Source organism: Drosophila grimshawi, unplaced genomic scaffold, assembly GCF_018153295.1.
Source record: "Drosophila grimshawi isolate 15287-2541.00 unplaced genomic scaffold, ASM1815329v1 contig_1006, whole genome shotgun sequence".
Lineage (NCBI taxonomy): Eukaryota > Metazoa > Arthropoda > Insecta > Diptera > Drosophilidae > Drosophila > Drosophila grimshawi.
The window spans coordinates 1083141-1155229 of NW_025062489.1; the positions used below are offsets into that span (position 1 = coordinate 1083141).

The following is a 72089-nucleotide window of genomic DNA, read 5'->3' on the forward strand; positions in this document are numbered from 1 at the left end:
ATGCACTCAATTTACGCGCACACCCACACACAAGCACACATATACACAGGGAACGGCATGCTGCAGGACGCTGAACTGTTGCAGTTGGAGCTGCATTGTTGGGCGTCCTGGCGCATTTATAAATTTCATTGGTTAATCCTTATTTTCGCATTAAGGGAGCGCACACACCGAGCACATTGCCGCAGAGCTATGCAAATGTATGCATTGTCCTGTTGCGCCAGAATACCAAGCCCCATCCGTACCTATCGTAGCCTATCCCCACCTCACTTCGTCCCTGCCCGCCACGCACCTAGCCGCTGGCAATTAAACTAATCGCACGCTAGGCTTAAAATGCGATTTGCGGCGTCGATTGCCAATTTCGCCATTGAAACATTTCAAATGTTTGCTGGAATATGTCGTGGAGCGAGGCAGGAGGGTGTCGGTCTCGGCGGTTTACCCTTTGCGATTTGCCGCGAAAATTTATTTTAGCCAACACGTTGAAATTTTCCGTTTTCCACATTTGCTCCCAACTTGGCAAACACCACAAATGACATTTAAACTGTTTGCATTTAGCGCCGCTAAATGTTTAGCGGTTTTTGTGTTTTGTGGCTGCCCAAACCCCATCACACCCTTCCCCCTAGCTTAATACAAATGTTTAGTAACGATTAGACCTAAAATGTGCCCGAAGGACAACAGCAGGATTCATGCGTCTGCCTCCTACATTTGGCGAAACTTACCCCTCAAGTGCTGCAAATAGTCCGACAAAATTAATGTTGATCGGTGATACGCTGGCTATATTTGATCACTTGGAAATTCTTTGCAATTCGTACTTTTTTCAATTCGTCCGTATTTGGTAAATTTTGAAATTACAATGGAAATCAACTGACTGTATCGACAATTTTCAATTCAATTCAAATACTGCTTTCTATTAAATCGCAGCCTACTTTGATATTATGTGCATACATTGGAGTAAGCAAACGCCTACTTCTATACTCAATATTAATGTCAAAATCGGGACACTATATCATATAGCTCCCATAGGAACAATCGCTCAGAACTTGAGTTTTTGCATTAAAAATCTGTTTGCTTTTTTTCATTAATATTGAACAACTTTATCCATGGAAACAATAGGTCAATAGGATCAATTAAATTTATAATTGAGTTAAAATGTCGGCAGATTGACTTATCTGCAAGGAAATGTCTTGTATATTTGACCCCATAAAGATATATTCTTGATCAGTATCATCAGCCAAGTCGATCAAGCCATGTCAATAAAGCCATGTCCGTACGAACACTTTATTAATTTATTATTTTCAAGTAATTTCTACGTAATTTCGCACCTTAACATTAAACAAAAAAAAATTGATAAAACATCTTATATTAATTTTACAAATTTAATTCCTTTTTTATTTGACGTGTATTTAAAATTACCAGCTTTTGTGGAACAAGAAATTAATTTAAAAATTGTACTTTCAATTTTATAAAAAAAAAATCAAGTACTTTTAATCGAATTTTGCAGAGTGTATTTACCATTTGCGTACAGGGAATATCGCAGTCTAGTTCTCTCGACTACAACATTCTTACTGATATAATTCTGAAAATACATGAGTACAAAATCAGTGATTCTGCCTCCCACAAGTTAAGAAACGTGCATAATTTTTCATCATTGTTCGGGATATATGGAAATGTATGTCTACACAAAAGTGTCCTATTTAGAGCATTTTGTACTTAACTTGTGTATATTATAACCGGACAGAAAGATCTCTGATTAATTGCGTAACGTAATCTCTTTCGCAATGTATAAAAAAAGCTAATAAGTTTTGACTTTCTTTCTTATGACATTGTTAACAAAAAGGTAAAGAAACTTGGGTGAACCACAAATGGTAACAATATTAAATGCTTCTTTGAAGAGTTGTCACAGAGGCAGCGGAAGAATACATTTTCATGTGATTAATGATGTCAACGTTGGCCCCGCAAGTGGCTGGCCATTCTAATCGCCAATTCCCTGGTTGCTCTTTAGCAGAAATCAAGCATGGAGACGCAACTGGGTGCCTTAAAGCGAATCCGTCAAGAATGCGTCAATTTAATTGCGCACGTGACGCGCGCTCGAGTCATGAATGACAAAGAGAACAAGACAAAGGAAGGAGGAATGTAGAATAGAGTGGAAGTGGAAGTGGACTTGAGATGGGGAGCTGTGACGACTCGAAGCCACGTGACGTTGACATGCACATTGACAGGAGGATGTCAGGATGTGGGCAGTGGATTTGCAGTGGCTTCAAGGAACCTTCGAAGCACTGCAGCGGCTAATAACGGACCCAACATTTTCAACATGCTGCGCTCTATATTTGATTTTTCGCAAATTTCATTAAGCTAGATAAATGGTTGGCTATTAACAACAACAACAAAAGCAACAACAACAAGCCTAATGTAGCAACCACAGTGGTTGCAGGCATTGTATTTCTGTTTTGTATTTATGCAAAAATTCGTTATGGATGCCAAAAGCGGAAGCGGAAATCGCACTCAGTTCTTTTGTTCCTCATACACTATCAACTCGGGGCCATAACAACTGTATCCGGAAGTGTGTAAGGTTTCATGAATTCGGAATTTATTTTTGTTTAACAAATTTAATATGAATATCAGTTTCAGCAACGTTATTGTACAAAAACTTTAAACAATTTTGCATTACAAAGCCTTCAAGTCGTAAATTAAGTCCTAAGACCTTTTCTTATAACGAAAATTGCTTAAATACAAATAAATAAATTATCTATATTCCTGATCATTGGCAAAAATAGTGTAGATTTATAAACAGGTCAACTCTTTTCTCATTCTTCAACTTTACACTTTTATAATTTTTGAAGCGCATACAGAATTCGATGCTTTGTCAATTGGTTAGGGCTTGTGGCAGGATGTGGCTCTGGTGACATGATAAATTGCATGAAATTATTTTCAAACTGCCAACCCCCGGTACACGGAATGGGGGCGGAGAGGTAAGTAGGTAGTGCTCTGGTCGTCTGCCCGTTTGCCCGTGCGTATGTCTTGACGATATCTGCGGTATCTGTAAAATGCTATACTTAAAAGTTAATTGTAGCTGAGAGCAAACTTTTTGGCGGAGCCTCACGAATTTGAAATTTATTCAAATTTCGTATACAAAATGCGACATGTTGTAATTCTCCAAGCGATTTTTGTTATTGTTGCCACTTTGCCTGTTGTTTGTTGTTGTTTGTCTTGTTGGGCTTATCAGGCCCGCATTTTGTTTGCTTGCCAATTTTCGTAACTTTAAGATTTATCGCACAGAAGTCTGAGTCTGATGAATGCGACATTGTTACCAAATCCGAAACGCGAATTGCGACAGCTGCTGGGATTGACTGGGCTGACTGGGCTGACTGGGCACGAGTGAAATGCCAGAATGTGGACAGGCTTTCGACTGGGCCTGGCAAATTGGTCATTAACTGAAGCACAGCCCAGCACACAAACAAACACACCCACGCACACGAGACAGATAGATGGAACACAACGATAGATTGCAGGACATGGCGTCAGGACATTTTAATTTGTTCTGTCAACGGCACACATTGACCGCAGAGCTGCAGTTGCATCCAAAACTGATTTGTTTGGCACACAACACCTGAAGCACACCCCAGCTCCATCCAAGCTTCCACTGACCCACCCACAAGCAGTCAATCGTAACGTGAAAGGACACGTTGTTGATTTCTAATTTCACGCTGCGTTGTGTGAAAATCAACACCGTTCAACGGTCTCAGTTTCCCAGTTTCCGGCGTTGATGAAAATCGAAAACGCAGCCCGCAGAAAAACGCAGCAAATGAAGCCTAATCGCTTAGCATAGCCAATTTTCCCAAACTCCCAATACTCTTTTCCCTCTATTTGAGTGAAAATGCAAATAGATTTGCAATTTACCTAATTATCTGAAGAGCAAGGTCAACCACATATTGTAAGTACACAGCAAATTTAAGTGTTTATATACTTTGGGGGAGCTATTTCTGCAGTTACGCAATTGCCGTATTTTCGGATTTTAAAAAGATTAAAAAGTTTACAGAATATTATCTGAAACTAAACGAAACCAGTTTGATATTAAGCTCTGCGGAATTAACTCGCTGTTAAGACAGAACTCTCTCAAAAACAAGATTCTGCTCTCTAATCTTAAATATGTATAGTTAAAAATGCACTTATTATCTACACGGGACAAATTGCATATTAAAATATCATGAAAAAATGCAGAAAAAATTTACAATATAAACATAAATATACGTAAAGAGAAAGCAATTCCAGAAATTTAATTTGTAAACTTTTTCAGCAATAACTTAACTAATAATATTTTTCTTCGGCACTTAGTCGTATTTTATAAAATAACGTAGCATGAACTTTATTGCATTTCTATAATATTAGTGATTGACATATAATCTTAAGCATTTAAAATATGATCCCAGGATATGATCCCTATACTCCAGGGTGCGTTGGATGATTTGTATTTGAGGAAGTGTACTGAAAGTACGATACAAACTTTAACGTTTTACTGAGGTGGTCTTGGTAGCATTTCTGAATGCTCACCTTCGCAAGAGTTCTTGGTGTAATTGTGCGTTGCGGCACGCGAAATTAAACAAGGACTAAATGCTGAGTGGGCAGCTGGATGCCCATAAACAATGGAGCCTTGGAGTTGGGAGAAGTAGAAAATGATGCGGTTGCTGCTGGCGATGTATTGGCTCAAGGGGTCGCTAAATAACAATAGAATGATAAACGCCCAGCAGCAACGTCTGCCACAACCACACCACAATGCCCCACACCACAATGCCCCACGTCACAAAGCTGCCTTCAAGCCTCCTAGACAGTCGACAGTTGCGCTAGGGCCTCACGGAACACAGCGAGGTGTCGAAAAGTTTTTGCCATCTGAAGAGGGCATGTCGTCTATTGTCCCCCAAAGTGTTTTTTATATCCTTGCCGAATGTCTCATAATATTGTCATCAAGCGTAACACATTCAATGGTTCAAATATTACAAAGTATTTACAATGTGAGTATATTCATTCTGGATCAGCATCAATAGCCAAGTCGTAATATCTAGATGTATGAGGGAACTTATAAGTATACTGAAGTTAAGCTTATCATAACAATACTATATCAAAGGGCTCCCATCGGAAAAACAGTCAGATTTTTTTAATTCGTAATGAAATCTAGATATTAACAGGTGCATTCCGGTCTATAACAAGAGTATATTATATTCGGATAGGTAACCTTTCTTATATTAGCTTTACCAAGTTTTGGGCTGGAGAAGTTTTTCGAAATTTCGTTTGTTTGATTATCTTTTATTATTATTTTATTTGCCTTTGTCTTAGTTGTTGAGCGCACTGTTGTTCTGCTGCTTCTTATGTGCTTCCTCTTGCTGCTCGACGCTAAATTGGCCGTTAAGATGTAAAAGATGCGGATTTCGGTGATTTAGCAAGTTGGTTGCCATCATTTCCATTGTTGCCTTTGTCACAATTTTGTTGTTAACGGAGTTTCGCTAGCTGCGGCCTGCCGGCCAAAACTTGCGGCGGAAATCGCGCTAATTTTGCCACCTGGCGCCAATAAGAAGAAGAACATTACGGACGACCAACGGAAAACAATAGCTGCTATGCTCTATTCAATGCCAACAAGTCGGTGGCTTGGATTGGCAATAATAATAAGCCTAACAGTTGAGGTTGATATGGCAAAGGGTTTATTTGTGATAAGCTCAATCATTTTGAATTAATAATAGCTCCATTTTTCAAAGATATTGCTAAATTATTATAATTGTAGGGAGTCATCCATAAATTAAGACCATGAGAGCTTATGTGAAGAGTTATTGTATTTGCTTATATGAATGTAAACGTAAACAAATCCACTTCCGCTTCTGCGTACCTAATGCCAAAACTTTATAAAAATAAGCCTGTGTTACATTTATTGCCCAATAAAATTGGCTTTGGGGTGTTTACAATGCCATACCTAGTATTTCTAGTATTTACTGAAACTTGGTTAAGGCCTGTTATTTCAGATTATTTTGCTACCACGCTTGGGTGGTCGGTGTCTCATTGCTGTTAATTCTAACCTTGCGTCAGATTGTTTCATACCTCCATCCTCTCTAAACATTGAATTTACAATTATTAAAATTTTGCTTAATACTTTTTCATTATTTATCACATGGTCCTACACTCCACCTTAATCAGATGTCTCTAAATCATCTATCTGCCATTCAATATATTTCCTTCCCCATGCTTTCTGATAGAGACTATTAAATTGTATTTGGTGATTGAAATCTTCCAGAAATTTTATGGTCTGTTCCACCAAATGTATTTGTGCCACTCTGCCCAAAAGAGTATATTGATGGGCTACATGAGTTGTCACTGTCTTAAGGATATTGCGATTTACATTGTTTATACGACTATAAACTCACATTTGGATGCAAGTGTTCCCCATATGAGTCCTGTGAAGGCTAATAGGCCTCCCTGGTTTTCAAGGCAATTAGCCAGGTAGAATATTGTGAAGTCCAGGTATTATAAGAAGTTTAAGAGTTCAAGTATTCCCTCCGATTACTCTCTTATTCAAAGACCTAATTGCATTTTTGGCCCTGTGATCACTGAAAAGTCACTTCTTGGCAGCCTACACTCAATCAAGTCTGGGCATTCATCATGTCCAGATGGAGTTCCGGGATGTGTACTTAAGCACGGTTCTGAGTCGCTTTGCAAACCTTTACTTAAAATATTTACGTTCTCTATTCATAAGAAACTACAGGGGTATTTCCAAATTGTCCGCAAAAACTAGGGCATTTAAGAAAATAGGAACAACTCAACTCCAATACTTATGTAGGCCTAATATATCACCTTTCCAGCATGGTTTTGTATAATGTAGGTCTACTACCACTAACATCCTTGAATTTACTTCACTTGTGATCAAAGGATTTCAGAATAAAATGCAAACTGATGTCGTTTATATAGACTGCGATTCAGTGTCTCCTGGTTCATAAACTAACCTACTCATTTGGTTGCGTATTATTTCTAGAAGTATTTTAACGTTCGTTCAGTTTGGTCTTGGCTATAATGTGTTGATGTCCCTGCTCAGCTAGCAGAGACATATACCTTTAAGCAGGAAAAGCACATTTGCCGAAAGAAGCTTAGCGAAGACACAAGCCAAATTTCATAATCCTAAAGGCAGATATCAAACGCCAAACGTCCCTGAACCCATTAAGAATGGGTAAAAAGGGTGTAAGGGTTTTGTGAAATGTATGTAACAGGCAGATGGCAGCATCTCCAACCTCATAAAGTATATACATATATTCTTGATCAGTATCAACACACGAGTCGATATAGCCCTGCCCGTCTGTGCATCCGACTTTACGAACACACAGACTATAAGATCTAGAGACTTAAAATTTGGAATAGAGGTACTCGTGGGTCCGGCGCAGATAAAGTTAGCTTCATTTTTCGATATCCGATGGCAATAAATATGCATAAATATGCTCACATTTGGGTGCACAACTTTTTAAAGAGAAATTTGCAAATAAAATTATAATATATTTAACATCTGGGTTTAGGCATCAACGTATACAACACCAATGTTCTTGTCGAAATTCCACAACTTCTGCTTGGATATAAGGATCAACTTGGTTTTATCACTTAAATACATTAGTATTAGACCAAAAGCCCTTTGGCGTGCACACTTGGGTCAAATACAAACACAAATACAAATACAGGAGGTTGAAGCGCCACCACAACAGCGACCTCTGGACTGTTGGGCATTAAATCAATGTGCTACAAAAGTAATATTTAATGTTATTTATTATCTGCTAAAACCAGTTCTATGTTTATGTTATAGATTTAAAACTTTTCTATAGGTTAATTAATGTTTAAATATAATTGCTACATAACAAAAAAAAAACATTTCAAAATAAGTATTTCAATCAAGAAAACGCAATAATTTATTTGATAATGATTATTGAAGCTACCGAAGTGATGCAGATAATGATTTTGTCTTTAAATTCCCTCAGATTCACACATGCATTAATATATTTCATACATATAAAATTGTCAATACAATAAGTTTATCTATGAATAGAATAGAAACCAACATAAAATATTCTATTTTGTTTGTCCGATATCCGTTTTTTTGTCAACATGGGAAATTTGCATATTTTTCAATTGATTGAATGCCTCCCAGCTGTCGTTTAATACATATCCAGAGGCATATATCTAATGATAAGGGTTGACCACAGGAAACTCTCGTTGATCATTTCCTAAAACAGCATCCGTTCCGGTATGTTTCTCACATCTGTCGAGTTTCCGTTGATGCATTCAATTGGCTTTGGGAACAAATATATAAATATTTAAAGACTTTGTTGTTGTCGTTGTCGATGTGGTCGCTGTTGCTATTGTAACGTTATGGTCGAAAAAAACCATCTAAAAAAAATTGTCCGCACATTTCGCAATTCTCGTATTTCCGTCGCATCGCTCGTTTCTCGGCCAGCGGAAACGCAACGTCCAAAATCGTAGCCAAATCGATAATCAAAGTGTATCAAAACTGCGGGCCACCAATTTTGGGTCCCTGTTGACTCTGGTTAATTGGCAGCCCCAAAAGGCGGACGCCAGGCGCATTCCAATTGCCAATGTCGTCTTCTATGGGTAGTACGATCGGCAACGTTTTCGCTTTGTGAATGAAACTCAAAACTAGCACTACAGTTCCACCTCCATACTCCTCAGCGCTTCTCTGCACCATACATACCTAAAAGAGAGCCACACCCGTTGACGAGGGACGCCCACGCCCATTGCCAAAAACGTTGCTGCCATCAGCTATTCCATTCAATAGACGTATTCGTGGCGCTATTTTTAATACATTAATCAATTGGCAATCACGTCCCACAAACACACAGCAACAACAACAATAACAACAGCAAGAAGCATAAGTATATTCGACACGAATTGGATTAACGGCAACGCCCCTCTGCGCCCGGCAGCCGCATCTCAATGCTTCAAGTGCTTCTAACATTTCAATCGCCTTGGCTCATGTTCACTTCCTTCCGTTTCCGCTTTCGTTTATTTTATTTTTTTCTTTCTTTTTTTATGATCCACACTCGACGCTTTATCTGTTTCAAGTGCAGCCAACTTCTAGTTGTTGGCGTTGCAGCCTCTCATCTTGTGGCAGCTGTGACAATGCTGCCGCTCCGTGTCGCATTTTAAAAATATTCTCAATGTATTTGGCATGTGTCACAATATCCAAGAACAGAAGAGTCTAAGTCGTTTCCAGTTGCGAGCTTCACTTTTTACTCAAATTTTAAACGAGCACGTTCATTTTCTTCGTATCTTTCTCAACGGTTTGAGATCTTTTAGGGAACGATATATTTAACATTTTTGCATCATTTCGTAATATGCAATACATATATTCAATATTCTATTTTAAAAAATTGTATATAATTATATACTGTGACCACTAAAACTTACATTCAAATCTTGAACTGAAATTTGCATTATAAAGTCGACAGATTATAAAAAAATTTAAAAATTACAAATTAATTGAAACAAAATAAATACAAAATAAAAAAAAGTGAAGTTCAAGATGACGATTCTTCATAAAATTCGCACAAGGCACATAGATATTCAACGAAAAAACAAAACTTTTTCATTGTCCTGTTGTCGAATTTACAGGATGTTTGTACTCCAACGCAAAACATTTTACTTATTTCACGAACAAACTTAGCTGGTAAGGCAAACTGAATTTATCCACCTATTGGGCTATTCTGAGAAAAGAATTAAAATCATTATTGTAGTGCCTTCAATTAGTGCATAGTAGCATTAACCGATCACCAGTCTTATGGCCAATAGTCTATAGCATTGGCGACCGGCTACGTTCCGTGGCCAGTCGCCAGCTGCCAATGCGACGACAACGCTTCGTATTTGGTTTGAATATTTTTTTATCTTGCTTCTTTTTTTTTGTTGCTAATTTATGCCACGTCGCAGCTAATTAATTTCTGTTAGCCAGTCCAAGACATGGGGGCAGCATTGGCAAATCTACAACAGCAGCAAAAGCAACAGCAATAGCAACAGCAACAAACAAGAAAGTCTCACGGCTCGTGCATGGAATAAGCAATGGGTGTCGATTGTTGTTATTGTTGTTATCTTCGGATTTTCATTAGAAATGTTTGCGCGTTTTTCAGTCGGTGCGTCGCCATTTTTGCCTTGGCTAAACCAAACTCGCGCTTTGATGTGCCAACAGCAACAACCAACCAACAACATCAGCAATAATTTTGTTGCCTTAACAAGCGTCTAATTGTGTAACTGCAAAAGCAACATTAATAAATTCAAAGGCGTTCGTCGTTTGCCATTTCCATTTTCAATGTTAATCGTCGAATGCAAAATGCCAAATGTTAATTTAAAATGCAATATGCTTAATGCACCCACGAGAGCAACTATTGATACCAGAAACACGGATAGCGGCTTGTAGGGGTGATAGGGGACCTAAATATGCCTCTGCCTCTGCCTCTGCCTCTGTCTCTGTCTCTGTCTCTGTCTCTACCCATTTCCATTTTCATTTTCGTTTTCATTTCCATTGAAAGACGTTTCCTGCCTTACGCGCTCCCATTTCCCCATGCCTCCTTCCTTCTCTCTCTCTCTCTCTCTCTCTCTCTCACTCTCTTTGTTTCTCTCTCTCTCTATCAGCATATATGTATTTTCAGCAGCAACATTGGAGACATTTGCATTTACCAACATACTCTTATACCATTTACAGAGGGAGAGCATTGAGCTTTTGCCACATATTGTGTAAGGCCATGTAGGAGACATCTGCAAGGGTATCTTTGATTCGGTGTGCCTCCGATAGTTTTGTTCTTACTAGATTTTTAAAGTAGTTGCCTTTGCCGGTGCCCGTTTAACTATGAACTGAGTAGACTTGAAAAAGATGCAAGATAGGGACCCTTAAATCACCATAATAAAAATACTTTAGATATTATACACATTATATATGCACACAAATTTTATAGAAGAAAATGTCTTGTAAGAATGGGTAGGGTATGTAATCTGTATCGTGTTTAAGAAAAAAGACACCCACTCATATAAGCAGTTGCGATGGATCAATCGTTTGTTTGAATGTTCATATATTTCAAACAAAATACATTAGTTTCAATGGAATACGATTAAACACGTTCCATTCGAATTGGGCATTGTAACGCTGCACACCATAAATATCGAGTGAAAGATTCAATTTTCAATCTTCAGGGTCGCACTCCCTCCCTCACTCTCTCTCTCTCCCTCTCGCCTGTTTCCCGCTGAGTGCCTTGGCAGACGGGCGGCAAGAAATCAATGGGAAGCCTTCAATTCACACAATGAAAATACCGAACAATTAAAATTAGGTTGAAACAAGTGAATAAATTTATAAAACTTTTTATTGTTGCACACTTATAGCACTTAAGTTATAAACATTTTTCATTTTTCCATTTTTCTCTTTTTTTATTTATTGTTCTTCTTGTTTGAATTTTACAATATTTGTGTTTCGATTTGTCGGTTGTTGTTATTAGTTGAATTTTTATTTTAATGTGCCAGAGCCAATTTCGAATGCGATTTAATAATTATAAAATATTAAATATTTATAATCCTAACTGAATATTTTCGCATTTCGATAAGAACAAATACAAAAGAAAGTTCTTTATAGTTAATATACGTTTAATATGTTCGCATATACTCCTATATATTTATAAATATATGTATAATCGTATATATGTATGAGTATGCGTGGCTGTGGGCGTGGGTTATGGATGAACGATAATATGTATGATATACATTATGCACGACTATATATTAACCATATAGTAGCTGATATGCTGCCGATATTGCTTGGTTCTGTTCCACTCGTCACGTTCGCTCGCCTTAATATTTACATTAAGTAGAAATTTGTTAATCATATTATAATGCATTCATAGTTTGTAACTCTGTTCGATCTCTTTCACTCTCGCTCGCTCTCTCTTTCACACTCTTGCTCTAAAAAACAAACAAAAAAAAAACAAAGAACGACTTTTATTTATTTACAAAACGATTTGCCAATTTCGCATTTAGAATTCAATAAACGTTCATTGCGGCAAACAGTTTGGCTACAAATTTAAATTTAGGCACTGACGAAATTTCCAGATGAAATGGTATTTATAAATTCATGAATTGGTATTCGAATACAAATAAATTGATAAGGCTTTTATTGAATTTGAGTAGTTTGACGAAAGTCAAAGTTCTGTGATTTTGGCTAAACTATTTGCCAGCTTTGAACGTAAGAAGCGCAATTTAAATAATTATTTATTAATTATAGTAATTAATTGCTGTGCCTTTCCATTACAAACAAGTCAACATAACATTTAAATTAAATATTAGGCAATAATATATACTCGTACGCGTATTTAATATATTTCTTCAGTTTTGCAAGTTTGCGAGCTCCTTTCAGTTTTCTTTTTGTGTAAAGATGCTGATGCTGTTGTTATTGTTGTTTTTGTTGTTGCTGTTGCTGTTGCTGTTGCTGCTGTTGTTGTTGTTGTTGTTGTTGTTGTTGTTGTTGTTGCAGCTGCTGCTGCTGCTCTTATGCCTTGTATAAGTGGTACCAGACGTAAATGTACACTTAGGTTGTTAACAAAAAATGCATTAGCTGCTGGCCAGAACTTGAGTTTCAGCCCTTCGAGCCGGCCAGAAGTCCAACTCCGCCTCCGGTACCGATTCCGTTGTTCTCCTCGATGTACACGTTGCCCGGTTGCAGCGTTTTTAGAATGCGTCGCTCCTGATGCTTGGCATGCTTCTCCACTAGAGACAGCGAGCAAAAGAGGCAGACAAAGAGAGAGAGAGAGAGAGAGAGAGAGAGAAATATAAGTAAAATTTTGAGCTGTAGGCCACAAGCATGGCTGTCAAAACTGAGTGACAACCGTAGTCCCCCATTGAGTCGGTATTAATATTCTGTGCTGGCGCGTTCTCATTTGCATTTGCCATGGAATCAATTGCGATCGCATTGGATGGGCCCATTAAACGGCTATTGTCGCCGCCATGAGGCCGCCGCCCACGGGCTCAATGGCCAATTTAAATGCCAATTCGCAAACGCCTTGGGCAAAAAGGAGCAAGCATACAACAAAAATAACACACACACATATATACAATTGAAAAATGAAATGAAATTCTTTCGATTGTGGAATGTAACCCCGCGGCGTGTATGCAACGCCCAGCTCAGTCACAGTCGCAGTTCGAGTCACAGTTCCCGCTACAGTTGCCGGTCTAGCCCAGTCCCCTGCCAGGCGTATCACATTGGACTGGTGGACGATCTCAAGTGGTTTGACCTTTGACACACTTACCAGGCAGCAGCACATGTTGCGGCTGAAAGATGCCCGACTGCGCAGACGCCGACGCCGCCGCCGCCGTCATGGCCGAGGCAGGCAGACCACGCAACGCATCCGCATTGCCTATGAAGAAGGTGCCACCATCCAGACTCTGCACCTCGGCCAGCTTGGCCATCAGTTTCGTGGACAACTCTTCTACATCTGCAAAAATAAAAGAGAAAGAACATATGAAATTAAGAAAATGTTTACATTTGTCAAAACCATTAACAACATCTGGAATTTTGGTTAGAAATACTTAGTTGGCATTAGCAGTTGATCGTAAGTTGTTCATAAGGAACCGCTACTAAAGACAGCTGATAGTTGCCCGTTCCATTATATTTTAATACGCGTATATAGATATATACATGTATATAAAGTGCACATTTTCATTTTATATAGTCCAAGATTAATGCGTTAAAATCAAATCGAAGATCGTTGGTTGGTTGCCTTTAATATTAAAGGGAAATTTCAAACTTTCTCAAAACTTTGGCAGGTAATCAAGTTAGTCAAGCTGCATGGCATTGTGTGTTCTTCCAAATAAAAGGACCGAAACTTTTAACTTTTAATTTAACAGCAATCGATAGCAGAGAAAACCTTCCAAAATCTTTCCAATTGTTTGCTGAAGGTCAAAATGGTCTCGGTTGCCGTCCATTTAAGTACGTACATATTGTATACGTATGTACGCAGTATAAGCAAGTAATTTTCGCAAGCTCTATGAAATACTGTAAAGGCCTTACTAAACACAGCCATAAGCCTGTTAAAATATTTATTGTATTTTTGTGTTCGCGCTGTCAGATCAACAATTATTACTAGCAGACATTGTTGATTGTCAGTGCCAGGAAATCGAAAGGGGGTCGTTCAGGGGCCTTTGGTGCGCATTTCCGACTTGTAAACAAGCGTTGTGGGCGTAAATGTTGGGCGTGGCCAAAATAGACAGCCAGCAGATAATTTATAATTTATTTTTAAACTGAAGTCAACAAAGAAAAAAACCAAAAACAAAATCGACACACGTCGAGAAAACTGAACAAAAAAAAAACAAAAATGTGCTGAGGAATAAGAAAAGAAGAAGATCAAAATGAAAATTAAGTTCCATTGCCCAACGGACACGATGTGGCTGGCTTTCGATTCTTTGCTCTTTATTATAAACAATCCCAGCAAAATTTCACACAAGAACAACAACAATGTTCATCAACAATTTTGTGAAGAAAAGCAGAATGAAAATACCCCATTGGAAAAAAAAGCAAAAAACAATTTTCAAATTTGCGCAGTTCAATTATTTTCGAAATGTTCAATGCGCCAAAGAGAATCTAAGTACATATGTATATACATGCGGATGGAGGTGCGAGTATGAGTATGAGTCCGGATAAGAGTACGGCTATGATCACGGGTCTGAGTACATGCCAGAGTACGAGTACATACGTATGTATCGTCAATTGTATACGTATACAGTATACAGTATGTCAGTTTATTTGGAATATTGGGAAAAGCGGCACAATCCAATTTTCCATGGAAACGGTATGCCAAGAATATTCTAGCAAACTGATTAGTGCAAACATCAAGTCTGGGAAAGAAACAAGGAAGTACCACACGAGGGCGCGGGGAGCTGAATTTCAACAGATCATGTGATTGAAGTGATCTCAAAATGATATTGTGTATTTCGATTTTGTACATGCATTCCAAAATTCTCCGAATGTTTAGCTTTTAGATTTTATGGATATTCAATATTTTATTTTCAAAAATAGATGCGTTTCTATGCAATCTAGTAGACGACGCCTGCTTCAATGTGTCACATACGTCATAACACAAATTAATACCCTCTACATGGGTATAGAAATCGTCTTACAATATCAAAGAATAAGTCAATACAAATTGGAATAAAAAAAACCCTTATGTTTTCCCCCTTGTTAAAATGTTATGCTATTTTTCTTTGGTTCAAAGTGGACATTCATTTAAGGATCTTGTCGGAGTACAATCGGAAGTAAGAAAAACCCATGTTAAGATATATAGAAAAACACAGATATGTATATTCTTATGTTTAACTCTCGAAACGTTATATAAAAACTCTGTGAATCTCTTGCTCTACTTCATTTATTAGCCTCTTTCTCTTTAGTCGCTTTCTCTGCACATATATCTCGCTACTCTTACTCCATTGAATACTTCATATTATATATTCATAAATTGTAATTTTGTTTGCGGTGCCACGCGACTTGCCCTTGCTGGACTATACAGGCTCTGTCTTCGGTTCCAGCTCCTTCTGCATCTTCTCCATGTCCATGGATAGAGGAAGGCAGGAACGGCATTGTTATTTTTGGAAATGCCGTAAAAATACAGGGAACGGAACAGCCAGATCGACGAGTGTGCCTGCAACATTTGTGCGAGTTGTGTGAATTTTCATCTTTTTTTTTTTTGGTTCTGCATTTGCTCAGCTGGCGCACTGAGCAAATTTATTGCCTGCGATGCTGCAACTTGAAGGAAGCCATGAGCGCGTGCCAAGCAAAAATGGCAAATGTAAATGGAAAGGGTAGTGAACACGGTGAGAGGAAGGGGAAGCTGATAAAAGGGGCGGAGGACCTGCATTGAAGAGGGGCAATTGTCAAGAGTGCGCTTGAATGCGCTCAGTCACACCTTTCCTTGCAACAACAACTTCCTGTACTCGACTCGACAGCTGGTCCAATATTTAATCATCATCATCATCATCGTCATCATCATCATCATCAACATCATCAGCAACAGGAGACGAAGACCCACAACTTAATCGAATTCGGTGACTATTTTTAGACAGCAAACGGGAAGCGGAGCACTGCGCCAACAAGAAGTGTTTTTTTAAAGCATTTATCCAAGTGCAACGTTTGGCATTCGATTGCTGCTCGATTTCCCATACGGTTGTCACTCTCTGCAGGCTGCCTGATGCCACACAAAAAGGCGTTGCATGAAGAAGGCGTCGCAGTCGCTGCTTGGCATTTCCTGCCCTTCGTTTGTTTTATAGCACTTGGCTGCCGCTGTGACATGATTTCGGAATTTTATTACATGCCCGCGGAAGTGATTCGTCTCTGCGGTCTACAAACATCCGCTTGTCCTTGAGCTAGACACGCCACGCACACGCAACATTTGTGGCGTGTTGCGTTTACTCTTCCGATGCACGTGTCGTTTACCTGGACATGCATTTGTTGTTGTGTGTTTCCGGTTTTGGTCTGCCAATTGATTATATAGCCGGGTATCTCCCTGGTATATTTACAGATGTACTCACTCGGTTTTGTGGGATCGTTAGCAAGTGCTGAAGTTTTGTGTTTGTTCATTTTTTATTTTTTATTTATGATTTTTGGTTTATTTTTTATATTCGTCTGTCCCGGTTTGTGTATTTTCATTTCGCTGGCGGCTTCATAAATTTTCCACGCTGGACATGAATGCACTTTCTGCTGGGCGCTGCGTGGGCCGACGCCAACGCCAACGTCAACGTTAACGTCGACGTCGACGTCGACACGCGATGAATTATGATTACAAGAAGCAAAGGAAAACACAACATGGAACCTATCAAAGAAAGGCATACATTATTTTCGTTGCCCCCAAACACGCACCCGTGGGTGGGTAGGCGCGAAAAGCGTGGAAAATTCACGATGTTTACCAATGTTGTTGTTATTCTTTGGCCTTTAGTTATTGCTTGTTGCGCATCAAATACCATGTGGCATCGAAGATGCTAAATGAGAATATTTCTTACAAACAGACCAATACACGTTCAAGTATCTAGCTATCGAAGTACTTACTGCATTTAAGTTTTAACCTTTGAATTGAGACCCTTTTAAGTATTAACTTTAACAACAGGCGCTGAGTATTAGAATATCTGGATTCTGCGAGAAAATCAAAAACAAACTTCTGTAAACTTTGGAGAGGAATAATACTTGTATTATTGCTAAATTGTGTCTATCCATATGAGAGCTAAGATCAGAAATTCACAGATATATTATTGAATGTGAGTCGTATATATAATTTAGTATCGACCTTTCTATAATTATGTTTGACATCATTTTATCTAAAGCAATGTATTAACAATGACCAAAAGGCTCATGCTTAGTTTGATTATCAATCGGAAATGTAATTTAAGTTTATATACCACTTGATAAAGCAGCTGGCCTTGAAAGCAGTAAGTCATATCAAGCAAATATAAACATATGTATAAATAGATAGATATACATATTTACTTTGATTTATTTCTTCCTTCTCGGCATATTCAAGCAGCCTTTGTGACTGACAGCACTAAGCAGACAACATATAATCGTAGAAATGCGTGGTGTGTGCAACATTTGTTGTACGTGCAATGCTGCAACATATCTATATATGATATATAAATGACGATAATTTATGCCGTCTTTGGAATGGATGCAAATAGGTTTGTCAAGGCCATCGAAAGCAGCATCTCTTCAAATTCGCAAAAAAAAAACTTACAAATTTCCGAACAGAACCCTAATTAGAAACGAGATCACCGATATACCTTGGTTTTTATAAGTATGTCATGAAGCTTGTAATCCAATCTCCAATCTTTCTGCTGCAGGCAGTACATAAGACAGAGCCAACCGGATCGGTTCAGACTACATCAAATAACTGCCATAGGAACGATCGATAGAAAGATGAATATTTGTAAGAAACACTTGTTATGCAATATGCGTACTATTATGCTTCTTACATATAAAAATCTCCGAAATCAGATAAATATATCACATAGCTAGTATAGAAACGATCGCTCGAAAGATGAGTACTTGTTTGAGGAACTTATTGTGTTTCTCAAGTTGTCCTAACCCACTAAAAATGTGTGTCTTATAATACTCAGAACAAAAAATATGAACATCGACTTTTATCTATTGTAGTTTTTTAACTAAATAGTAAATTTATAGTAAATTTGAGATGACGGCAATTTAAGTACGGTCTGGAAAAGTATGTTATTTTTGACGTGTTTAATTTGAAAGAAATCAGATTTCAGCCTCATTAACTTTCCTCAAGCATAATGCTTGGAGCAAATTTGTTTGTTTGTTTGTAAATACGATATCCTCCATGCCTCCTGGCTATATGCGGTTCTTAAGCGCTGTACTTCACTGGCAACGGCCACCTGCTCGTATATCTATCAATCTATCTGAAATTTGTTACCCTTCATGTTCGGTTGCGGTCTGTGTTCATGTGGAACGCATGTTTGCGGTCAGCTTAAACACGAACATGCCAAAAACGAAATAAATTAAAAATGTTAATGCAATAACAACAAAACTTTCAAGCTGGCTACAAATATTAATAAGCATAACAAAAGTGTGTTTGTTGTTGCTGTTGTTGTTGTTGTTGTTGAAAATGTATGCAAAACGTGTCGCTGCCGATGTTGTCAACAAGGCAATATCACGGATGGACGCACATGCGCCAAATATTTGGACGTTTCGTTCTACTTTGAGGCTGGCGCGCAAACGCTGTTCTTTTGGTGGGCGGCAGAGCTGCTCATTAATATGCGGCTCAGCTGCCGCTTGCTGCAACTTCGGCTCCCAAATCTTGCAGCTCGCAGCTCGCAGCTCGTGCTGCAATTCGCTGGAAATCTGCGCAAAGGGACGCGCGTCTTTTGCATTGCATTTGTGGCTACAATGTGAACGAGATGCCGCGATGGCGATTGTCGGGCAACTCCCATACATCAAAGTGTCGTGTTTGGTGCCCTGACGCCTTATAAATATGTAAGGGTTTAGTGCAGCGGCTGGTTGTTGTTGTTGTTGTTATTGTTGTTGTTCGCCATCAGCTTTCTACTAGAAATCAAATAAAACGCAACCAACACACACGACGGGCATGCTAAGCAGCTCCGGGTGGAGGTGCATGCCACTGCGTGCCACGATCACAGTGCCGCTGGGTTTCGGCTGGGAATGGAATCGTGAAACACGGCCACTCATTTATCCACTGGACTCGCTGCAACCTTTGAGTGCCTCTCGAGGAGGCTCCCAAGTCCAAGGCGTGTGAAAGTCACAGCAAAGGCCGCCACAAACAAATTACCCTAACTGAGGCATCTACGAACTGTCGAAAACTTGCTTCGAAGTTCACTTCAAAATGTTGTCCAAAATTTAAATAAGATTTTCTTTTTAATTATTGGAGAAAGTTAGAAAGTCGCCTTAAAAATAGATATAATAAATTCTTTAAACGAATTCAGTGGAACATTTGGACGAAGCAGGCGCGTTGGGCAAGGGCGTAGCTCATTCCACGCTGTCCACGCTGGGTTTTCAAACAGAAAACAGTTTGAGCAGCAACTGGAGCTGGTTCACAAAATATTATGCCTTAACGATCTTACGGCATACTTTATGAGTGGTACTCAAACTCACCTTGATCCAAACGGCGCTCCATGCGGCGCCACTGGCGCATATGATGGATGAGTATGCAGGCGGCCACCGTGAAGAAGAGCAGGCAGGCGAGCATTGCGATGAAGAGGGCGCATGTCTGCCAGTCGAGGGACAGGGCAGCGGCTGCCTCCTCATGCAGCTGCTGCAGCTGCTCGTGGCTCAAGTGCTGCAGCGGCGTTGCCTGATCGAAATGCTCATATTCCGATGACTTTCGGCGCTGCAAAACAAAGTACATACAATATCGACATGGATTATTGAGAAGCGGAGGCAAGGCAGCCTGCATACTCCCTACCTCTTTCCAGTTTGGCTCCGTTTTGGCCAGCACCACCCAATCGATTTTCAGGTCGTAGATGGAGCCGCAAACGGTATCGATGTGCAGCTGGCAGGGGCGCAGCGGAATCATCTCGCCCTGGCAGCTGGTGCATGGCGTACACTTGTCCTGCACCTGATCCCACCAATGCTGCGGCGCACACGGTGAACTGGGCAACACAAAGGCGCTGACGCTACCGCTAGTCAAGGCAGAGGCAGAGGCAGCGGCAGCGGTTGCAGTTGATGCTGGGGTTGCAGTATTTGACGTGGTTGCGGTGGCCACAGCGCACAAGGAACATGTTGTGGTTAGGAGCAGCAGCGTCAAATAGGCGCCAGTTTTATTTAAATATGGATAGCTATTTCTTCTAGTTACTGTTGTTGTTCTTGCTGCTGCTCCTGCTGTTGTTGTTGTTGTTGTGCTGCCGCTGGTGCTCTGCTGGCTGCGCCGCCTTCGTCGGCGTTTATGAAATTTCGAGCTTATGTTTCTTTCTAATCTTGTTGTTGCCTTTGTTGTTCGTGTTGTTGTTGCTGTTGTTGTGCGCATTATAGTTAGTGTTAAGTTGTTTTTGTTGTTACAATTAGTGCTACTCGTTGTTAATTTTGTTGCTATTGTTGTTGTTGCTGCCGCTGATTGCAGTGTTATTTGTTGCATCTCTGAAAAGAACAAAAGTATGAGGAAAAATATTAGTCTTTTGTCTTGAAATATATATTCCTTTATTTATACATATATTATGCTACTATAAACTTACAATAAGAAAACATGGAGTCGCTCTCAACACTGCCTCAATAAGCTCTACACAAACAATATATATAAATAACGAAAGAAAATAATGTTCATATGGAGATCAAAGACAAATGTCACATGGAGTTTGCTAGCTTGCCTCAAATCTGTTGTTAATCGACCGTGGAAAAAGCTAAGGAATAAATGCGAAAACATTATTCGAAAGAAGTGAGGCGATTTTGTGACTGATAAACAGGAATATGTTCTCCGCAACAGAAGGGAAATGCCATCAACAGCTGCTATAACAACTCTTTCAGACTAAATTGGAAGCAGCATCGAACATTCGAACCCCTGGTTTTGAAAATAATCTTGACAATTATGGTTAACGCTACAAAAATTGTGCATTTTTGCTCATTGTGACTTGGTCTGGGTTTCTGACATAAAATCATCTTTCTACTGTAGAATACCCAAATACCTTAGAACTTGGTATTAAATATATAGAATATGGTTATGGTTTTCATTAACCTATTCATAGCTCACACGCTTCTGCAAATGAGAAAATAGAAGAATATATAAAGGCGTTGAATTGAATTCTATTTTATGCGTTATCGTTATCGGCAGTTTTTCACTTGCAGTTTTCCCAAGCGCGCTTTTTTCACACACTCATCAAGGCAATCACAGCGGTATATTTTTTGTTTTTTGTTTTTTGTTTTTCTCTTAATGTGTACATATATATTTTTTATTGATATAGAGTTGCAAACTAATGGAAAATTGCAAGAAAACAGCGGGGCACTCGCTACTGTACCGCTCCGTTCCGTTGCGCTCCGCTCTACCGCACTACATAATCGCCCATTAAAAACGCGCGCAAAGGCAAACTATTAAAACGACCGGCAGTCAACGATGATAATGCAACGCCATCATCATGATAATGATGATGATCAACACAGCCATCATCATAAATGCGTACAGTTTGCAATCAACTTTAATGTCAACGGGGTGCTTAGGCGATTCGCTAATCCAATCCTATGACCACAACCCTCCCCCCCTCCATCATACACACACTATCTCCCTACCACCCGGCTATGGTTCGGTTCATTGCTCAGCTGCCGTCCGCTCTCTGCTGGAGTTAGCCACTGGCTCCGATTCCTTTGCATCAGCAACAACGGCCACAAGAATAACAACGAAACTATTATAAATGGCATACAATTATTATTTATGCAGCTGCTGTCAATCAATGGAGTAAGAGAGTGTGTGTGAGAGAGAGAGAGGGGGGGAGCAAAGGCGCAACAGTGACTGTGGTGGTTCCACATCCACTCAGCCAGTGGCTTCACTTCCGTTGCACCAGCGAATATTGACTGTAACCAGAACAAGCCAACCATCGAATCAAAGAACCAGCTCTTGTGTCCACTCTTACATACGAGTTTCTTTGGGTGAAACTACCAAGTTCTAAGCTATGCACTGGGTTCAGGGTATGTCGTAGTCGAGCTCACTCGACTACCACACTCTTACTTGTTTATCTATTTATGGATTCCATGCTGAAGAAAACCGGGTAAAATGTTATAAGACAGATTTAAGAAATATAAATTTAATGTTTTAATTCAAATCAAATCAAATTAAAAGTAAATACCTAAATTGAAATTTAAAATGTAAGAACTATTATATTATAATGTTAATGCATGTTCTGAATACTAATCTCTTAGCTTGGAGAATCATGAGCACTCAAGTGAGTAAGTTAAAAAGAAAGTTGATTTTAGATTTGTGCTCAAATATTTAAGATAGTATGTCCATCTCCATTCAGACCCCACCCCAAATAAATAATATGAAATAAATAATACGAAACATTAAATATCAAATTCATTAACAATATAAAATTATATAATTGTAAACTGAACACTGAAGGAGCTGAAGGCCTTGTATTATATTATATTAAAACTTAGCTTCAAGTCTACCAGTTTGCCTTAGATAAAAGTAGATGAGAAAATGTGCCAGTCTTTAACAAATATAAAGGATAAACCCAAAAATATCCTTACTATTTTATTTCAAACAATATTCAATTGTGAATATCCTAAAATACACCAACAATTCTTTGCAGTCATTTGTATCTAACTTTGTAAAATTGTAATCTGATTGATGAATACCTACGAGAATGAAGTTCACAAAAGACAACAATCTTTGCTGGCCTATAAATGTTGTATGTTGGCAAAAGAGAAAGTCTAATCAAAATAAAAACTGTTCTAAACTGAACTGATCGCACTTATTATTGAGTGCGTGGAAAGTGGGTATAGAGAAGTCCGTATCTTCATTAGCAGTACTATATATATATGCATATGTATATATATATATTTCTGTGTGTGTGTGTGTCTGTGTGTATGTACTTAGTAGTAATGACGAATAGAGCACATGTCACATAGAGCAATGACAGCAGCAAACGAATACAAATGGAAACAGCAAACAGGAAGAAGATATATTTAATTAAAATCAACCATTACTCGTTTGGCCACCGGCACCGTAAACCGACGAACCGAGTTCAATGAGTGGTCATAAAAGGGTTGGGGGCGGGGCGTGGGGCATGGGGCATGAGTACGGGGCACAGGAAAGGCGAAGAGCACTAAAGCACGGTAGCGCAATGGCTCATAAAGGGGCACATATGTACACATATATATGTATATATATATATATATACATATATATATATATATATATATAAATATATATCTATATACACACACATAAGTACCTAGATATATGGATATCTTTATACTTTGATACCGAAGGTCTCATGGTATATTGGTTTTGTGCAATGTCCGTCTGTATGAACGCAACTTTTTTGTAACTTGTAACTTGAAACATATACTGGTCCGTGCTCGGGACAGACAATGTGCAAAAATTGGAGTGCTACGTCCACTAGGTGCTAGGAAATCGATAAATCGATATTAACAGATCGATAAGGCCATATATCTCCCACACTTTTAAGGCTACAGCCACCAAATTTGGGTGGCAGGTTGTTGGCGATGTCCTTCAAAGTTCGATATATGCCACGCCCACCCCCGCAGCTCCCAGGCTCCCCGCCCTTAACAATTTTAAATGGCCATATCTTCCGCAGTTTTTGAGTTAGAGCCGGCAAATTTGGTAGTTTGTTACTGGTTACAGGAGCCACCTTTAAAAACCAATAACAAATATTATTGATAACACCCTTTAAAAATCCCCCTAAAACGATAAAAGCCTATATCTCCCGCAATTTTAAAGGTATGGTTATGAAACTTGGAATGTAGATTACTAAGATCGTCCTAAAAAAAATTGTTTTGGCCACGCCCACTATTGCCCCCAAAGTTCCCAAAAGCACATTTATCCCATAATTTAAAAGCTACATATACCAAATTTGGAAGGAAGATTACTAGAAGACTCTTCCAACACTTTTTTCCGGCCACACCCACTCCTGTCCCCAAAATTCACACAAGTCTATATCTACCGTAACTTGAAAGGCAAACTTGGATGGTATTTCTTGTATTACTTATGGTATCAAAGTATTTCGCAGTCTGTGACGCTCGACTGCAACGTTCTCTCTTGTTTATAATGAATGCCACTTAAAACCGATGCTTGCTTGAAGACAAGTTCAAATTGCACAAGTGAAATCAATAAATGGATAATTAAAAACAGAAAAACAGAGAACCCAAATGCGACAAACTGATCAAAGTGTGGTGGTACAATGGATGTAGGGTAAGGGGATTGGGGGAAGACGGTAGGGATTATTAGCTAGTCAGTTCAGTTTACAATTGCCTGTGTTTGAGTTCGATTACTTTAGCAAGCTTTATGATCCGTTCAGCAATTCTAATATCTAATGAAATTCAAATCGGAAATGCCCCATAAGGCATTGACCATTTCCTCCACCCAGCTACATAGCTATATATATACATATATATATATATATATATATATATATGTGTGTGTGTGTGTCTATTGTCTAGCACCTGTTTTCCACTTGACTATTAAAAGCGCATTTCGACGCAAATTGAATTGATAAAATTTGTATTTGATTTCTGTTTATTGCACCTTGTCGTTCCGGTGTTGCTCGCACTATCTCAGCAATAAATATATATAAAAATGTATATATATATATCTATATATATATTTACATATACATTACATACATGCACACTTCTAATAAATGGCCAGAAATGAATCGTTGAGATATTCGCTTTGATCTTTGGCCAAGTTAACAAATGCGCCAATTTGCGTCGCCTTTTATTATTTATTGGCCCAATGCCATCTATCTGTCAGTAGCTCAATTAGACAGTAGTTCCATCAGTCATTTACTCTACAGTCCTCAAACATGACAACAACAATAATTAACAGAACATGCCAACATAAACATTATTAACCATTATGGCTACTTATCTCTGCTTTCAATAAATTCCAATCAACAGTAGGCCCAACATGATGTTATATATACACTGACTAGTTTGACTAGTCAGACATTGTAGGAGCATAAAACCTTTTTTCTCTAAGACGTAGTACTACTTGTTATATTTTCTCCAAAATGTGTAATTCTCCCGATAAGCCACATCCAAGGAAATTTTATACTTTTACTTTTACAACTTGATTAATGAGACAACGACAATGACACGTTTCTAATTGCAGCTTACTCATATATATATATATATATATATATATATTGTTAAGTTACCAGAAGTGGTCGATATTCTTGTTCGCTCATATTTTTAACTGGTGGTTTTCTCTGGATATTGTATTCAAACTGAATGGACTAGGATTGTGCCACTTGAGTAGTGAAGCATTCAAATTTAAATTCTCAATACTCCTGGCCTGGCATGGTTTGCCTTTTTGTTATACAGTTGCTACACTTTCTGCTGCTCCTGATCTTGGCCAGCACTGCAAATAACGAGCGAATCGAGCAACGACAACAGCTGCTGACAGTTAAGGAAAGTCAACTCGATTACTTGAAGATGAAAAGCGCAGTCAGCTACAGCTGCAGCTGCAGACAACATAAACAACAAGAAAAACAGCAAGAAAATCAAGTGTATCTTATTTTTAGTGCACTGACAGATCTACTAAATCTTATGCATGCAAACATATATATATATATATAATATATTAAAATATATATATATATATATGGCACCCGAGATTTTCCAAGTAGTCCACGACACATGCCAACGACAGAGAATGGAGGCCAAAGGCTGGCTGGTGTAGCAACTGCAGAGACATTGAGGCAGCAACACCAACAACAACAACTGCCTTGGCAGTCGCACGTTGCTCGCCAAGAGATTATTATGTCAGAGGCATGTGTATATATAAGATACATTTTGGTGCAACTGACGGAGGCGTGCAGCGCCCTGTCTTTTGACGCTGTCGCCGTTGTTATCGCCGTTGTCTGACAACTGACAGCGACAGCAATTTAAATCGTGTTGCATTTGCAGCTCGGTGATAATTGAAACTGAACCAACCGCTTGAGAGGCGTCCAAGACGCCACACTCGTATAGTCCACAAAATTGGGTCAGTCGAAAAGTTGAGCTTAGCGGATTTTAACTAGTCCTCACATGCAACTTAATCAAATATGTAGCACACAAATAGATGTCATGGATTATTTGAACTACAGATATCACGTCTAATCTGTGCCCAATACAGTTGAAATTCCCTCAAAATATCGACTATTTCTTCGTTATTACCCCTGGCTATAGGGTATGGCCTAGTCGAGCTATGGCATTCACACAACTTATATAAATAAATATATATATGTATGGCAACCCTTCAGTAGTTTGTATTTTTAAACCAACAGCAGGCGGCTGTCGCCAGAAATGTTTGCCAAAAAAATAATGAGAGCAATTTGTTAGCTGCAATATGGTTTATGCACATGTACGCAAAGTATATATTTAAATATATGGAAATTGACTGCCAGCTACCAAAAAATAGGGGTTTTATATCTTTCAAATTAAGTTAATTAATTATTATTTTATCATTTTCAAAATGACCAAATTTACAGTGTATATATAAAAAAGTATGGCAAAATGAATTAATTTGTGTATCTTATTTGTAGCTGAGTCTTGTCAATGGTACAGGGTATCTCATGGTGGAGCAAACTCCTGCAACTAATATGTGTTAAAATAATTGCGCAAGATGATTACCAAATTTTCCATAGTAATTCGAGTTTTCTATCTTGGGGCAACTTAAATTTATACAGCAATGCTAAGAATTTCTCCTTGCCGTTGACGTCCAGTTATAACAACAATAACAGCAACAGTAATAATACAAAAAAATAATAATAACATCAAGAATAGCAGACAGCAGTCGCCAGAGACATTTATACAAATGTCAACTGAATGCTCACAGCGTATTTTTTATGATTGTTGTTGTTTATTAGTATTAGTTGTGGCTTTTGTTTTTTTTTTTTTTTCTTGTCTTTGTTGTCTATATTGAAAGCGCGACATACCATTAAAAACGTTTCCATGAGCAAACAGCAACAATTTAATGAAACGCGCCATGAGCAGTGGCACCAGAAACAACAACAAACGCAAGAACAATAACTGCAACAATAACAACAACAACAACAACAACAAAAACAGCACTGACTGATCAGCGTTTAGTGAAATTCATCAACAATTTAGTGAAATTGTTTAGAGCTTTTCAGTTAGTTGTCTGACATTCGTCTGTCTGTCTGTTTGCTTCTGTTTTTTAAGTGTGCCTCTGGAATTTTAGTGTCAAATGCAAAAATAAACAAACTCATTAAGCTTGAACCGACTGCTTGATACTCTGATACCTAAGTAGTAACAGATTAACACCTGTGGAAAGAGGTGCGATCTTTGAATCGGGTTGTCAAAAACCCTTTCTACCTTTCAAGTTTAGTGACTCTAAAATTAGATATACAATTGCAACGGACGGCAATCAAAACAAGTATATTCTTCAACCTTGAGTATCTGAGATGAAGGAAGTTGACTTCGTAATACCACTAATAATTCATACACTGATAATTTTTATGAATTATTTACAAATGTCTCCATATCAGTTCATACTTTTTGAAAATGTGCAATAATTACCTCTTATTTCATATCAAATTAGAACAGGTTTCACACAGATATAGAAAATACTCGATGATAAAAATACATATTTTTTATATGTAATTAAGGTATGCTTGCTAAAGTGCGTTACGAAATCAAAAGCATTAAAAAAATTCTAGAAAAATAATACAGTTCCCCAGACAAACTTTTAAGGAGATGGCACAAAAATTGCAGTGGAATGCTTACAACATTTACTTGAGAATACTTATCGTTAATAACAGCTAACTAAAATTGTGAATATAAACAATGAAAGCAATTTAAATATATTTTTGCTTCTACTGACAGATGTTTTAAATCAACCATTAATTTTTTTTAGCAGCTTTTACAATATGGCGAATATAAAGTTATTTAAAGCTACTCAAATTTATCTAAGGAATTTAAATGTTTTGCAATATGCAAAGCTTGACATAAAAATCCCCCAAGTGATTTGCAAGTCATTTATCAAAGTTTCAAATAAATTAGATAAACAGAGAGCTATAAATAAAATACTCGACTACAGGCTGTAGATTACTAAGAAAAAAATTAAAGATTGTGTTTGTATGTGGCTAGTAATTGGAGTTACATTAAACCGTAGCTGATCTTAAAATATTATCAATAATATATTATTTATTAACACAAAACGCTAATACAAAGAAAGAACTTTTGCTGAAATCTTGTAGAGAAAACAGCCTTATATGATAATCACGTGAGTGATATGATGATGCATCGTGATATGATGATCATTTGACTTTTAAGCACATTTTAATTTGAACTACAGATACGTATTCCTTTTTTAAATGACTTTACGCTTTAGACCTGTACGGGAAATACCACACGATGACTTGCTGATCTCTGGCCTAAGCAAACAAAAGATTTGAAGATATTCGAACAGCAGACTCCAATATGTATCGTATGAACATTACAGCGTAGTGAAAACAATTTTTTTCATCTCCTTTATTGTTAAGTGATGAGTTATGCAAAAAAAATCAAACTTTTATGACTTGACTTTGAACGTTCCCTAATATATACTGACCAAAAGGTTTATTTAGCCGAAAAAATTAACGGCTTTGAAAATACCCCAATTCTAACTGTTTTGAAAGTCCAACAATAGAAGTTTTATGAAAATATAAATTAACAACAGAAATCGTATTTAGTATTTTAACAAACTCTTTGTTTTGAGTTAATAAAATGTTATTTAAAGCTATACCTATTAGTAGAATTAGTAATGATTTTTTTTTGTGAAGCTCTAACTTCTCTTTCTCTCTCTCTCTCTCTCTCTCTCTCTCTCTCTCTCTCTCTCTAACTTTGTAATTAATAATGATAATAATCGCGCTTTAGAAAGCAACAATTTTAAATTTGTACACTTATAGTATTAATGGATCATCGATAGATATAAAATTAAAATAAAAACAAAAAGTCTTCGATCTACTCTAATGTATGGCTATATTTATCTGGTTTGCATATTTTGGCAAATGCCAAATGGCAGGCGATCGATTGGCGATTATTTTGTTTGGCTTGCGAATACAGTTTGAAAGCCTACTAGATGCTCGCTGACAGATTCAAATACGAGTGTAGATACGGATACGGATACGGATATGGATATGGATACGGATGCAGATTTGAGGGCATGCAACTTATTTTTACACCGCACTGTGGCAGACAGATTTTTGACATTTAGAAATTGGAGGGTCGTCGCTCATTATGTAAGCAATGGTAACAATGGAAGAGTTCAATGTATTTGAATTTTTCCTATTTATTTATGGATAATGAGAACCAGTTGCAGGAGCAACAGAAGTAACAAGTGCCGACAACAGAGAAAATAACAAAACAGAATAGTACAGAACCGAACCGAACCGAACCGAACTCCCTAGCGACTCTAGGGTCTGCTGCTGTTTTACCCTTTGGCATTTTCCTTCCGCTCCCGGGTTTTTATGGCATGTGTGCACGTTAATAGTACGAGTGTACGGCTAGCATATCCATTAGTCTTGTGCGTTTACGAGTCTACTCGCATTTGTGTGTTGTGTTTGTATTTGGATTCGTGTTTGTATGCGTATTCGTATTCGTATTTGTATTCGTATTCGTACTGTGCCCCCTAATGTCAGTGCATCAGGGCAACAAGAACAGTTTGTCAGTTGTCGGATTGTGGGGATTTCTCATTCAGATTCCGATTATGATTCTGATTCTGATTCCGATTCTCATTTGTTTTTGTTTTTTGTATGTGTGTGTGTGTGTGTGTGTGTGTGTGTGTCTTTGTGTGTATGGCTTTTTTTTGCGCGACTTTGGACGGCTGGCACAGAGGGCTGCCACTGTTTCTACACTCGATTTATATTTTTTATCATTTGATTTAATTTAATTCCATTCCATTTTGGCTGCAGACCCAGCCTCAGTCTTCAGCCCCAGTCCGAAGCCAGAGTCGCTGCTGCTGACCCCCCTGTGCCGCCTGAAAAGCACACACACACACACACTGAAAAGTACCGGGAACGAGACGGTAGAGGTAGAGAGAGGGAGAGAGGGAAATAGAGAGAGAGAGAGAGGAATGATCAGCATCATGATGATCGTCCAACGGCAACTGTCGTCGGGCTGCTTCCGAAACAGGGCATAACCATAACTGTTGCTAATGAGTTCGGCTGTGAAACACCCCCGCCAACCCCTTGTGTTGTACGGTCTGTCCGTCTGTATATGGCAAAATATGAACATGATCTGCCGCCTGCCTCCATATACATATATATATATACAGATACCTTATATGTGTATAGATATATAGATATTTATTCGTACATAACTGTGTATTAAATAAATCACTCACTTTTTTCGTTATTTCTTTTTCGCTCGTTTGTTTGCGGTTTCTTGTTATTATTAATTTTTTATTATATAAATATTTATATGCATATATTTATGTTGTTGAGGTTGATCTCTGCGTTGATTATTTATTTATTTTTTAATTTGTTGCATGCGTATTTTACTTGGTGACTCTTCAATTTACGAGTTGATGCTGTTACACTCCGATCAATCGATCATACATCAATCAATCATTAATCAATCAATTAGTCGCAATGCAAGCACAATTTATAAAACTTTTCGTTTGCATATCGTTAGCACTTTATTTTCTGTGGATCGTGTTGAGTGCAATAACAATACAAAAAAAAAACATTAAGATACTCGCGAATCACAACTCAATCGTATAGAGAATATAATCCTCAATATATGCAGAGCTAGATATTTGTACGTTTGTGTGTGTATTTAGTCGTACTATATATGTATATATGCATCTAGGTAAGTATACAACCAGACATGGCAATGGCAATGTTTCGAGTGCCGTCGCGTTTTCCACATGTGATTATACAAAATATTGTAAAAAAAAATTAAAAAAATTAAATACGTTTCTTTATGCTAGGTTTTTTTATGTTCAGAACCACTTGGAACGAACGACGATCGCAGCGATAATCCGCACCTCGTCGCGTGCGTGGAGAGACTGAGGCATGCAACGCCAGCAACGCTCGTGCTTAAGCGACGGCGCACGCCAGTGTTGCCCAACCAGCATCTCCTCAAAGTGTAAATAGCTGAAATCTATATAAAGATTCACAAAAATGTATAATTCCGATTGGACAATCGATTCTTGTATCATCCTATTGTTTTTCGCGTTTTTATTTGGGTTTTTTACTTTTGAAAAGCATTACAAATATTCATGCAAATATGATACTTAACAATAACAATACTTAAATCCAACAATCTTTACAAGAATTAAAACATAACCAAAGGCCTTACTTGTCAGTGGTAGATGTCACTATAATAAGCTACATTATTGATTTATTTTCCAAAATATATATAATATTACTAAGTATAAAATATTAAGTAAGATAAAACTATATAAAAAAGTTTGTTACTACGGCAACTCTAGCGAGGTCTCTCATTGTAGATCGTGAGTAAAAGAGCCAGAGAGAGAGAGAGAGCGGCTTACTGTTTATGGTGGATTGCCTCTCACAATTTCACTGCGATGCCAGGCATTCACTGTTCGTTCGCATTGGTTTTCTCACTTCTCTCTTAACCTAGGTGCTTGCAAAGGTTTCGTGGTATTTAACTGGAGGCAATATCATGTGAGTTCGGGTTTAAACAATATCCTGCCTAAAGATATGCACCACTTACTTTTATTTATTTTTTTCATACTCTGCTGGTATAACATTGTACGATTAATAATTCAATAATAGATATTTATATTGTCCGATTGAGCACTATGCAAAAAAAAAATGTTGAAAATCACAATTATTTCCAGGTGGCTACCACAATTTCGAAATACGGTTATAATCATCATTGGCAGCATACATATAGGCTGGCACAACACATATAATTACTGCATTAAATCAGATTTGCTTTATATAATATTATAAATTGGAACCGCCCTAACCAATATTCTGGTTAACTGAGTCAAAATTCATCAGTTCCTCTTCTTCAAACGTATATATATATATAAAGATATGCACCACTTACTTTTACTAAATACATATATATATGTATATGCACTTATATATTAAACTGCTTAATGTGATTTTAATATGGAATACGATTTTCAAATAAGAACATATGTATATATTTACATAATAACAGACAACTGTGAAATAGAGTTGTCCAAATATTTATTGGTTTATATGCAAATATGTAAATTACTATGGTATAAAAATGTGAGTACTTGAGTTTCTATGGCTAGCGTCAATATTTGATCTGGTGGTGAATTGCTGCACAAATGGGTGTAGTTGTAGGAGTTGGAGCCGAACTGCAATTACTTGAGGTAGCCCTGGTCGATAGCATGCTTAAACATCTCGGCAATGCGCTGCTGTTTGGCGGGCTGCTCGAAGGGCGTAATGTTCCAGACATCCGTGAGCACAGCATTCTCGACAATGGCATCCAGATCGGGCACCTCTTCGTCCTCGATGAGGGACATGGGCAGCGATTCGATGCCCATGCCGCAACCGAAACGACCAAACTGCATCAGCTCGTCCTGCAGCGATTGCCAAGAAATTATCGACTCAGCATCGCCGCCCAGATCGCTGATGAGCGCCTGAGCGCTCTCCAAATAGGCGCGGAGCAGATCATCGTAGTGAGTCTCGCGCAGCTCCTGACTGGTGCAGGAGTAAATAAAGAAAGTGATATCCAGCACAACGGATGCGCAACGGGCCAGCTGGTAGTCAATGATGATGATCTCCTGCGGTACCCCCGACTCGCTGTAGCGCGTTAGGAAATTTGGTGTCCAGCAGTCACCATGCCCAAAGACACTCAGCTTGGAGCGAGTGGACACCAGATTGATCATATCATCGAACAACTGCGGCTGCAAAAAATTGTTCGCCAGCGTCTCGTACTTGGTGTTGGGATACGTCTTGGCCACAGCATCGATGGCTACCTTCTGGGCGAGCACCAGAAAATCCTGATACCACTCGCGCGTGTGCTCCCCATAATAGGTCTCCTCCAGAGCGCCAGAAGCCTTCTCAAAGTTGGCTGCATCCAACGCCCTAAAAGCCAATGCAACGCCATGATATCGACCCATTGTACGCATCGTCAGCAGCGCATCCTCCAGCGAGATGTAGCTCTGGCTAAAAGTGAAACATTTTTGGAGTAACTATCATAGATCACAGTAATTTCAAGTTGGGATCAATATTTAAATGGATTATAAACTTAATAATTTTGATTCAACTCTTTTTATATTCAAAGACTTTAAGATAAAAAAAAAACCATAATAATGAAATCAAATCCTTATAATTTGTGGACAGCTGAAATCCATTCACTTACCGATTGGGCGACCGATAGCCACGGAAGCCGACATCCTCCAGCGCTATGAAATCATTGATGCCATCGCACAAGGACGCATAGCACTTGGGATACTCCACGAAGGGTTTAGTTGGCTTAGGTTTACGCGAGTTTTGGAATGCCTCGATCGCTGGTATGACCTTTGTGTAGAAGTGAATCTCGTTGCGGAAGAAGTCCGTGGAGCGAAAGAGACGACGCCGATGCAAATTAGCCGGCATGCCCTTGATAATGACATTGACCTCCAGCTCTTTGCTCTCGGGCTCTTTAATGCCGTAGACGCACAGGCGGAACACGCGACTCAAGTACGAGTCACCCTTCTTGCCGCCCTCACCAAACTTATAGGAGGTATGTTTGGTGCCGCCTGCATTCTGGATGATCTCATCCAGAGTATTCACGTTGAATTTGGCGGAGATGTCTGCAAATGTTGGCTCGCTCATCTTCACTAATGGGACTAGACCTGTGTAGAATTAAATTAGCTAATTAAATCAAAGCATTATTTTTTTTTTTCATTCATTGATGCAAGCTGATTTGATTTTTATCATTTACTTTGAATTGCTTTGAGTTAAGCACACGTCAAGTATACCCACCGAAACCACTATTTGTTCTCTGTGTCAGCAATATGTCTGACGTGGTTAAATCTGGGCGAAGTACTGTACTGTTTTTGAAAGGCACGCGTCAATTTAACTTGCGCTTTGTTACACAAACAATACACTTCAAATTCACCGCCAAGAAATTGTCCCCTAAATGCAGGAAGATGACAACAAGGCGTTTAGTGTATGGGTATGCTATATGTATATATATATATATATATGTACATGTATATATGATGTGCATACGCGCGTGCGATTACTTTTGTGTGAGGCTCAGGTCACAGCTGATTGACCGTCATCACATTGAGATAGTATGTAGTCAGTGTTGGGCAACAAGACATGTGTATTATTCTGCAATTATTACATTGCACACAGCTGTTTTGCAGACAGCTACTTTACAGCACTGAGTTTAGTGTCGGCAAATACCGGACCAAACCGCAACTTGAGTTCAGTGCTGTGTAATGCTTGCAGATTGCACGTGTTGAAACTGAACTGAGTTGAATTTTGTTTTCGTTGAAATCAGCAATTTGTTGCGCCATGGCTGCGCAGGACTCGACGATGAAAAGAAAGCATATTTCGAAGAAAAACAAATCTGCCTGGCGCAAAACAGACATCGAAGATGTCGAACAGTTTCTAGAGGATCAACGCCAGGAGGAGCGCGTTGGGTAAGCCAATTGTCTCTGTTCTGCGATTTGTAAACAAAACACGCTTCACTTCTTGGGGATTCTGCTACTTTCAGCACCTTCACAGACAAACAAAATGAGGATCTGTTCATGGTGGATTCCTCGCCGGAAAAAAGTGCTCCCAGCGTGCAGACAGTCAAGCAGAAGCGCAAACTGAACGCGCTCAAGCCCATGCGCAGTCACCAGGCGCTGGAGAACACATCCAAGGTGCAGGATCCCATTGTCAAGCGGTAAGCAACGGATTCTCTCAATGATTCTGCTACAATGGGGCATACTCAATTTGTGCAAGGAGACTTAATCAAACATAGATATATTGCACAGTTGCATCGATTTAATTCATGCCTGCTTGTAGAATCAAAATCTAGAGATCTCGAGCATCAGTAAGTGCTCAATTTTGTTGTTATTTGTTCTCAAAGAACTGTTAGATCTGAAGCACCTAATTCATTTTAATACTGATTTTAATTGTAATATCTGGGGAAATTGATTAATCATATATCTGTTCATGTCATTTTTTGTTTCTTTGCTGCAACAGCAATCATGTGCGACCCATGAAAAATGGACGGAATATCGAGCTAGAGGTGTGCAGTCCGACCAAGGGGCGTCATCGCCAGGCTAACCGAGATCGGGGTCTCTACTACGAGAAGTTGGATCAACGTTTGGCAGCGCGAGAGAGCGGAAAGAAGACCAGCAAAATTGACAAGGACATTTGGCAGGAGGAGGACTTTCGCGACAATATACCCGGCCTCAAGGACAAGAAGGGATGGATCAGTCGCGATCTGGCCGTGCACATTGCGGGCAACGTGGGCCGCAAGGTGGTCAAAACGCACGCCAGCCTGCACCACAAAACCACCAAGGCCAAGTAAGAAATTAACTAATGCCCAATTTTATTTTGGCATTGTAATGTTTATGTTATGTTTGTTGTTGTCGCAGAAAGTTTGAAGCGCCGCATCCTGGCATGAGCTACAATCCATCGCTGAAGGCGCATCTGGATTTGCTGGCGCAGGTTGTTGATCGCGAGGAGGGCATTATCAAGAAGGAGCAGCATCTCAAGCGTGTGACCACCAGCATGTTTAGCAAGGTGACGCCCGAGGAGCGCGACAGCCGTCGCCTCCAAGAAATGAGCGAGGGCATCAAGGCGGATGGTGACCCTCAATCGGAGACCGATAATGATGAGGATGACGATCGAGCGCAGCTGGCGGCCACCGATAATGCCTATCAGCCGATTAATGCGCCCGTGGAGAACAAGAAGAAGAGCAAACAGGCGCGCAGCAAAGAACTCAAGCAAAAGGAGCTGCAACGCCTGCATGAGGCCAAGAAAGCGCTCAAAAAACAAACTGCCGACCTGATTAGGTAAGCAAAACCGAAACAGCAACTGAAACTATGCTCATATACTCAACCACAACCTGCATCCTCTATCTGCACAGAATCAAATCGATACGCGCCGAGCTGAACGAGGAAGCCGCCGAGCTGAATGAGGTGAAGAAGCGCCGCAAATCGAAGGCGGAGCGCAAAAAGTTTGAGACAAAGCGTCTGGGTCGGCACAAGTTTGAGGCGCCCGATCTGGACGTGAACATGGCCGACGATCTGGCCGGCAATCTGCGCAACGTTAAGCCAGAGAGTAACCTGCTCACAGATCGTTTCAAGCTGATGCAGAAGCACAACATGCTGCCCACCACTGTGGCCGTCACCCGCAAGCGCTCCAAGGTGAAGCGTTTTCCGCGCAACTCTCACAAAGACCCCGGCGTCAGTTTTCAGGATTTGCGCGATCAACGCAAAGCGGCCGCTGCGGCGGCAAAGGCCAATAAGGACACCATCAAAATTTAGTCTATTTCAAAATTCCCCCTTTTCGTTTTATTCAAAAACAAATACATAAGATATTTCTACATATATACATATACATAAGTGAATAACACCCCCCGCCCAAAAAAAAAACTAGATCAGCGATTTGGCCATGCCTCGTTTCATTTTAGAATTCTTCTTTTTTTTGGTCTGCGGTGCACCAGCATCCCGATCCTGCTCCACGGGTGCATCCAAGCGCTTGATGCCACTGCAATCAAAAATTGATTAACTTCAGCTAATAATAAGTAAACAAAATATTTTGTCACTGGTTCCTACTCGGAACTATGCAACCAAAGAGAGAGAGAGAAAGCACATGTCTTGTGTGTTATTTCTGTCCCTTACTAGACGATAGATACCTTACCTCTTAACGGAGAGCAGACCGCTGCCCTTGTCGCCACCATTGGTCTGCAGTGCCTGATTCCAATCCTCATCGCTGCCCTTGATTTGGTATTCATCGAGCATCTCGGCCTTGAGGCGTTTCAGTTCCTTGCGTTGGTTTTTCTTTAGCTTCTGGGCCGTCTGCTCCAGCTCATTGTGCAGGGACATGTTGAGCGGCTGGAGTTGGTCGCCACGCGGCAATTGTTCCATCTGCGGCATGCCATCCTGAATGTGTTGCTCGATCACCGTGCGGAAGCATTGATTGCACTTCTTCAACGCATCGTAGAACTTGGCCAGCAGCTGGTTGCCCGGCATGTTCAGCTCCGAGCCGAGTACGTCCACTGTCTTGCCCTGCACCCCGAGCGCCAGGAGAACAGCCTTCTGCACATTATCTAACTTCAGGCCGAGGATGCGACCCTGGAAATACAGCTGAGCAATGTCGGTCAGCAGATCGAGTATCAGACGAAACTCGGACTGTTGGCGTGCATAGCTCTCCAGCCGCTGTAAGTCGTGCGGCAGAAAGTGTATATCAAGCGTTCGCTTGCTCAGCACAGTGGATGCATCATCAGCATCACCGCCTTTAACCGCATTGTTCTTGAGCAGAGCCAGGCAGAGTTTCGTTTCGAATTCGCGAAATGTTGTGCCCATTAGCTTGAGGACGCGTCGTCGGAAGTCATTGTAGTAGAGACTTAGCCAGGGTGTCGCCCTTATCGACCTTGGGGTCGCCAGTGTGTGCAGCATGATGCAGCTGTGTTCTGCGGTCAGCTCATTGGCCTTCTGGCTGAGATAGACGGGCACAAAGCCGGCGCTCTTCCAGAACTTGAGCAGGTCGACAGTGAGGCCATAGGAGGTGCCAATATAATCAACCGGCTCCGGTTGGCGCTCATGCAGACGTTGCAGCAGAACAGGAATGCGACTGCGTGGTCGTATCTGTTCTTTTAGCAGACCAATCTCCTCTTCCTCTACCTCCTCAATGCCAGCTGCAATTAAAAAAAAAAAAAAAAAACAGATTTATATCCATGGAGTCAGAGATGCCTCCTTCAATTAATGATGATTATGCTTGTAATCCCTGCCCTGCCTGAGCTGCTCACCTTGATTGTTGGGCAGGGGCGCATCGCCGAGATTGGCATGACGATGAGCATAATAGTCCTTGAGCAAATGGATAGCACGTTTGCCATAGCCCATGCGCTGGTAATTGGGATGGGTGGCGATGCGCACAATGCGAACACCGGAGAGCTTTGGGAAGTCACGGTCGCCGTATTGCTCGGCTATGTTCCAGGGTATCAGATCGCCGGCGGCCTTCTTGCCACGTCCCAGAGAATCGCTGATGCTCTGCGCTGAGATTTGGCCCTCGAGCGCCACTTGGATAACAACAAGAATCTCGGGCAATTGATCCATGCGCTGAACGGGCCCGAGCAGGCAGAACAAATGATGGGCGGGCGCATCGCTCATCATTTGCAGATCGTTGGGCGTGTTTTTGTAGTGCGATGACACATAGATGTACACCATGCGATGCAGAAAGGACTCGGCGGCCTTGTGATACGAGAACAGTGCATCACGATCAATATAGTAGAGGTCGCAGACATCGGGCGTCGGACAGCCGGAGCTGATGTTGGGCACGGTGCTCGCGTCCAGGCAGAGCAAATTGATTAACCAGCGCTCGATATCATCATTGGACTGATAGCGTATAGACTCGTCCAATTTAAGCGGTGGACGGGCATTGTTCTCCTTCTGCAGCTGGGAGATGAGCTTCAGGCTTAGCGAACGTCCGGTGCCCTCATAGCCATTGATTGTACTGGCCATGAAGATCAGATACGGACCGATCATCTTCTTGACCAGTGGCAGTGGAATCGCTGCCGCCTCATCGATCAGCAGCAGATCGGCGGCATTCAGCAGATGCGTATCGCTGGGCGCTATATACTGAATGGTCTGGCGGCTGTTGCGCGTTATATTTATCCGAATGATGGCTTTCTTGTAGTCCGGATTTGTGCTGCGAATGATGGTATAGTCGGCATGCTCCTGATACTCCAGCCCATCGAAGCCCTTCAGCACGAACTCAAAGAGCGTTATCAAATTCTCCGGATGCGGCGATGTCACGTAAATATTCACATAGCCAAATGCAACGGCTGCAGCGATGGACAGGCCCAAAGCAGCCGATTTACCGCGTCCACGTGCGGCAGTAAGAGATATTGGCGGCTTCAGCTGCTTATCGACCAGCGCCTCAATAAACTGGGCCACTGCATTGCCCTGATCATAGGTCTTGCATAGATTAACCAGTGCGCCCGCGGGCTGCACATTTAATAGGCTCTCCTTCAGCTCCTTAAGGCTGCTCTCGTTCTCCGATCGGTCAATGTTCGCCGGCTGTCAAAACGAAATGAAACAATTAACAATTTGGCAACACTCGACTGTAACTCGACATCAACTGGGGGGCGCATACATTCACTGGGTCCACATTGATCGTCTTGGAGCTGAGGGGCAGCACGGTGAGATCATCGTTGACCACCAGGCAGCGCTTGCAGTTAGCCAGTGATAGGATCAGACGCTCATTGAAGCGACAGGTGACCGTCTGATGGGCCTCGGTGCGAAATCGCATGTGCACGTCCATGCTCATGGTGAAGAGCTGCTTGAGCGACTGCATTGTCTTTAGTAGCAATATAATGAGGCCGCCTCCCTCGACTGTTTCGATGGTGCGCGCCAGTAGATTAGGTGTGAGGGCCTCGAAATCCTGTAAAACACAAACGCCATAGGTGCGACCTAGTATGGCGTGCGTCTCCGAGTAGTAGCGTCCATGTATGGTGGTTGCCACACGGAACGCATCAAACAAGTCCACCTCATTCATATCCACCTTGCCGTGGGCGATCTTCTTGGCACGCTTCTTGCCGTGACTGCGGACACGTAAAATGTGAGCATGGAGATTGAAGAATCGATTGAAAACAGCAACTACGACTCACTTGGAGATGGCATCATCCTTGTTCTTGTAGCACCACAGCACATTGGGACGCGCCTTCACAGTTGATTTGATCAGTATATCATATAGAATGGGCACCTGATCGCGGGCTTTGTCGCCGGTGATGATGAACATGGTGCGATGGCCCAGTTTGACGCCATTCTCAATCATAACGCGTATGCGATTATCTATTTTCTTTTTCACCATTTTGATCCAATTTGACCAAATCTGAAGTAAATGAAGCAACTCGACACAATGCTGTTGATGTTGCGGTCAGTTCAAACGCACGTGTGACTCAATGTACTGTGAAGCGCGCGCTGTGAGCCAAACAGCTGTGAATTATCGATAACTGAAATATCGCATAAAAAATACCATTAACCAGATTGCGCAGACGGTGTTGATGTCGCAACTACGTCACAAGAGTTGTTAATGTTTATTTTCAGTTCAGATATTGCTGAGTTTACAGGGCAATTATTCTCAAAGATTATTTTTCTACAAACTTCAAAAACACATATTTCCAAAATAATTAAGGTTTTCTGTTATCATAAACATTTACAATTCTACAATTCATGTTGATATTTCGACATATGAAACAATTTTAATTTGTGCTCAAGATTCAAATATTTAAAAAATACCGCAAATATTGAGCAGAATTGCAGAAAAGCGTTTCGATTAACATATGTAAACTCCTCTTGTTGTGGCCCTTACGACAATCGACGGATCCCACGACCATCATTTTGTGTTCGCAGCCAACTTAACGTGACTGAAGTAAGCGTTTGCAGCCAACTTTGTGCACAGAACAGCTGTTTGTGTGGTGAAAACGAATCGGCGATACTGTTTCACATTCGTAAAATGGCGTCGGAGGTAGCGGTTGAACAACAAGACCAAGAATTTGTAAGTGTACAAACAAAGAATTGTTGAACCAATTGGATACATACATTAATGTGTTAGCAACAAAATGACACACGCCCTAAATAGTGTAAAATGATGGACGTAAATGCAACAGGGCAACACTGAACTACACAAATTGCTTGCGTGTTTTTAACTTTGCGTGCGCGTTGTATTTGTGTGTGTGTGTGTGTGGATTCTTGTGCACTTGTGTGAGTGTTTATGCGAGTGTTTTCGGATCTTGTTTGAGTTGTGTGTGTGTGTGTTGCAATGTGTGTTTCATCAAATTCTGTTGCAGTATTTGGCACTTGCCAAAAATGTATGTGTGTGTGTATGTACATTCTTAAATAACATGCGTGCGTGCGTGTGTGTGTATGTGGGGGATATGCCAGCACGTGTTATTTAAAAAAAAAAACAGCAGCAATTGTAAATTCCTCTACGCTGGCTATCGCTGTTATCACACAACACAAATAACAACAGCACAACTAAAACGAAGCAACAACAACTGGCATGGACAAATGAAAGTTCACATGTGTGTGTGTGTGTGTGTGAGTGTTGTGTAGCAAGTGGTTGTGCTCTTGCTCTCCCTTTTTCCCTCTCTCGCTCTCCCGCTCTGTCGTCGCTTTTATCGCTGGTAATTTCTGGTGTTGCTTCGCTCGCGTTGCATTTAGTAGGGAAAGTGATTTCCGTTCGCTGCTCCGCTCTTGCTGCTTGTGTTGTTGCCGCTGCTGCTGCATATTACAGTGCACGTTAAACCTTATGCGATCGCAAAACCAGTTTACAGTTAGACAACACAAAGAGTGCATTTATGTATAAAAAAGATCTCCCTCTCTCTCTCTCTCTCTGTCTCTGGCTGTTTGTGTCGCTGTCTGTCCCATAATCAGACTTCCTCCAGCTGACGCAAAGTATATTGTTTGCCTAATCGCTGTCAGTGATGCGCAGTGGTATCAGGATCTCTTAAATTATTGGGGGGGACGAGGCACTAGGGAATGGCTGGGCTGACCTTGCTTCAAGCTGCTTTAAACGTACACGAAAATAAGACACACACACACAACACACCCACACACACCACTGCACCCTACCTGGACCAGCTCCACATAGTTGTGTGTGTGTGTGCTTGTGTCTGTGTCTGTGTCTGCATGTGTATTATTGATACGCATTTGTTTATTTATTATTCACTTAATTTGCACGTCGAAGCTCATCGTTCATTGAAGCGCCTTTAAATTGATTTTGTTTCGTTTGAATTTTAATGTTTTCTTTTCAATTCGTTTTTTTCGTTGGTTTCGTTGGTTGTTTAAATTCCAAGTAAAATCTTTGCAATTTTTTTCTTTATTTGGCCAATTTGCATTTCATTCATTTAATTGGCAATTTGTTTATCTGCTCGTCGGTATTCCCTTTACCAAAAATGTGGCATGTCTGTTCAAATGTGTATTTTGTTGTTCATACTTTGCTCAATATTGGTCGAACATTTTGTCCTCATCTGAACATCTTTTAAGTTTTATTTGGGTTTTTATGCTTTAAGTTAATATGTATTGAAACTTATTTTGTAAGGGTATCAAATCATCGGTATCCCAATTAAAGCAACAGTATATAATATATATGTATATTATTAGTATGTGAAGAGCTGAGTGCCTATATTTGGTTGATGAACTTTTCTTATTTTGAAATGAGCCAAATAAACCTAAATCAAATTAAATCTGCGGACTGAATCTTAAACTAAGTTAGACATATATTTTAAAGATTTGCGGGAGCAGCTTCTGATCTTTGAAGTATGTAAACTAACAGTAAACAACCTTTTTCAATTTGTTGACTGAAGCCTTAAGCCTTCATTTCTCTCACTATTTCTCTGCCTCTTCTAAATGTTTCACTTTCCTTTTTACTAAGCTACAAACGCTTAACAGTTTTTGATTGGGATTTTTTTCTGGGTTTCCCCAATTCTTGCAATAAATGTTGAACCCGTTTTCATTTTAATACACTTATATTTATTATATAATTTTTTTCATTCTATTTTTGTTGCTGACTTTTTTTTTCTTAATTTTAGACTTGGGTTTCAAACTTCTTCGCGCTCACGTGTCAAACTGAACCTTCAATTTTGGTGTCAATTAGTCAGTTGGTCATTGGGAATAAACTGTTTGATATACATATATATATATATACATAAATATAAATATATAGAAATTAGCAGGCATCATTTTAAATTACAGAACACAAAGATGGTTGAAAGGCAAATTCAGCCTTAGACATCTTATCCAAGTACAGAAATTCAATTAAAGCTGTCTCCTGTGAATAATTAAATATTCAGCTTACTTTCAGTGTGACACTCGATAATTAAATAAGGCAATCAATTGAAAGGTTTTTAAGTTGAATGCATATGCCTTCAACACTGTGTATGTCTGCGTATTGTGCATACATAATTGATTTCAGTTAAACATAATTACAGAATTACATATTACATTCATATGTTGCAGTGTCCCATTGCAGCTGTTTCTTGCATTTGTTCGTTGTTGCTTATCCTTGCTCACGGACTGTGCACCCCGTGCACCCCGTGCACCCCTCAATGGGGCAGCCACAAAAAGTACAATAACCTTTTTGGCACACAGTCTGAACGGAGTAGGTGTGCTGGAAGGGAGCAGTGCGGCTTTTGATGGCTGTAATGCTTTCTTTTTTCTTTTCTTTTGTTCAGCCTGTTGCTGTGGCCGCTTTTTATTTAGCTTGCCTTCTGCTGACTGACTGACTGACTGACTGACTGACTGACTGACTGGTTGGTTTCCTCATTTGCGTTGATTAAGCCGCTCACAGATAACAACAGTAAGTTTCATGAAAGGCGAAATATTAAATGTACGTATATACATAATTATGTTTGTATGTACGTCTGTGTCTGTGGACATATGTATATATAACATACAAAATACTATGTGCGGCTAAATATGTAAATGCCTCTGTATATGTAACTGTAAATAGGTCAGAACGCTGCGGTCGTCGCTATCACACACAAACACACACACACTCGCAGGCAACAACAACAATGCAACTCACAAACCGACAAAATGGAACAGCGAATCCCAAACCCGCAAACCCAACCCGCTACCCTAAAAAACCCCAACCAACCAAAAAAAAAAACACATAGAAAAAAATGCGAAGCCCCATTTCGGGTCTGTCTGGGGGTTTAGACGCTGCGCTAAGCACTCTGGCACCCCGATCCCCAACCCCCCATACTCCCCACCCTTTCCTCTCATTCGCCCATGCTCCACTGCCCATCGCTTGGGGCCATAATACTTCATAGTCTAGCCAAAGTAGTGTTCAAAAATAAACAAGGCGAAAATAAACAAAATGCAGACAGTGCAACAAATAACTGCGTATTGCGGCATGCTCTAAACAATATTATATAATATATAAGTACACATGTACACAAATACATATTGATTGATTGATTGATTGGTTTCCATTTAATAATTCGCTAATAATATTATGTATATGATCAGCTCATTGATGCGACAGCTTGATATGAGCATGCATATAAATATATATGTATATATCTATACATTTATATAGATATATATAATTATTTAATTGTCATTATTATCGCATCCAAATTGACTAGAACCAGACTCTTTTTCAAGTTTAGCTTGAACACAACCTATAAAGTTGAGTGTGTTTAGTAAGATGCCGTTTTTATCCCCTGGCCGTTTCTATGCAAACTAGTCCAGCAGTTTCAAAACAATATTGATTAAACTTGGCATGTTTTCGAGATATTTTTTGTAGACAGTACATGTGTCGAAGACGGTTGGATCAGATCACTATGTCATATAACTTTGCTTAACAAGTAGTTCTAACCAACCTACCCTTATTATGCTCCCCATATAGATTTCAGAATTTTAAGATTTATAGTAAATCAAATAACAATGCCTGAGCCTAGCTGTTAAGTATATTCTAGGTTAATAGCCCAATTTCCTTTTAAAACGTTGTGCACACTCAAATGTAAGTAGGTGTGGAAGTGCTCTTAATTCTTATAGCAAGCACAGGCACTGAAAAGTAACAAAAAATATAGTAAATACTTGCGCATGCTGATAGTAATGAGATCCATTTAAGAATGCGTTTTCGACTGAAACTTGGGCTTTTATTGGACATGCTTTTGCTCAAAACCCTTTTTTAATGGGTCTACAAGACGTGCATGTAGATAGTCGCTCTTTCTTCTTTTCGATTTTTTGGTTGAAGTTGATTGAACTGTAACCAGGAAAGAAAACTTTTGGTTTACTTTGTAAAATGAGATGATATAGCAAACGGACTTTAATTAGAGTCCCGGCGATTTGCCAAATAGAAACCACACGCGAAAAATTGCACTTAAACGGAACCCTTTTAATATAAAATGTGTTTTGTTTTCTTCTTTCCACTTTTCCATCGCTGAGGCACACACAATGTGCACAATGCTTACTTTCGAGCTGTATATTTATAGAACTTTGTGTACTTAAAAGTACGTATAAATAAGTACGTGCTTTTTTCTACATACATGCGTACATATGTATTTGCATTTCATATAAATATATATAATATATATAAATTTGTATATTGATTTGTATCTATTGCGTTGTATTTTCCAATCGAAATATTCAGAAAATGGATTTGATAGGTTTGAGTTTTTAACACGTATTTATGGCCGAAATAAAGTTTTTTTTTTTAGTTTAAAGTTTTTCTTATTTATAAAACTTGCTAGAATTTCAATCAGGTTTGAGGAACAATTTCCAAAAAATAAAAAACTGATAATTATTTGCTGTTTTTACCTGTACATGAATAATACCGGTAAATATATAGCGAATCTGGGAGACTGTTAGAGATAGAGATAGATATATGTATCTGAGTATATGTTACATATATAAACAGCTGCGGTCCAAATCATGTAGTCTACATATACTGAAGATAAATACATGTACCTAATAAATTTTAGCAACAAAATTATAGTCTTTAAATGAAGACAATTTTTTGCTGTTGTACATTTTTAGCTATCCTATAGTTTATATATATTTTTTGTTTAAGTAAAATGAAGAGTGAGAATTTAAATTAAAATTGTAAAATTAAGGAAAAAATAAAATAAAGGATGTAAATTGTCCAATGTATATTATTTGGATTAGCGAAAGCTTACCCACCAGCTAATGCTGAGAAAATTACGAGTATGCTTGTCATTTAAATACCCAATTCGGACTTTTTATTGTCATCCACATAATTGGGTCAATACAAGTGGATGAGTATTGTAGAAGCTCCTTTAAAAAAAGCATACAACAAACATTTCACTACCTTGCGACTTGGGAGCAGTTTGAATGCATTTTATTTGATTTCATTTCGTCATTGACAAAATTCAAAAGTTAGAGAAGCAAACGAATTTCTGGCAATATGTATTGAAATTGTTATTGTTGCTGTGGTTGCAGTTATTGTTGTTGCTGTTGCTGTTGTTGTTTGCGTATTTATTCCAATCACAGGTTGTTGAACTCTACATGTGACCGACCGGCCGAGTGGCTCGAGGCTCTCAGACTTCGAGACCCTCTCGTAGGCTGCTATTGCTGCTGCTGCTGCCACTGCTGTTGCTGCCGCTGCTGCTGCTGCTTGTATTGCTGCTTTTCGCTGCTTGCTGCTTGCTGTCTGCTGCTTGCTTTTGCTTCCGCAACGCTTTCTTCTTTTGCATGGGCGCTTTATCGGCGTTGCTTCTGCCGTTGTTTATACCCTGTACCCATAAAATGCTTAGCATGGTTGGTTATCAGCAAGCTGTGCAAAACTTGACATCTTCCAGCCCAGAGACTAGGCACACACACACACATAAATCCATACATTCATACATATGCTGAGACATGTATTTGTTCAACACCAGGTTACCACTGTGTGGACAACAGGGTAACTGCTCGTCCAGGTCCCCTTTACTAGTGGAATAGCACTATTATTTTGTTTTGTTTTATTTTTGTTTCTGTCTTTTGTTGCGCCCCTCTTCGCTTCTATCGCTTAATGCGCGCAGCTCAGTTTAGCTCATCTGTGTTCTTTTGGCTTGCTGCTGTTGTAGATGTTGTTGTTATTTCTAACAGAGGTCTTAGCAGCAGCGCCATTGTCTGACGTTTAATTTCCGCTGCTGCTGCTGTTGCTGCTGCGGCTGATGCTGTTGTCATCTCTCATCCATCTCTTATCCATTACGGCGTGCTTAAGTCTTGGTTGCAATATTCTTTCAATTGCAATTCGTTTGGGGGATTACGTTGCTGGGGTCGGTAACTGGGCGACAAACATGTCCGGCCACAGCGTCCGCAGCTCTCATCTTCAATCATATGTACAACGCTTTCCAATGGCCGGCGGCAGTCTGTTTTGCTTTCGAAAACTTCTTGAAAAAATGTTATTAAAACGGAGTTGAAAGAACTCCAATAGAGCGTTGATAACATCGACGGGCAGACCTTGCTAGCTGCCATCGTTGTTGTATTGTTTTCTTTTTCTTTTTTTTTTTTTGTTACTCAACCTTTTTGATTGGTTTGACCGATTTACATTGTGAAAAGAAATGAGTTTTTTTTCTGCTATTATTACTTTTTTTGCGTTTTCGGTGTGTCTAACTTCACACACACACACACACACACACAACAGACATGTAGACATAGAGAACGAGCTTACGTACAAATACAGAGAAGAGCTTTTATTGGCGTCTTTTGCCCTAAATTGGTCCACCATTCAGCAGCAGCGAGTCTAGTTTTTGCCATTTCTGATAATTAAAAAGCCCCATTTACCTCTGCTGCTGCTGCTGCTGCTGTTATTACTATTATTGTCGCTTCACTCTGCTTTGCTCTGGTTTGCTCTGTAAGCTGGCATTTTGCCCAAAGCTTGCAAACAACCGTTATGCCCGTGCAATACACACACACACATAAATACACAATGCGATTGGCAAAGCTTTTGTGCTGTGCTGCAAGTTAATTAAGACTTGAACTAGTATGCGAAGTGCTTGACGAATTCGCCATTTACATTCTTGACCAAATGATTAAAGCTCTACCATGCAGCTTTCAATCGGAAATTGATTAGTTAAGTCCCAAACTGACAGACAAAAATTTCGAAAATATGTAAAAAAAAAAAAAAAAAATTTTTGTTTTTATTCAGAACAGAGCAAGAAAAAATGCATGCCAAAACACAAGAGGTGACTTTGCTTGCAGTTCGCCACGTGTTTAAGCTTCCTTAGACTGGCCTAAAACGCCTTTAAGTGAACAACAAATAAACACAGGTCTGCAATGGAGAGTGTGTAATGTTTGTTGGTCATGGCCAAGATTTGTTGTTGTCATCCATTGACGCTTCTTCTTCTTCTATGTGCAGAATTCACATTTGTAGGGGGAGGGGGAGGAGGAGGAGTTGTTAATTGTGATCCACCTGCTGGTGAATTTGCACAACTCACCCCAAAACAACTCAGAAACGCACATATGTACATATGTACAATCGAGAGCTTTGTGCAATGAGTAAGTTGTTGTCGATTTGTGTTGGGAGTACAATAAACAGCACGCATTTCTTGCATAATGGTCGTTGGTCTGATCTGGAAGCTTGTTGGTCACGCTCAAGCGCAATAGCTGTTTGGCCAGAAGAAGAAATGTCACATCATTGTCGTCGTCGCGTATTTCAATCAACAATTCGCCAATTTCGACTTGAGCTCCACTTGCGTAACCGGAGCGAGCGACCAAACTGACTCGAGCCCCACTAATCCCGTTCGGATCACTTTCTAAGCGGGTCGATGCGGGCCTGATGCTGCCGCGTCCCCATTGTCTGTCTGCCTGTCCGTCTGTCTGCTGATGAAACTTGTTTGGGTCTCTAGGTCCACGACTGTCACAAAAAAAAAAAATATATATATATATATTATTTATAAAAATAAAACAAACAAATACGAAGCACATATGCACATAATTTACGTATTTTCTTTTTAATGCGGATTTCTTGTTAAACAAACACACAACTAAAAAATAAATATGTAAATATTAATTTTTTTAGTGCTGGTAACAGCAGCGCTAGAAAGAAGAAACATATGTAAAAGAAAGTTTTGAACTTGATATATGCATGCAGCAGCAGCAGCAACTTTTGTCTAGTGTCAATGTCACGCCTCCCGTTAGTGTTAAGGCGATCGCCACAAGGCAGCAGCATAATCATAATAACAATGATAATAATAATAATAGTAGCAATAATCATGAGCAAATGGTAGAAAACGAATTCGAATCGCATTGAACCGGAGCAGACAGACGAATAGACACATGGACAGACACAATAACAGCGGGTGAAATTTTGTTGTACGCAGACAAACGACGACGACACACTCAAAACAGCGGCGAAATTTCTTAACACTTTCATAAGAAGTCATAAAGAAGTCTAAAGAGGGAGTGAGAGAGAGAGAGAGAGCAAAGCTTAAATTAATATATATGTATGGATGTATATCGTACAGCTTGTGTACGTACGTAAATTAGATTAAGCACAAAAGCTGCTCAGCGAGGCGTGTGCTTAACTTTTGACTTTTGCCAAATGCGCACTTCATTTAGCCTTATGCGTGTGTGTGAAAGAGTGCGCATGAATAACAGTATAACAGCAAGCGTTAGAAATTTTGGACAATAACAGCACACTGTTAGCCAACAGACACAATTTATCCTTACCATAACATTTATAAGCTTTACTCTTTGGTCTCTCCCTTTCTCTCTCTCTCCTCTCTCTATCGCTTCTACTCTCTGGCTAGCTGACATTGAACTGTGTCAGTGGCAGTAGCAGCAGCAACAGCAACAGCAACAACAACAACGACACGAATAACAAAGCGTGTAATGGGGCGGGCTGCTGCGTCTGCGCACGCTCTTTCGCTGCGCTGCTGCTGCTGCTGTTGTTGCTCTGCTTGCGCTGCGTTGCGTCTGCGCTGCGCTGCGGGCTTTGCCTGCTCGTTTCATTGTTTGTTGCTTTATATGGCTGGCCGACAACTTTGCTGCCTGCCTGCTGCTGCTGGCCCCATCAGTCGTCGTCGTCGTCGCAGCCGCGTCGCGTTGTTCATCTTGTCTCATTGCTTCTCGTTGCCTGATCGACGCGCGCTCATTTATTTTTTTGTTATATTTTTCTCGTTGCTGTTGTTCCTGATGTGCACAAAACTACGCAAATATTAAACGGAATTCATCGTGCATTCACAGTTGATCAATAATTGCGTTTCAATTTATGGCATTTATAATCTATTTGCTGCTTTTCACGTGAACTGTGTGCTTCAAATGATACCGTTGTCAACAAAATGCAACCGCCTCAGCCAAGTATGAATAAGGATCAAGGAGCAGACTGTAATTATGCCTATGCCAAGTCCAGCAGCTGTCATCGACGTCTCTTTCTCTGCATAGCAAAGGTACTTACACTCTCTCCATCTCTCTCTCTCTCTCTCTCTCTCTCTGTTTCCATCTTTTTTGGCTGTCTCTTTTCCTTTAAGTGGTACTCTGCCACTCGCTACGCTGTCTAGCCAAATTTCTGATTAGGCTTTACTCTCTCTCTATCTCCCTCTCTATTTTTCCCTCACATACTCCCACTCTAATTTATATATATATATATATATAAATTGACTTTCTCAAGTTTTGTATCAATTTACTGTGGTTTTCGCCGGCTCCTCTGACTGCGGTTTTTATGTACATTATCTTCAAGCGACGTGCTACCTTGCCACAGAGATGGTCCAGCCCTATCCTCATCCCATCCTCATGCCCTTCTTTGAGTGCCACCTGTGGTGCTTGTCAGTCTCTTTGATTTTGCTTGCATTGCTTGCCTCAGCTCATTCAATTCCATTCCATTCCGTCCCATTCCATTCCATGCCCTGCCATGCCATCATTTGCAGTTGCAGCCGCCTGGCGTAGCTTGTATTTCATTGTTGTGCTTTGCTGCGCTATTTATAGATGCGCTTCATTAATTTTTGTTGACCGTTGCTTGCCACTTCTGCTCTACCTTTACATTTACATTGACTTTAGCTCAGCTCAGCTCAGCTGTCAGTTGCAAAGCTGAGGCTAACTTTCAGTTTGATTTTCGGTTTGCTTTTGCTGCTTTCAACCTATTCTTCTTCTCTAGAATTATGCTTATGCGTGTGTGTGTGTGTGTGTATAAAAAGCTTGAGAAAGTTGTGTTAACTGCTTGGTGGTAGCAAGTCTATTTATTAACATACATACAATTGTATGTATGCCTTAATGGTTGTTTATGTATTTTTTTAATAAGATAAGAGTCGTTGGGGCCGTTGGCCATTTTAAGATCATTTGCCTAGATAATGATAAGCCGAGATGGTTAAAATGGTAAATAAGTAAAAATGGTCTATATAATTTTTGGTCATGATATCGATTGTCATAAAATCTTTGCATCTAACTGTTGTGCCTAACTTTTCGCAAATTCTCAAATGGTCACACTGGCGAACATTTGAAAACCAGGTGGCAACTCCATCAAAATATTTAATATGCATTTCATTTAACATACAGAGCATAAACGTTGAGGCGTTGACAATATTCTTACAAATGTCCGATGTCCAGTTGGGCTGAGCTGGGCTCGCTCACAAAATGCATGAAAAATAACGCTTAAATCGTATGTGGTCCACTTGCGTACATTAATCACTATTTGCCGAGGAGCTTGTCTTATTCACTCCCGTGTGGAGCAATCTGTTTGCAACTTGATTCACCCAGTCAACAGCTGTTTGCTTTCCATTAGCTGACTCAACAAACATAACGCACCTGTAACCAATTTTCGTCAACGACATAATTTGGCACGCAAATTCAATTTTTCCATTTTCAAATTGGTGTTCATATGTAAATGTGGACGATGAAGGCGACTGGTGACTGGCGACTGGCGACTGTCGACTGACTGGCAATGCGTAGTTTTAGTTAGTAATCAACCAACAACCAGCACCCCCCCCTCCCTCTCCCCCGCGGTCGTTACCATTCACCCCTGCTACAATGTTCATCTACACGCGACTGCGCACTGAGCGGAAGCACATTAAATCTGCTCTGAAGAGCATTTTTTTATTATATTTATTTTATAAAACTATGCAAAAGTATGTGTTACGCTTACCCCTCCCCGTTTGCCACCCACACATCCCCATAATGCCGCAATGCAACAGGTCTTGGCCATGCCACGCACAAATGCAACCGGCGTCTATTTCCGGCTGCTGCTGATGTTGCACTTTGGAAACTGTGGCAAATGTCCGGCAGAGTTCTCGCACCGGATGCCTCAATCAGCCAGTAATATCCTGCATTCCTTTTGCGATTCCTATCATCCTGATTAGAGCATAGCCATTCTCAATATGCATATTACAAATACTTGTGTCTAATATCGTTCTCAATCCCCAATTACCAGGGTGAGCGTGTAACAAGTGAATATCCGTATTTAAACAGAAAGTTACATTTTCCATTGATTTTTCACATAGACCCGAACAAGTTGATTTCGATTAGAAAGAAACAACATTGAGTATGTATCACATCCAAATTAAACCAACTGCAAATATATATACATATATATATATATATATATATATATATCAATTATAAATGCTACTTCACGATAATTGTCACAAACGTTTCTTGAAGATCACGATTTAAATTGAATGCTCGGCACTTGTGCATTTGCAGTTATTACGTTTAGAGTTAAGTTTGCGATAATATTCATTGATCTCGATGTTTATTAGTCATTGATTTCTAAAACGAAATGTGTGATCATAAAGCTGAACGGTTGTCAATCCCCGATCGATGATTAGTCCACAGCGTGCACACGATTCAGTTGATCACACACAAGCACATGTACACTGACAAAAAAAACTATCAAGAATGCTGTAGCTCGCTACGATATACCCTGCATACAGAAAATGCTTGCGTCTGCTGGACTATAACATGGTTGTTTCTTCTCCGATCTTGCTCAATAATTGTATTCGCTCTGTGTATTTGTGACATCCGCAATTTTGTATATGCAACTGTGCCCCTGATAGAGCCGCTTCCCCCTTACAGACTACGAAACTGTTATCAGTAAGCAATTTATCATTACTGTTATACAACTATCAACTCAATCATTTTATTATCATCATAAGCAAAAGCATGTGACAGACGGAAGAAAGCATCTTCAATCCCATAAAGTAAGAGAGCTGGAGACTTTCAATTTGTAAATGGAATGTAAGCTCTCGTATTCCCCAAGCAGATATCATTTGATCGATAGCTTGCCTCGTTTCCCTGCTAACGATACAAATCGATAACCGATAGCAATCAAAATCGCAGCTTTACATTTGAGAAGCTTGGACTTATGCAATATGTGTGCATATTTATCAAATTCATATTCATGCAGGGTATCTGCTTGTCTCTCAACTAGAGCATTCCTACTCTGCTGCTTTTTTTTCTTTCTATTTCTTTCATGCATGCTTTAAAGCGGTTTACAGTTTTAGAATGTTTCTCGTTGCTGTTGTTGTTGGTGTTTTTACTTTGCATGCGCAGTTAAGAGTGTTTTGAAAGCCGTTGCTGCTGCTGCTGTTGCAAGAAAAAAATGAAATAAAAACAAGAAAGAAGCAAAAAAACGTTTCACTTGTTGCTCTATTAACTCGCTGTAAAGAGCTAATGGCCAATAATTTAAGTCAGCGCACGTTCCACCTGCTACTCGTCTTCGCAACCGGAAATGCTGCTCTCCTCACACACACACACATACATGTGTGTATACTCTATGTAGGCTGTTCACTTAATTGGCGGAACAATCTTTAATCAACAAATTTGTTTTCTTGCACGCAAATATATATTGTTTAAAAGGTTGGCTTTTAAAGTTCATCTATATTTATATTTAAATATAAATATATATATATATATATTTAAATATAAATATATATATATATATATATATATATATACATATATAAGTATATATTTTTGTATATAAATATATACACTCTGCGAAATTCGATTAAAGGCACTCAAAAGTTAGCTGTTTAAATACATGTTAAAGAAAAAGTGAGGTTAAGGTGCGAAATTCAATTAAAGGCAGTGTTAATAAAATTAAATCACATGAAAATAACAACCTAATAATGTGTTCAGCCTCCAGAATGGTTTATAACTAAAAAACAAAAATGATTTCACATCGATTTAACAACTTTTTAGAACTCAGATAGTGGGGTTTTGGAGCATTCCTTCACGTAGCAGCCTTCGTAGCTGCTCTATGCTATGGGATTCAGCATGGGTGACCTTCCAGGCCACACTAAAAGGTTTAAATCCTTATCACGAAATCAATTGCTGATGCCGATCGACATAATTGATATTTGTCTTTTGTTCATTCCAGTATCCCATTCCAAATTTTTGTATGCAACTCATATATTTTGTATTAAACAAATATTTATTCCTTATGGTCCCATTCATACAAATTTCATATAACGCCCTACTTCCTTTTCCGAAGGCAAATGACTTGGAAAAAACTAACGCAACTTTCATTCCAATTCATAATTTCAAATATCACTTAAAAAAATTGTTAGCCAAAATAGCTGAAGATGTTTGCTTATTATTGAGAAGTAAGTTATCGATGATCGATAACGATATTGTCTCTGAGTTCTGCATACTCATGCAGACCACTTTATGATATCCCTTTCACATGTAGCTGATCTATACCGCAATTTAGATATGTAAAGCTTTCAAGTTCCTAGGAATTCCCTTCTGCGACTCTGAGCGGCCAAAAAAAAAAAAGAGTCAGCGATAAAAAACGATAATTGCAAATAAATAGAACCGCACACCTAACGCAATTGGCAAAGAACAGTTGCCAAATTAGTAGATCGTGATAAATAAATGATTGGTTATGCAATTATTTGATTTATACAAACAAATCATACATCTATTTTAGTTACATTAGTAATATAAATTTAAATATGAGTCGGTCAGCTGCAGATTTGGGCGTAACAATATTGGATTAGTCACATTTCGATGAGCCCTTTTTAGCGAAAAGCGCCAAGAAAAACAAGAGTGAAAGCCATCGCAGCAACAACAACAACAGCAGCAAAAACAACAAAACAGCTTCAACTTGAAGTTGTTGGATTAAATTAGAGTTGTTCATTAAAGCTGACCCGGTCTCAACACACACACACACACACACACACACACGCACTTACACATCAGATGTATGGCGTCATGGACCTGATCTGAGATACAGTTATGAATACAATTTACATGAAATTGAATTCTGTTTCGAATTTACACAGATGGCCAGCGCTGAACATGTTTCTGACCTTAGATAATATGCTGCTGCTGGTTGAATCATCTGCATCGGTCGGATCCCAATATTATATGAAAATCACTGCTTTTAAGTCTTACTAGGATTGAGTTGGCCGTTGTATACCCTTGAAGAGCGCATTATAATAATGTTGTTGAAGGAGACGACTCCGACCTCATTAACTATATACATATATTCTTGATCAGCATCACCAGACAAGTCGAATTAGCCATAGTCGTCTGTCTGCCCATTTCTATGTCAACTAGTCCCACACTTTGAAAACTTACTTGATTAAACTTGGCCCTTGTATTTGTCCGTTTGCTGCAGATCGGATCCAATCACTATATAATTCAGGTGCCATAGGAACAATGGAAAACTTTTTTATTTAACAAATTATCGAAAACAAACTTAGGACGCTTTTCAATTTAATTAAATAATCATTCATATCGAACTAATATAACATACGAGCTCGTATAGCTGCCAGAGATCTTTGGCATGCCTAAGACAGCCGTTCTTTCAGGCTTTCCTGTTTTCTTGTTGGTTTTATCAGAGACATTTAAGTTGAACTTTCTAGTGTTCGTCTGCATGTCATCGGCTTTTATTATCTGCCTTGCCCACAAAACGGATGATGCTGCAGACTGAGGCTGTGTTGATAGTACACACATATGCATAATGATTTCGTGGAAACAATGGGCGACCATAAAGAAAGAAAAAAAAAATGAAGAAGGTGACGCACTCTCCATCGAGGCCTGTCTAGATTATCGCGGCTTCTCTCTCTCTCCCTCTCTCTCTCTCTCCCTCTCTCTCTCTCTCCCTCTCGCTACACTCGAAAAAAAAACAACACACATATTGAGAGAGAGCTAAGAGCTTCTGAATGTAGTGCATTAAAACGTCTTCATAAGAGGCTTTATGTTCGTATTGCAATTTCGAAAAAGGTGTTTTTTTTGTTGTTGGTTTTTTCATTCATCATTCTTCATTCTTGAAAACTTACGTAATTCTTTTATAGTCAGCAATTTTATTTAAAGTGTTTATCATAATACGTGGAAAGACATTTCATCATACAGATTCTTGTTTTCTCAAGACGACATGTTCGTTCGTGTCTGTGTTCTGTTCTGTATGAAATTCGAACACGTAAGTTCCTCACGTACACTGAATGAAAAAAAATACACTCTTGTGAGTCTGAAGAACACATCAATTATTAATATTCAGTGATTAAAATTTAATTATTGCTATTCTTAAACCGGAAACAGAAAATATACAAATAATGATAAGATTTAAGCAGAGAGCGAAACTATAAAACTATTTATATACGTTGTTCAAAACTGAATTAATAATAATGCTTACTGTATTTGAAAGGTACAATTTGTTTTGCTCAGTGCAGAGCTGCAGTTTTAACTTTGTTTGATGACCGTACAAATTCTCTAACCTCCTGTGCGTTGACTGCGACGACGACTGCGACTGCGATTGCAGCGGTGACATATGGAGAAGAGACGGTCCAAACGGTATGACTCAAATTGTTGGTATGCTAGGGCGGCGAGCAGCAAAGTCGAGGCGGCGCATGCGTCGTCGATTTGGCTTCTTAGAATTCGGTGCCTTCAGCTCTTCAACTGTTTGATCGTTTTCGTTTTCGCCTTCGTTCATTTTTCGTTCGGCCGCTCGTCGGCTGCCCCAATGCATTTCGGTTCAATAAAGTTCGTTAACATGGCTCGTCGGCTCGGCAACAGCAACAGTAATAGCAGCAGCAGCAGCAGCAGCAGCGGTAGCGGTAACAGCAGCAGCTAGTCATCACAGCAGTCGACGTCGACTTTGACGTCAGCGTTTGCAGCGGCAGCGCTTGCTATCAGCAGTTGCCTTTGTGTTAATGTTACTGTTGTTGTTATTTTCATTGTTATTGCTTTTGTTGTACTTCGCTGTTTAATTTGCTGGCAGATCGACTACGTTTTTTCCGTTTCAGTAATGAAAGAAACTTTGAAAGCGGCGTGTCGCGAATTTCAGTGTCGCCCAAAAAGAACAAAAGCTCGACTGCATACTATACTGTTATAGATATCAGATATATGCAGTTATTGTTTTAGCGTATATTTCTCTGCTTTTTTTGTTGTTGTGCGTGTGTGTATAGGTGCTAGTTATAGAAAAATATCAAACATAAAACAAAAGAAAATGGTGCATCTCTGTCAGCGACGACGCAACCGGGAACAGGTGGGTGTCATTAGCGATTAGGTCACACATAAAATTGCCCTTATCAATTCCCCCACCGCCATTCCCGCGGCTCAACTCTTCAGGCAAGAAGAAAAGCCAATGGGCGAAGAAACGAGCGAAACGAATTTTTGTTCTGATGACGACGCGTATCGCATGCCAAATATCTAATTAGTCAACTGGTGGAAAGCGCATGAATAAATCCGAATCGAAGTGAGAGATACTAGGAACACATGAATACGAAACCAAATGTGGCAAAAGTGGAAGTGGAAGTGGGCGACAATTATGGGTTATGGATCGAGAGATTAACGAGCTGAAAATTCAATTCGTAGAAACTTACGCCTGGCAACGGAAGCGGTGAAGCAAAAAAATCCCAATTAAAATCAAATGCTAGCTCAGCGCATCGGAACTCATATTACTGGGTATTCTCTTTTCACATTATATTTGCAACACTCTCGACCCTCGACATTCGACTCTCGACACAATTCGCAGAAATCGCTTGTGTGCTTGGCTTGGATGTCCGTCTGCTGTGTGGGTATTTCAGAGTGCAAAGACAAATCGAATAAGACAAGAGTCCAGCACATTTGAATCCCTAACCTAAATATACTTATGGTTGTGGCTTTTTAAAAACTGGGGGTTGCATTTCCAAATTTCTGGCTGAAGATTTCTAAAAATGTAGAGCAAATATATCTAATTTCCAGTGTGTTGCTTTGAAGAATTATTATTGCTTAATATTAGTATTTCTAAAAACTAATAATTCTACTTCTAATAAAATTCATAATTCATTAAAGAATATATTCTTGATTCAGGAACGATGCTTATAAAAAGGAATCAAAGCGTATAAAATCGTAAACCCAAATAGATTTGAGTTGCATTTCTCAAATTAATAAACTCGAATCAAATTTGTATTGTTTTCTTACGTTTCATTTTCATTTTGAAGAAAATATTGCTGGGCTAATAATCTTAATCAAACATTTTCCTGTCTGAATTTGAAAGCTCTTGAAGCAAAATACGATATTTTGGTTTTCGAAAAAGACGAAATGAGTCTAATGAATTTCACTGACGAGCAAAGCCAAAAGAGTAAGAGGAATGAGTGCCACAGATGTGAGCTGTGGCTTGGTTTACTTATATTATAAATAAGATATAATATAATATTTATTGTCTTATTAATTCGATTTGATAAACTACTTACTTTTTCGGTCCTTAAATTTCTAGTGTCGTTCAAGGGCATAATTTGATAGAGTACACTGAGTTTCTTTTTAATTCTTTCTATTTTTATTATTTTTTTGAGTACACGAAACTTTATAGAAATTTATATTTCATAAATTGATGGAAACTCGATTATGTTTGCACAAAACAAACTCAGTTTGAATGCAGCTGTACAATATGTATGTACTTGTATGTATATAATATATACATATACTTGTATACCCAGCACTGCGAGAGCTTATCGCTCTTGTCTCGATAGGGAAAGGAAGGGAGGGGGAGGGGGAAACTACCGCGTATGATAAGTAACGAGCTATACAATTGAGTGTGAGTTGCGATTAAGTGAATCGAGTGAAGAAATTCAGCCGAAATCGGCAGTTTTCACTGGCAAATACAATATTATCTTCGTATAACAAATGATTTATAAGAATTAATGGGCTTCTCATCAACTGTCAGCTAATATATTTTTCAATGACAAGGATTGAATAAGAAAAAAAAAGAAAGCGACTGGAGCTGATTATAGATTGGGGGTTCGGTTGAATTCTTAGAAACTATTTATTAATTTAGTTATATAATTTGATCTAATTGTAATAAAAGTTTATGTTTCTTACCAACGAAATATTATCTCTCGTAGGCAGTTAAGAAAGGGAAGAAAATCCATTCAACATCTACTAGAAAAGTCGCATGTAGTTATATTATTTGTATGTGTATGTGTCTGTGCTCAATCCAGGTATCCAGGTATCCAGCTCATACAGTCTCTGAGAACAGACTGACATCACTGCTGATCTCTAATATATGTACATATGTGTATATACCCCATGCGCATGCAGATGCTTCATTCTGCCTATTTTCAGGGTATATCCCGACTGGCTCGTTCACACTTATTCTTTTCAAAGTTTTTTGTTATATACTATTTATTTTTGCATGCTTGAATGTAAATAGGTTAAAGACTCAATGTGCGTTTTCTGGTGCGTTGATTGACGATTGGCCGGCCATCTGACCGGGATCAGTTCTATTGACCTGCTTGCCCAGATTTGATAGGCACAAGGTTAATGCAACTGCCTATTGCCGATTGTCTATTGTAATCTATGAATCTATTATGGGCAATAAACGAGTCATTCGTCTGCCAATTATTTCCATTTTTAATTGCACTTAATGACGTCATTTCACAGCAAGTTGTTTATATTAATAATAATAAGTATGCAGTTCATTGTGTATATAATGACCCATTACGAATACATATGTAATTGGATGGGCATATTAATCACGCCTCAAATGCTTACTTACATTTTAGTTGGCGTCATCCCCGGCAATAAATCGAACTTGATGGATAACTTAATGTTTCCATTTGCAATTTGTTTGATTTGACAGATGAGATATCCCAAAAAGTAAACAGAATAAAATAAATGTATTAAGAGGAAGGAGGGAAGAGCTAAAGACTTCAAAGATTCGAGATTATTGCGCACAATCGATAACTTCCGCTGTTTCGCCAGTGCCGGTAAAAATCGATTAGCGATAGCAATAAAAGATATATCTTTTGAGAATCGAGAATTTATAAGCTTCTACATATTATTGATAAGAGCTTCTAAAAGGGTTTTGCATGTGTGTTTGGATAATTATTTATATCTGATTTGGATTATTTATTATTTTCATATACTTCTATTTATTTCATTTCTTCGATTAAATCGAATGAAACCCGTTTCTTTCTTTTATTAGTATTGTGCAATTTGTATATACTTAGAAAAAAATCGCCCAGAATAATAGAAAATCGGCATACTTTTGGGGCCAAGGGTAACTTATCTTATTATACAGAATGTATGATTTCTAAAAACTTGGATTGTTATTTGCTTCAAACCAGAGTACATAATTTTTTAGATTTAGGAACAGGCTTTTCTAATTTAAAATATAGTTTCCAGAATATTTTGAAATTAGTTCTAAGACCCAGAAATACAAGAAATATTCAGGTCGATTTTTGTATTGATAACAATTAACACCAATACTATTTATTACATACGTTGCAAGACAAAAGTGATTGTTGAAGAACTAACAAAATTTTCATTATCATTGGTTCTTTGCAGGCTGTCAAACAATTCATTGATCTCTGCAATAATTTAGGCGCAACAGCAGCCGCCGCCTCCCCGAATGCCAACACATTCAATTTCAGCAACGCGAACACCACACACCAACAACACCAACAACAACCACAACAACCACAACAACAACAGCAACAGCAACAAACAGCAGGTGCAGCAACAACAATAACAGTCGCCCCTGAAACATATGCAGCAACAACATCATCAGCAACAGCAACAGCAACTGCAACTGCATCCGCAACATCCGCATCATTGCCCATTAGGCGCCACATCTCGCATACGACGGCTGTCAAGTTTCTGTACGCCCGCAAGTTTGATATACCCCGTGCCGTATCCTTGTACGAGCAGCATGAGCAGATACGCCAGAGGGAATACCTCTACAATATTGATGCGGATGTGGAGCCATTGTGCTCCGAGCTGCAAACAGGCAAATTCACAATATTGGTATGTACCGTTAGTCTACACGAAAACCACTTCTAAAACACTACAAGCAAGCAAATTTGCAGGCCTTACCAAAATCTGCACATATGTTTTAAAGCTTTTACGCTCTTATGCTTTCACGCATATAATACACAAGAGCTTTCAATACCCAAAAAGCTCATTATTTATTTCAATTTTCGAATTCATATTTGACTTCCTAACCTCTTGCGTTGCGCAAACCACTGTGAGCATTAAAAGCTTTCAATCAGGCTTTCAAGTCGAATCGAAATTAGGTTCCTACGTATTGGTACAATAAAAGATTTGAAAAAATAAGTGAGAATGTTGCAGTGGCTCGATATACTTTGCTACCAGTGTAATACCAGCTAATAACAAGGAATCTTCTTGCATTTGAGCAATTTAAATGATCAACATCGGATATATCATATAAGGTGGGTATGTTATCTAGCCATTCTTTCTTTGACAGCCAGCGTTCAACCACTAACACATGCAAAATGTGTGATTTTGTGTGAATGTATTTTGGTAAGGCCTGCTCTAGGGTGTATTTTGTTCCATTTTATAATGAAGACCACTCAGCTCAATTCAGTCGCTTGTTTGTTTATTTTGCTATTTAAATTGCAGCCGGCGCGCACTTCCTCGGGAGCTGCGATTGCGCTCTTCACGGCCAACCGACATAGTCCGTTGAGTGCTTCGCATACTACAACATTACAGGGTATCGTCTATCAGCTGGATTGTGCGCTCCAGGACACTGAGACACAGCGTGCCGGACTTGTCTTCATCTACGACATGAGTGGCTCCAAATATTCCAATTTTGATTATGATCTATCGCAAAAGATTCTCACGTTGCTCAAGGTGAGTTTTTGAATTGAAATTTGAATTTGAACTCGTTGCATACTTTTGGGCAACACTTTAAAATTACATTCACGTATACAACATATAATCGCAAATCTGCCCAAACTTGGTAGTGATTGTGCGGGAGGGGTGCGGGATGATCCAGAAATTCACAAAGCGTGTCCCAACAAATTGGAATACCCGTGCTATATGTGCATGTGTGTGTGTCTGTGTCTGTAATTGCTTCTTATCGCATATGCATCTATTGTGCATTTAATTTAACGTTGGAGAATTTAGTGACTTCAAACTGAAAATTTGGTTTAATTTCGTTAGTTTTGCATTACCCCCTCATGGGGATGCCCCTACTATAGCACCGCCAAAACCACATACTACTACTCAATGAAACTTGGACTATCATATACCTATATATACATGTATATACATATTTATATAGGTAGCAAGCTAATTATATCTGGGGAAAAACATTGTTTTTATGAATCTAAAAAAAAAACATCCGTCATCATTTAAACTTATAATTGAACACCGGAATACCTTATCGCATATTAATTGTATAGTAAAAATGATTGATATCTGATTGATATAATTCACAAACATACAAACAGTGTGTGTGTGTGCGTGTTGGTGTGTACAAGCGCATTAAATCGTTGCCAATCAAAAGATAACTGCGCTTTTGCAGTTCATAGTTATCGCTTCTGTTTGCTGCGTGTAGACCGCGTCTATTTTTCGAAACGAATTTGAAGAGTAAAGAGTGAAGAGCGAAGAGCGAAGAGTAGTAGGCGGGGCTTATTCGAAATCCACTTAGCATTTACATCGATGCCTGATTTATGTTGAATGCTGCGCTGCGACGTCAGCAGTTAACAGCAAGCAGTCACTAAATATGACGCTGCTTCCCTCTTTCTCTCTCTCTCTCTCTCTCTCTCGTTATTTCGTTCTGTTTGTGTTGAGCAGTTGATTTGGGTGAACCCATATGCTAAAGCGACTCGGAAATCCTTTCGAGCGGCGAACTTAACGGAAGTAGTCGAGCTTAATAATCAACGTAATCACAATGCCAACTAGCGAACTTTACATCCACACTAATGTATGCACATACGTATTTATGACGCCCACACACTCGCCCACACACACGAACACACACACGCCTACACACCTAGGCAGTGATGCGACGGTCAATTCGGTGCCTTTTATACGCCTACATTAAATGATGTGACCAGCCAGTAGTAAGACGTAATTATTTTTGGCTGCTTGTATATATATATATATATATACATATATATATATATATATGTATATATATGTATGTATATATAGTATAGTTCATGGCATACATCACATTTATGCATATGTAGTAACGCACTTTGCACATACCTGGAAATGTTAACATACAAATATAAAGGTTAAAACAAACACCGGCCGCTAGTGGTGTTTACCGAGAAGCCAAGAGCATGTACATATATATGTATATAGCACATATATAATTATGGAAGAATTTATATAAACATTTTATATGCATGCGTTTGACAACAACTGCTTTAAAATCAAAACGCAAAAAAAAATTGCGTGGGCAAAACAAGCAGCCGAAATCGGCAGTCGCAGTGGCAGCAAAGCAGCTGAGCTGAGAGAGCCTACCCAAAGAGAGAGAGAGAGAGAGAGCAGCTCTTGCTCTCTTGTGCGCAGTTGAACAGCGTGAGCAAGAGAGATAGAAACAGACAGAGAGAGAGAGAGAGTGAAAACAATTTGGAATGTTTATAGCTGAATTACTTATTTTTCGTCGAGCGCCTGCACAGTTACGCAAAAGTTTTAAAAGATCAATGGAAAGTTCGAACACGAACACGTAGAATATTCATACGGACATATTTATATGTTTAACGATACGAAACAAGTTCAAAATACGAATGTGTATATAGCTCATTTCTTTCGCAATCAACAGGTAATATTTTGTATAATACTCAACTAGTTTAAACTAGTTATGACAATCATGGAATTTCCTCTAAAATTTAATATTTAATATTTAAATCAGTTGTGAATAGTAAACTGAAATTCCTATGAACTCCCACTGTGCAGTGAAGTTTTAACACTCACTCGCACGGCCGGCCATACATAAATATAATCGGAAGTCACAGAGGCGTATGAGCAACATTTTGTATCTTACATTACGAATACGCAGCATGTGCGAGCGAGTGCTGAGTGCTGTGTGATGAGTGATTGTGTGGTCGGCCAATGCTAAGTAAAAACTCATGTACATTCAATTAAATATAAATATTTATGCACAGGTACAGATTACATGCATGCATATTGGAAAGCGATCGTAAAGTTAACTGCGTGGCATATTCGAACAGCTGGCTATAAACAGTGCACATAGTAAGCAGACACACACACACACACACACACACACACACACGCACACATGCGCATACAACAGGCATAGTCATACTGACACATTTTCACTCTCGTTTTTTTTGGTGTTGTTTGTAGTGCGCCTCTCATCAGTCTCAGCTGGCAGCTGCTCACTTGCTCGCACTCGCGCTCGTCGCTTCGTCTTCTCTCGCGCTGCGCTCGTGGCAAGCGCGCGCGCCGACGCTTGGGGCTATCTTTCGCTTGATTAACTAATTCAGTTGACGAGTTCTAGTCGAACGTAATAGATTGATTCACAAGCAGCACAAAAGTCAAAGAAAGCCAAATCATAATAAAATAAAAAGAACGTGCCTCTTGCGTTGTGCGTCTTGCGTTGTGCGTTGTGCGTTGTGCATTGTGTCTTGCCGGCTCGTTAACCGTTTCCGTTACGCCCTGTCATTCGCCCTCCCCCATTTGTCGCTTTAACGACAATTGGAGGCAAACGTGCGTAGTTCGGAAGCTAAAGTTTTTGTTATTGTGTTTTTTTGTTTTTGTTTTTCTTGTTAAACTTCAATATCTTCTACACGAGACTACAAGGAACAACAAGTTTTATATGTAGGTGGCAGACACACTCAACACAATCATAATCAAAACTGTATAGGATTGATATTGTTATTTTTAGTGCTCACACACACACACACACACATACACATGTGCGCATATTGAGAGCAAAGTGTTCATTCATTGCTCTGTTGGCTTAAAGAAAAGTATACATTGCGTTGATATTTCGTGTTATTTTTACAACGTGCGCTTTGCTTTTTTTTTGTTTTTTGCTGTTGTTTCTGTCTGACATTGACGCAAAACGTTATCTATATATATATAGGTATATATATATATATATATATATATAATAGAACACATATGTGTATGTAAGTGTGTATAAGCTGTTTGTAAACTAAAAATGCAAATTCAAAGTCAACGATACAAAGTTATGCGCTATTATTTACCTCATTTCGCTGTACTATTTTTTACAAATACATCCATACGTGATATATGCACGTATTTCATACAGTTTAATTGAGTTTCGAAAACATATTGATGTTGTCGTTTTTGTTGTTGTTGCTGTTGTTGTTGCTGTTGTTGTTGTCGTTTCCGCATTGAAACCGTTCAGCAGTGAAGACAACAATCATGTGGGCGTTAGGGTTTGTGCCAAGGCTAAGTAACTGTTTATAGTTTGCATAAATCAGTGACACAATTATATGTGTGCATACACACATGTATGTCAACGTTGTGACAATACTGGTCACATCAAGATCATGCATAACTACATATGTATGTTTATTGTGGATTTTGGCAACCCTTAAAATTCGCAATCACGTCGTCAGCAGCCCTGGCGATAACCGCCCACAACAACCCAAAACGGACAGCTGTAAAAATGCAACCATGCAAGCGAGCAATGCAAAAACTGAAATCAACCCTCAGGTGGCAGCAGACGCAACGCTCTGCCAAAAGCAACCCTAGCAGTCAGTTATCGGATTATTTTTGGGAAAGGGTGGTGAGCGAAACAGCGAAAAGGCAAAGCAAAGCAGGCCAGTGGGTTGCTTTGCTCTCACTTTGTGCGCGCGCTCTCTATTCCTTTTTTACTCTCTCCTCCTTTCGTTCTCTCTCTCGCTCTCTCTCTCTCGCTTTCTCTCTGTCGCTCTTGTCACTTTCGTTTGTGCTGTTGCTGAGAACGAAGGTGGTGGTGGTGGTGGGAGAGCGCGCCTGCGTCAAGAACGCAGCGTTGGAGGTTTTTGGCGTCGTGTATTTGCCGTTTTACCGTTTAGCGCTGCTGCTGCCGTCTTCGTAGTCGCCAGCAGCAGTGCAGCAGCAGCAACGACCACAGCGGCGGCAGAGACCGACAAATAGAAGTAGTTCAGCTCTCCACGACGACGCGCAGCAAACAAAGTTAACCGTTAAATATTACTTATAAACGAATGATAATATAAATATACACCAAATGAAACAAGCAATTCATTGCCAAAAAATCGAAGAGAAATAATCTATACGAAATAAACAAGAAAAAGAATTGGCGTCATTTTATTTTTTTTTAATATTTTTTGTGACAGCAAAAAGTGAGAACCGTTTATTTAGCCAGCCAAAGAAAATTGTAAGCAAAACGTATAAAACACATTTGTGTGCGTGTGGGTTTCGCGTCTGTGTGTCTCTCTCTGTGTGTGTGTGTGTGTATCCACATATATATATACATATATATATATATTTATATATATATATGTATGTATATATATGTATATGTGTGTGTGTGTGTGCTAAAGCTAAATGCTGTCACACGGCTGCTGCAAGTGCCACAATGTGTTGTTTAGACATACACACATATGGATGCATACACACATATATGCATACATACATACATGCATGCATGCATGCATATGTCTCACACAAAACAAATCCAATAAGTGCCGCAACTTTTGATCGCCAGAGGGTCTAGCGAGAAAAGTATCTACAAGTGCAAAAAGACTCAGCTGCCCAACGTCCGCTGTTCGCACTCCGTGTTGCTGCAGCAATTGTAACAGCAACTGTAACTGTAAAGCACCGTCTGTCTATCGTCTGTTGTTTTGTTTTGTTTCTCCCATTATTTGCGTGTGTGTGTGTGATTTTTTTTTTTTTGATTTTTCGTTTATTGCATTTCTCTCTCAATTTGCAATTTTTGGATGCATCATTTGTGCAATTGTGTAACCGACAACAAACAACATTGAAAAGCTTATTATATAAACAATAAAAATAAAAAAAAAAGGCAGCAACAAAAATCGCAAAAGCTAACAAATTGCCAATTAAAATTGTCCCAGTAATCAAAAAAAATGGTGCTCTCGTCGTGCACAGCAGCTACTCCCCTCCGCCCCTACTACAGTGCCATTTAGTGCATTTAATATTTGACTGTGCGAATATTTTCCAAAAGCCAATAACAATTGCCAAACAACAACGCGTATCTATAAATAATTAAGCGAAAGTCGCCATCTCAGGTGCCAGAACATTTAACCCTTTTCCAAAGTACGTAAATAAATATACGTATATATGAATTTAGTTTGTAATTTCACATTGTTTATTGCACCTAATAACACTACCCTGACGAGTGTGTCGATGACTTGGCTATATCCACTCGGCTATTGATTCTGATCAGGAATGTCTAAAAACAGATTCTCAACATTCACACAACAGCTTCGAAACGTTTGACTAGCTTTATATATATGCATTTATATCCCGATCGATATTTGTACTTGTAATGTTTATTTCATATTTATATTTCAATATATCAAATGTCAAATGACTAATTATCCCCACAAAATTTAGTATCAACGTCACTCCAAGAAAACAAATAATATCAGCGATGCGGTTGATGAAATATCAATACACTTTCCTAAATGATACGAGAATTGAGATTTGAGCCTTGCCCTGTTTTTACTACGGTTAATTTAAAATATCCTTTGCGCAACCAAGAGATCTTCACACAAGGGGTATGGGTGACAACAATTACCTTTTCAGAAGCAACTCAGAACAGGTTCCCAAAAATATATTCCAACTAAAGATTAATGCTCAATTTGGCGTCATAGCTTGTGAAGTCAGCTTAGCATGACTTGAAAACTTTGAAAATCCCATTAAAATCATAATAATAAATAATAAGTACAAACGATATGTGCGGCATGCACAAGTACCAAGTACCAAGTACGAGTACGAGAACCAGTACAAATACGAGTACCAGTACAAGTATTTGGTATCGAAGCTATCCTCTAGCTGACAGGTGATGTGAGAGGTTTTTTTATTTATTTAATTCTTCTTTTTTTTGTTAATGGCATTGGATGGGAACAAAAGCAGCTGCCAGTTGCAAAAGAATGACAAAATCGAAATCAAACAGCCGATATCGGCGACAGCAACAACAGCAGCAACAACAAATAATACGACGATGACTCGAAGAATGAGCTGAAGCCAAAAGAGTCAATGAAATCACAGCTGTTTGTACATTGGCGCGTTTATTTGAACGACGCTTTTGATTTATGTGCACACATTGATTTCTGCCTTTCGTTTCGCTTGCCAACTCATTCTACACACACTTACGTATCTGCGTAAGTATTGGTGAGAATACGGGCATGGCAACTATAGAGAAAATAAACCCAAAACAATTAATAATGATATGGTCGACTAGCGGGCAGGCAACGTACCACTCAACAAACAGTCTGTTGACACTGTTGTTGTTGTTGTTGTTGTTGTTGATGTAGTGCAGCAATTTATCTGTATATTTAAGAAGAATCTTTCCACTTTGGAAGCTTATAATTTATTTACACATCGAACTTGTGTTCATATTTTTTGGCTTGAAACATTTTATGTACCACTCAGATGTATATACATGTATATATATATAGATTCTGCATATAATAATACAAAAATTCTCTCGAGTTTTTTACGCTGAAAAATTACAGACAGCAGTAAGTAAATAAACTTTTCCGTTGAACGAATGATTAAATATAAATAATTATTGTTAAACACACATACACACATACATGCATATATGCAATATATATATATATATATATATATATATATATATATATATATATATATATACTGGGAAACAAAATATTTATACAGCTAGGGTTTTCTATTTGTTTTGCTATTTATTTATTATTGGCACTTGGCGTCTGTTTGTCGATATCCGGCGCAATGATTAAACAATACCAAATATTCCGTTTTTTTTTGTTTCTTTTTTTTTATTTATTGGTATTCTGAACAGCTTGCTCCCCTCTCAATTTAATCATACTTCTGTCATATCTATCTAGCCATCTAGCCATCTGTCTGGCTGTCTAGCTGGCTGTCTGTCTGTCTGTCTGTCTGACTGCCGGCCTCTCTGACTGTTTGGTGCGTCCAAATAGCGCCTTTTGAGGCCAAACGCCGCCAAGAACCACAACAACAACAACAAATTCGTTTCATGCCCAAAGCCGGCGACAAGCTTAAAACGCATTACCAATTTTGGCCATGGCTAATTTCACACACACACACACACACACATCCATGCATATATGTAACCTTTTTTTTATAAACATACACAGTCGATGTTGTTGTTTTATTTTTCATAATTTTTATTTATTTTTATTTAATTTTTTTTTTGGTTTTTTTTTTTTTTTTGTATGGCACGCCATTTGGCCAGCTCATTGTTTGGCTGGCGTGTCGGCCTTTTATTTTTGGGCATACAGACATACGTATATTGACAATATGCAAAGCGAACAGCGCGATAACTAAGCAAACACATTCAAAAATACATCCAAAAACAAGACAAAAAAAAACAACTGTATTTGAAGCACCGAAGATTACATACCCTTCCGAAGATTACATACCCTTCGGAATTGCCACGTTAATTGACCGATTGTGGCCATGTTGATAGTTCCTTATCTAGTTGATAATTGCTTAACGGGTATCCCGATAAACAAAAATGTTTTTTCATGCGTTCGATCGATTGTTCAAGTGGCGGCTATATGATTTAGTGGTCTGCCTCCGACTGATCAAGAATTTCCAAATGCTTAGCTCAAGGCAAGGATATAAAAGCCCATGTGGCGTATGCTTCATTTTGCATTTGTGGCCCCAGGCAAGTCAAGTCCAGTTCGCAATCAGACTAGGGCCCCATCTTCATCTGCTGCTATGTACTCAAGTGGCACAACGGGATATCTGTTGCCGCAATGGGGCAAACACATTTATATTTTGATAACAATCAACTATTGCCCCAAGATTACTCAAACACACTCAATCTGCTGTGCTGCGATGTAGGAAAAACTGTTTGGAATGAAAGTTTCAAGAACTTAAAATATATATTTGAATAATTGCTTCTTCTTTCCAGTTTCGATACGTTTTGCACACGCGAAGCATTGCTGATACTATAGATAATTATAAGTATAGCAGCATCTTATCGCAACCGTTGAGCGTTGATTATCTGTGTTTAACTGATCTTTAGCCGGAATCAAACAGAGCAACCCAAATGAGTAATATTTGAATTAAGATTTTGCAAATATTGTTAAAACAAAAAAGAAACTCAGTTTTGATCAGCTGGTGAATCATATTTAAGAGAGCAACTGCTCATTGAGTTTGTCAGCCAGCTGCTGCTGCTGTTGCTGCTGCTACTGCTGCTGTTAGCATCCCGCACGTCCCTCCTGCCCACCCCTGCTGCTGCTGCATTTTAATCACTTTCTTCTTGTGGCAACAAACAACAATTAGAGACGCAAGTCGCATGCCGAGGCACGTATTAAGTGGAGCCACGTGGAGTACGTTGTGGAGTGCATAACATGCCCACTTGACGCACAACCACTTCAATTCTTCACTGCTCCACCACCACCTCCACCTGCTCCGCCAACCCCTTTTCCATGGGCCATTTGGAGGCGAAACATGTGGGCGGCGGCAAGGGGCGACTTGACGAGTTGACTTTCTTTTAGGCTGAGTTGCAACTGGCCGACAACACTTTAACAATAACAATGTGTACATGTGGGCTGAGAGATGTATATATATATATAAATAAATAAATATATAAATATATATATATATATATATATATATATATATACATACATATGTGTGTGTGTATGCTTATTATTTTCGGCTTAATTTGCTGCCGGTTGTTGCTTGGCTTTCGTCAATGATTATGTCGATTGTTGTTGCTATTTTGCTTATTAGGGACAGGTGCGTCATAATGCCGCTTATTAAGAGGCGAATATTTATTTGGCTCTTGTGTCTCTCTGTTATTTTCTGGCATATTATTACTTTTTTTCTTTTTTGCTCCCACACAAAATATTCTAATTTGTGCAACTCAAGCCAACAGCCAAGTTTAATTGTTATTCACCGATTTCGGTTCGATATTCGCCTATGACCCAAAAACGAGCATGGCAAAGCGTAATGAAATAGTATAGTAAATAATTTAGTTAACCTATAAAATGCATCTACAACTAATTTGAAGGACTGCTGTTCAGCGAACAGGTCCAATGTTGGGAAAAATATGATTAAATATTAAATATGATTTGTAAAAATGATTCCCAAAGCACATAAAAACCAATACCAGATTCAAAAGGTTTAAGTACTGGTAATAATAATAACATCGGGTCAAACCGCAAAAGGATTTCACAAATGGAAAACTTTAAATGTCTGGAAATAAGTCCTGTTCTGTGAAATCCCAAAAAAAAAACAAACAAATTGAACAAAATAAAATGTTAAAAAATAGTAAGTCAAATTACAACAAGTAAAATACTGCAATGAAAAGAAAAGTCAAACAAGTACGAGTATTCTAGTCGAGACAGTTCGACTGGAAGATATCAAAAGTGGAACATGTTTTAGATGCCTTTATTTTATGTCAAGATATATACATATATATATTCATACCTCGTTAGAAAGATGCATCTTTCCAATTATGGTTCTCAGTGTAATCGACTAATAACCAGGAGGAGAGTCATCGATCAAGTGACAGGCTATGTGAGAACATGCATTCCAAATTTCAAGACAGATCATGAAATATATATATATATATATATATATATATATATATATATATATATATAGGGTCAGAGCTATTTGAATACATATTCAATAAACCCTTTTGGGTTCTGGGTGTACAAATAATAGTTTTTATTTATGAACTGTAACTGAAGTGGTCTAAGTGGATATGTACATATATATATATATATATGGAAATTATATAGTATTTATTGCGTGTACTTTTGCTATTGGCACACGCAACAGTAACAGCGAGAGTAACGGTCAAAGTGAAAGTAGCAAGGACGAAACAACTGAAAGCACAACTGCAAACAATCAGCCAGCGAATTGTCCTTAACCCAACAATTTCCACCGTTTCTAAATATGATTGTGAAATTAGTTTGTAGA

General features: G+C 39.1%; 5 protein-coding genes across 9 annotated transcripts in view; 2 read left to right on the plus strand and 3 right to left on the minus strand.

Annotated features, from left to right (window-relative positions):
- Window positions 1–12499: 12499 nt before the first annotated feature.
- On the minus strand, window positions 12500–20354 carry LOC6565220 (tumor necrosis factor receptor superfamily member wengen; the record flags this gene model as incomplete). The annotated part of the gene is made up of 4 exons (XM_001990943.3): window positions 12500–12768; window positions 13308–13493; window positions 19661–19895; window positions 19971–20354. Coding segments are annotated over 4 exons (936 nt in total), but the record flags the coding sequence as incomplete, so codon positions are not given.
- Window positions 20355–32342: 11988 nt separating this feature from the next.
- LOC6565469 lies at window positions 32343–34424 on the minus strand. Of its 2 annotated transcripts, none has more exons than XM_032738287.1 (3): window positions 34141–34424; window positions 33536–34010; window positions 32343–33339 (listed from the first exon to the last, which is right to left on the minus strand). In XM_032738287.1, the coding sequence occupies exons 2-3, from the start codon at window positions 33988–33990 to the stop codon at window positions 32532–32534; spliced, it is 1263 nt and encodes a 420-aa protein (XP_032594178.1). In that variant the 5' UTR covers window positions 33991–34010; window positions 34141–34424; the 3' UTR covers window positions 32343–32531. The 2 variants fall into 2 exon arrangements, with proteins under 2 accessions (XP_032594178.1, XP_032594179.1); XM_032738288.2 differs by having other exon boundaries at window positions 34100–34298.
- A 169-nt stretch (window positions 34425–34593) lies between these two features.
- On the plus strand, window positions 34594–36717 carry LOC6565470 (ribosome biogenesis protein NOP53). Its single transcript, XM_001990945.2, has 5 exons — window positions 34594–34808; window positions 34883–35056; window positions 35359–35685; window positions 35757–36176; window positions 36251–36717. Exons 1-5 carry the CDS (start codon window positions 34681–34683, stop codon window positions 36648–36650), a joined length of 1449 nt encoding a protein of 482 aa, XP_001990981.1. The 5' UTR covers window positions 34594–34680; the 3' UTR covers window positions 36651–36717.
- LOC6564794 (RNA cytidine acetyltransferase) lies at window positions 36646–40287 on the minus strand. 2 transcript variants are annotated; one of them, XM_001990946.2, is made up of 5 exons: window positions 39995–40287; window positions 39481–39928; window positions 38135–39404; window positions 37027–38023; window positions 36646–36873 (listed from the first exon to the last, which is right to left on the minus strand). In XM_001990946.2, the coding sequence occupies exons 1-5, from the start codon at window positions 40195–40197 to the stop codon at window positions 36759–36761; spliced, it is 3033 nt and encodes a 1010-aa protein (XP_001990982.1). In that variant the 5' UTR covers window positions 40198–40287; the 3' UTR covers window positions 36646–36758. The 2 variants fall into 2 exon arrangements, with proteins under 2 accessions (XP_001990982.1, XP_032593852.1); XM_032737961.2 differs by having other exon boundaries at window positions 36811–36873; window positions 37022–38023; window positions 39995–40249.
- Window positions 40288–57133: 16846 nt separating this feature from the next.
- LOC6564795 (tyrosine-protein phosphatase non-receptor type 9) overlaps window positions 57134–72089 on the plus strand; it is a 21885-nt gene continuing 6929 nt past the window's right edge. The window contains exons 1-4 of one of the 3 annotated variants that reach the window (XM_032737932.1): window positions 57134–57267; window positions 60549–60714; window positions 60757–61007; window positions 61623–61853. In XM_032737932.1, the coding sequence (XP_032593823.1) occupies window positions 57229–57267; window positions 60549–60714; window positions 60757–61007; window positions 61623–61853 (687 nt within the window). In that variant the 5' untranslated portion in view covers window positions 57134–57228. Of the gene's footprint in view, window positions 57268–60548; window positions 60715–60756; window positions 61008–61622; window positions 61854–63702; window positions 63781–64716; window positions 64800–66292; window positions 66334–72089 lie in introns of those variants that run through there. The other 2 variants (XM_032737931.2, XM_032737929.1) reach the window with 2 other exon arrangements.

Bases quoted from the DNA above. Each gene is read 5' to 3' on its own strand.
- LOC6565469 (XM_032738287.1), bottom strand. From the start codon at position 33,990: ATGAGCGAGCCAACATTTGCAGACATCTCCGCCAAATTCAACGTGAAT. The intron at 33,340-33,535 runs GTAAGTGAATGG...TTTCACTTTTAG, and splicing joins GGCTATCGGTCGCCCAATCG to CCAGAGCTACATCTCGCTGG.
- LOC6565470 (XM_001990945.2), top strand. From the start codon at position 34,681: ATGGCTGCGCAGGACTCGACGATGAAAAGAAAGCATATTTCGAAGAAA. The intron at 34,809-34,882 runs GTAAGCCAATTG...TGCTACTTTCAG, and splicing joins CGCCAGGAGGAGCGCGTTGG to CACCTTCACAGACAAACAAA. The intron at 35,686-35,756 runs GTAAGAAATTAA...TTGTTGTCGCAG, and splicing joins CACAAAACCACCAAGGCCAA to AAAGTTTGAAGCGCCGCATC.
- LOC6564794 (XM_001990946.2), bottom strand. From the start codon at position 40,197: ATGGTGAAAAAGAAAATAGATAATCGCATACGCGTTATGATTGAGAAT. The intron at 39,405-39,480 runs GTATGCGCCCCC...TCGTTTTGACAG, and splicing joins TCAATGTGGACCCAGTGAAT to CCGGCGAACATTGACCGATC. The intron at 36,874-37,026 runs GTAAGGTATCTA...TTTTGATTGCAG, and splicing joins GGTCTGCTCTCCGTTAAGAG to TGGCATCAAGCGCTTGGATG.